The sequence below is a fragment of the Arvicola amphibius genome, chromosome 12 (genome assembly GCF_903992535.2).
Source record: "Arvicola amphibius chromosome 12, mArvAmp1.2, whole genome shotgun sequence".
In the NCBI taxonomy this organism is placed as follows: Eukaryota; Metazoa; Chordata; class Mammalia; order Rodentia; family Cricetidae; genus Arvicola; species Arvicola amphibius.
In genome coordinates this window covers 154,842,529-154,903,476 of record NC_052058.2, presented here as the reverse complement: position 1 = coordinate 154,903,476, position 60,948 = coordinate 154,842,529, and the positions used below count along the sequence as shown (strand labels likewise).

At 46.3% G+C, this 60,948-nt stretch overlaps 1 protein-coding gene across 1 annotated transcript; it reads left to right on the top strand.

Moving 5' to 3' along the window:
- Window positions 1-4,233: 4,233 nt before the first annotated feature.
- Window positions 4,234-43,396, top strand: Abhd17c (abhydrolase domain containing 17C, depalmitoylase). Its single transcript, XM_038314069.1, has 3 exons — window positions 4,234-4,891; window positions 38,314-38,493; window positions 41,994-43,396. Exons 1-3 carry the CDS (start codon window positions 4,329-4,331, stop codon window positions 42,211-42,213), a joined length of 963 nt encoding a protein of 320 aa, XP_038169997.1. The 5' UTR covers window positions 4,234-4,328; the 3' UTR covers window positions 42,214-43,396.
- The last annotated feature ends 17,552 nt before the right edge of the window (window positions 43,397-60,948 follow it).

The following is a 60,948-nucleotide window of genomic DNA, read 5'->3' as shown; positions in this document are numbered from 1 at the left end:
TTAGTTTCTAAACATGTGTGTCCAGCCTTCTCTTCTGGCAATAACACATGGATCACTTTTCCCATATTAATATGGCTTTGCATTTATAAATTAAGTCAATCTTCAGCAACCTAGCATGTAGAAGACCAGTACAAAAGATAATGTCAAACATGTAAATGCCTCTACTATCAAATAGTAGAAACTAATGCCTTTCAGCTACATGGAGCGTTGTTGAGCTCGTTAGCCCCAGCTGGTGGGTGGGGATAGAGCTGTTTCAGCGGCACTGACAATCCTTATGCTTGGCTGTGGCATGAACTTTTTCCTTCACGTGTCCCAGGTCAATTCATTGACTGACTCATGCTAGACACCCAACAAATATATTTGCTGATCCGAATTCAAAGGTAGATAGATCTCACACTGCTAGAACATTAAGAATCACACGGGAGTTCTTGAAGGTCAAATTAACCCTGGCCCTTGCATCTTATAGGGCATAGCTCTTCTCTGTGGTAGACGTTAAACCCCAGCTTAACAGGCACAGTGTCTCACCTGAGGATGTTCATACCTGAAGATGGTGCCTGCGGATGCTCATATCTAAAGATGGTGGTACAGAGAGGGTAGCATCCAAAGAGCCGCAAAGTGTTTGTTGAAGTTTTTTTTTACATGCCAAATGTTCTGAGATGCTGAGCCTGTCAGCCCCTGGGCAGAACATATCATCTTGGAGGGCCGCACAAACTCTAGTCTCTCCTCTACATGGTATGGGCGAGCAGGCTTGCTCTCTCTATGGTATATAACGTAAGGGGTTAAGTTTAATATTCACATAAATATGAAAGAGCTTATTTTTTCCAGGAAACCTCACTCTGCCTAGTCTCCTAAAGTGATCCAAAAATTTAGGCTTTTTATTTAGTTATCGGTAATGTACCAAATCATATTGCACAAATCCTTTTCGGAAAGAGACAGAGACTAAACCAAATAAACAACGTGAAGTAGCCCAGCAGTCTAAGGACTGCTACCGGGACATCCGGAATGTGATTGCTGTCCTTTCCATTGGCAGCACAAACATGTGGACTTAGGAATCCTTGGGTGACCTTTTAAGAGCTCTGTGCTTGTCCATTCTAACGTGGGAGGGGCGGTGCTGGAGAAAGATTCAACAAGTAGTAGATACTTTTCTTCTCAGTTCTCAGAGTCCTCTATTCTTGTTCTGCATTAGATTAACGTACAATGTACTACACGACTATTCCTCACAGAAATACCGCCACCAGGTTGGGACCTGAGACCATTGCCTCAGGCTATAAGCTGGCTCAGTGAGTAAAACTGCATGGTATCAAGACTGATGACCTGAGTTCTATCCTCCAAACCCACTATGTATGTATGTATGTATGTACATATATATGTATTTGAGTGAGTATGTATGTATGTATGTACGTACGTACGTACGTACGTACGTATGTATTTGAGTATGTATGTATGTATGTACGTACGTATGTATGTATTTGAGTATGTATGTATGTATGTACGTACGTATGTATGTATGTATGTATGTATTTGAGTATGTATGTATGTATGTACGTACGTACGTATGTATGTATGTATGTATTTGAGTATGTATGTATGTATGTATGTATTTGAGTATGTATGTACGTACGTACGTACGTACGTATGTATGTATGTATGTATTTGAGTATGTATGTATGTATGTATGTATGTACGTATGTATGTATGTATGTATGCATGTATTTGAGTATGTATGTATGTATGTATGTACGTACGTATGTATGTATGTATGTATGTATGTATGTATTTGAGTATGTATGTATGTATGTATGTATGTATGTATTTGAGTATGTATGTATGTATGTATGTATTTGAGTATGTATGTATGTATGTATGTATTTGAGTATGTATGTATGTATGTATGTATTTGAGTATGTATGTATGTATGTATGTATTTGAGTATGTATGTATGTATGTATGTATTTGAGTATGTATGTATGTATGTATTTGAGTATGTATGTATGTATGTATTTGAGTATGTATGTATGTATGTATTTGAGTATGTATGTATGTATGTATGTATTTGAGTATGTATGTATGTATGTATGTATTTGAGTATGTATGTATGTATGTATTTGAGTATGTATGTATGTATGTATGTATTTGAGTATGTATGTATGTATGTATTTGAGTATGTATGTATGTATGTATGTATTTGAGTATGTATGTATGTATGTATTTGAGTATGTATGTATGTATGTATGTATTTGAGTATGTATGTATGTATGTATGTATTTGAGTATGTATGTATGTATGTATGTATGTATGTATTTGAGTATGTATGTATGTATGTATGTATTTGAGTATGTATGTATGTATGTATTTGAGTATGTATGTATGTATGTATGTATGTATTTGAGTATGTATGTATGTATGTATTTGAATATGTATGTATGTATGTATGTATGTATGTATGTATGTATGTATGTATTTGAGACAGGGTCTCATTGTCCAGTTTGGCCTCAGCTCACTATGTAGTTGAGGATGACCTTGAACTTCTGATTACCCCGTCACCATTTCTGAGTTAACAGTTTCTTTAATGCATATGCAAAGCGGTTTTTAATCTTCTCCGAGCACCCTGACCACGGCAGATGCTGTCTTATCTTTTGTAGCTCTGGCACCTGACCAGCGGGTACAACAGCATGAAAACCACCACCCACATAGCTACAGAATACAAGAAACAAGGAGGCAAAAATATAACAACATGTAACCACTCACAAAGTTTTTGGGAAAAAAGAAACTCAAGGCCAGAAGCAAAAGCTGGCCTGGAGGAGAACAGTCTTGCCCAGCAAACTTGAAGAGGCTTTGTGGGAAAGCTTTGGGAACAGTTTGATAATTCAAACACATCTAACACTTGGTTTAGTAAAGACATGGCCTTTTGAAACTCAGTCAAGGTCACTACAAGTTGGTACTGATAAATTAGTTTAGATTATAGTGCTCAAAATTCGAAAAAAGGTTATGGTCCTTCTCCGGCCTTCTGTGAGGGAAACAGGTCGGAGTGGTGACTGCCCACTGGGGCTCTGATTGCCTTGTAGGTAGCCTGGGATGCCCTCTTTTCTGTTCTGGAAAGGAAAGCCTGATGCCAAAGCCCATGGGGGAAGGGCAGAGGCTCTGCCAACTGGACACCACGGTTCACATGGCTTCAAAGGCCCTGAGCGTTATATTTGGAAAACCACCTGAAGCTGATTGCCAAGATCACAGTGGATTAAAACCGTTGCTGTCTTTCATGATTAAAACTGGCGCCAAAACAATATGAAAGAAACTGACATCATAATAGATAGATACAGGGTATCCAGTTGGCACCACAGGGGCTGATGTAAGGTGTGTGGGGTGGGGAGCAAGGACCCCATCAACATCATTTGTTGTAAAAACCACCAGGCTATGCTGTAATAGTGGGCACAGAAAGACTGCAGTAGCTACACATAGGACAGCCACCCGCAACATGTGAACAGGCACGAGATGGTCCGGCACTCGTATGGTAGAGGCTGTTCAAAAAGTCTGGAATCTCAGCACTTGGTAGAGGAGGCAAGGAGCATCATGAGTTCTAAACCAGCCTAGGCTAACTGTCTCAAACAACCAAAAGAGAGAGAAAAAAAAAGCAGTAATGAGCAGACTAGAGCAAGGTATTTTTAATACATTCAATTCTCTTTCCCAATAATTTTCTTTTCCATAAATTCCCAATAACCCCCGCCAGGACAGAGGTTGTTTTTGGAGAACGGAATCCGTAGGTATCTACCCACCTACCTTCTTTCATTCCAGGACAATCCCAACCGTCCCCGCCCCCTTACCTTCAGAGCCCCGCCCCTGACAAGATGAGCCCCGCCCCAGACACGGGAGCCCCGCCCCCATCCAGGATCCTCGCTCCTGACCCGGGGTTCGCTCCAACGAGTGGCCCCGCCCAGATGCGGTAATCCCCGCCCAGAGGCGGGAGTTCCGCCCAGATGGGGGAGTCTAGCTTCAGACTAGGGCGTCCGTTCGGAGGGGTAGCTCCGCCCACCTGTGGGGGCGCGCCGCGCGGTAACCCGGAAGTGGCGGCAGCGTGCGGGGGCGGGGCGGCGCGCTCGAGCGGGCCATGGCTGCCGCCGCCGCCGGCTTTGTGTGCCTCGCGCGAGCCCCGTCCGTCCGCGCCTCGCCGGGGCGGCGGGGCCGCTGCTGACCCGCCCCGCTCGCCGCGTAGCGCCTGCCTGGCCCCGCCCCTTGCCTCTCCGCCTCCTCGGCCGGCCTCCCGCTCCCGGCGCGCGCTCCTTCGGCGCTCTCTGCGCTTCCCTCCCGCCCGCGGCGGGCTCCAGGCCGCCCCGATGCCCGAGCCCGGCCCCAGGATGAACGGCTTCTCGCTGGGCGAGCTATGCTGGCTCTTCTGCTGCCCGCCTTGTCCGAGCCGCATCGCCGCCAAGCTGGCCTTCCTGCCGCCCGAACCCACCTACACGGTGCTGGCGCCCGAGCAGCGCGCGCCCGCGCCGGCTGCGACCCCCGCGCCCGCCCCGGCGGCTCAGCCCGCCCCGGCCGAGGAGGGCGCGGGCCCCGGTGCGTGCAGCCTGCACCTGAGCGAGCGCGCCGACTGGCAGTACTCTCAGCGCGAACTGGACGCCGTCGAGGTCTTCTTCTCCCGCACGGCTCGCGACAACCGGCTGGGGTGCATGTTCGTGCGCTGCGCGCCCTCCAGCCGCTACACGTTGCTCTTCTCGCACGGTAACGCCGTGGACTTGGGCCAAATGTGTAGCTTCTACATCGGCCTGGGCTCGCGCATCAACTGCAACATCTTCTCCTACGACTACTCGGGCTACGGCGTGAGCTCCGGCAAGCCCTCCGAGAAGAACCTCTATGCCGACATCGACGCCGCGTGGCAGGCGCTGCGCACCCGGTGAGCCCCGAGCCGCGGGTGGGGTGCGGGCTTGTGCTTTCGGATCGTTGCGTTCGCTCGGGATGGCCAGCACTCGGGGCTGGAGAGCTCAGACTTAACTGGCCCGCGCGGCCTGGAGTCTTTGTGGCTCCGGTTAAACGCACGTGGCCGCCGTGGGGGGTGCTAACGTACGGGCGAAACCAACTTGGTTTGGGTTGAGTTGTGTGATGAACTACTCTCAGACCCCGAAGGTCTGGTGGAAGTGACCTTGGGGTTTCCAGTGCCCGTGGAAGCAGGGGCGAGACGTTGACCTCTAAAAGACTTTCCGAGTAGAAAGTATCCCTGGGGCGATGTCTGAACAGCCATTAAGGCAGGGGAGGGTCGGGTGTGGCGAGGACTTTGCCTCTTGGTGGGGCAGAGTAGCTGGCACCAGGAGATCAGGAAGTTCGCCGTGTTGGCACCTTCCCAAAGCCCCACCAGTAGCACAGGATGTCTCCATAGGCCTGAGGGAATCTGTTGACCTTGAGTTAGCGTTCAGAAAACTGGAAAGTGTTTTTTGAGGGTCTTTTACATGCCAAGCATAAATTGTCATAGTCTGACAGACCAGGTGGGGAAAAAAGAAAAAAGAAAAACGCTTGAGTTGTACTCTTAACTTAGACAAACGTTTGGCTTGTGGGAGAGTCAAGTGCCGTCCTGTTGGGTGCTTGTGACCTTTCCCACGTAAACCCTGTAACACAGGTGGCAGCCGTACCTGAGGTGCTGTCCGTAATGATCTTGGATTTCTTTAGAGGAACGAGCCTCCAGAGTTAGGGCACTAGGCACTGTTGTTGTTAGAGACCTTTGTATAGTTCTCATGAAAAGTCCTATTTGCTGGGCTCAAGTGAATGGCCAATAGTAATGATTTTAGTTGCACACATGTTCATAAAATTTCCCTTGTGCTTGTGGGGGAAATGGCTTGTATAACAGAGTATTACTTAGTATTCACTCTGTGCTACTTGCTCAAATTCTTCTGAGGTCTTGGAGATACCCTCAACTGGATCATAGCTTTTGGAAACTGGTGTAGGTAGATGAGGCTGCAGATGTCCTGATGGTCTGGCTGAGAAGCCACAAGTCATTACATGCCACCTGTTCCAAGAAAGGCTTTCAAAAGCATGCGTCACAAGCAGGGAGTGGTGGTGTGTGATATGCCACGGCACTCAGGAGGCAGAGGCTAGCCTGAGCTACGTGGTGAGTTCTAGGTTGGCCAGGACTGCACTAAGACTCAGCCTGGAAAAAGTATGTGGGCTAGTCGGATGGCTCAGCTAGTGGAGGGTGCTTTGCAGGGCAAACCTGCTATCCATGGTTTCTTCGTGGAATTCAAAGGCGGAAGGAGAGAACTGGCTCTCCCAGACTGTCCTGTCACCTCAGTAATTGTACCCACACACTATATACACAGTTTTTTTTAAAGTTATTTTTAAAAAGCACATGTCGCATAATCTTGAACTACTAGAATCTGCTGTAGTGTAGGTATTAAAAATAAATTTTGGTACTAGATGTTTGGAATTTCTATAAAAATTCTTACAAAACATTCCTCCTATGTGGGCCTGTCTTTATGGAAATGAAAGCCTTTTATAGGGTTGCTCCATCTGAGTGTGTGTATGTGTCTGTCTTACCACATGGGTGAGGTGTAGTTAGTTACCTTCTGCAGTCTGTTGAATATAAGAAGCATTGTTTGGGGGCAAGTTAAAATTTGAATTACCTAGAGATAGCTCTAAATTTTGCTTGTGGGTTATTTAATGTTATACTAGAACTCATATCTAAAATAAGTGAATTTTTTTTGTTAATTTTCAGCTTCTTAAACTTTTTGGAGCTGTACAGGGCCTTGTGAATCATAGGCTGACCTCAAACTCACAATGTAGCTGAGACTGGCCATCACTTCCTGCCTCTACTTCACAAGTGCTGGTATTACAGGTGGAACACCTACCCACCCCTGGTTCCCAGAATCTTAGAATCTGAAGACACCTCACAAATCCTCTTGTCCGGTGCTTTCCCAGCCTTTAGACTGCCTACAGTAGGACGCTTGTTCTACATCTTGATCATGCTTCTGCAAACACGTTCATTCGTGGCTGCATATCTGAACCAAATGTTTCACAAAACAATCCCCCCCCCCCCCAAGCGGGTGCTTTGCATAGCAGAATGTGTTCTGTTTTATTTGACTTAAAAAAAAGTGCTGGGTGTGCAGTGTTGAGAGTATTTCCCAGCGCCCGCGTGGGTGCTGCTTCCATCCGCCCACCCCACCTTGACAGAAGGATAATCTCACAGCCAACCAGCAGGTCTCCTGACTGATGCTTTAGAGCTCTTCCACCCTGGTTTTGTAGTCATTGGATTTCTCAGATGTGTGAATCTGGCTTATTGTGATCTAGGTGTTGCCTGATTCTGAGGCTGACCAGGCTTCCTCTAGGTCTAAAGACCCCCTTCCTTTCGCCTAGATTGCTGTCTTTTCTGTCTTACTCTCTGTGACCCTTCGGCCCATTTCTGCGCCTTCCCCGCTGTTGAGGTCCCAGCTGTGAAAGGGCATCATCCCTCCCGGTGCCGGTTCTTCTGGGTTGGTCCAGAACCCCTCTTCCAAACCCAATGTCTCCGTTTCTTCTTCTGACTTCCTGGTTAATCAGAGGTCACAGATACTGATTTGAACACTTCCTTCCTCTCGAGTTGTTTGTTCTGTCTGTAGATTATTTCCTGAAAAATAACTTGTTTGACTCAGAGCTGTAGGCAGCCCCAGAGTCCTAGGCACAAGACCATGCCCTTCCTGAGCTCGTGGCTGCATTTTGAATGTACCCTTCGTGTTAAGAGAATTGATCTGCCGGTGTGGTGGCGCACACCTTTAATCCCAGCACTCGGGAGGAGGCAGAGGCAGGTGGATCTCTGCAAGTTCAATGCCAGCCTGGTCTACAAAGTGAGTTCCAGGACAGGCTCCAAAGCTACAGAGAAACCCTGTCTTGGGTGGGGGAGAGGGACAAGTATTGATCCTAATTGGATCCTACTTGGATATTAGGAGATTCTTTGTGTCCCCATCTTGTGGCTCATGTGTTGAAGGCCTGGTCTGCAGTATGATGTTCAGAAGTAGAGTCTTGGGAGAAGTGATGGGACTATAAAGGCCCGACTTAGCCAACAGATGGATCTCTTGATAGTTCTTAGTCAAATGGACTATTCAGAGATGGAGAACCTAGAAGTGGGGCCTGATTGGAGGAGGAATTGTTTCACCTTTGTGGCCCCTTCCTCTCTACTCCCTGTTTCCTGACTGCGGTGGGTGTGGTGGGTGGGTGGGGGCAGCTCTCCTCTCCCATTCCTTTTTTTCTTAGTATTTTTCCTTGCCACAGGCCTAAAAACAACGGAGTCAGATGAGCTTGGATGGACTGAAGCCATGAAACCATGAGCTAAAGTAAATCCACCCCAGTACCTGTCATAGCAACCAAAAGTGACTGACACACTTTTGCACCTGGTACTCAGTTCTTCACTTGTGCTTGTGTGTTTACTCGAAAGTTCCTCGAGGGAAGGGCCTTAAAAATATAGACCCTGATTCAATATTTGTTCAGGGTGTTTCATTTATATAGTGAGTTGAGTGCTCTCTAGATGAGTACCAGTCACAAAGAGCTGAATCTTATTTTCCCTTCAGAGTTTAGTATTTGTGGGCACAGCCAGCCATTCACCAAAAAGCGGGGGAGGATGGGTGTTCAGATGTATTGGCTAGTGTATTGGCTAGCTATGTTCAAGCTGTTCTTAGGACATTGTGGTGTCTGTGTTGAAGAAAAGAATGATTGTTCTCATTCTTCATTTGTCTTTCATCTTCATCCATTACCTGTTCGCGCAGCTCCGTGTGTTATTATTGTGATGTTAATAGCGGGATTTCTCCCCAGTGTGCAGATCCCACCTGCATGGATAAAGGAAATCCCTTTTCTAAAAGGTACAGAGGCAGAAAGGGTGATTTGCTATTTGGGAAAGGTTATTGGTTTAAGGATTTTAGCATTTTATGACAAAGTGTGTTTGAGAGCAGTAGGGTTTGAAGCCGCTAGAAAGTGTAAGCTAGTGTGGAAGAAGAAAGTTGGCACTGCGACCATTAACTTGAACCTCATGGAGAGTGCCAGGGGTACCGATGCATCAGCTTTGCATCCTGTGGTGGACAGGTGTGCCGTAATTGCAAGCAGCTGCAGGCTTTGAAGCATTTGTAGAGAGGACACTGTCAGTCCTGGGGGCTTGTTGGAGCCTGTGGTGTTGCTTGAGTTGGAGGAAGAAAGTGGCTGATGTGTGCAGGACAGGGTGAGACTAGGCGGATGTAGGCTCTCTTCATGCCCTTTAGGGAGACATCTCTTGGCAAGAGCAATTGTACACTATAGATGTTTGACTGTGAATGAGTGGGATTGGACGCATATAAGCAACCCCCAAGAATGAGGTACAAAGTAGGCAGAGTGTTTTAGCTGAGTGTTCTGATCTAGAGACCCAGACAGTGGCTCATGATTTGGTTTGTTGGTGGTATTTACTGATGTCATCCACAGAAGTCATTTCTTCTGAGCCTTCTATTTGACGTAGGTGGCAAGGACAGTGGAGGAGAAAGGCATTTGGTAACAGAGAAAGCAGATGTAGAGAGGGGAAGATGAAAAGCTTTTGCGCCTTGGTTCAAAAGACAAATTAAAAAAAAACCCCAATGTTCATTCCGTCAGCAAACCATATATTAGCCATTGCCTGTCTGTTTCTTTCTCTGACAACTGAATTTAGAAGCAACCAAACATGTATCCACATGCTGCTTGGTAACTTTAATGTCTGCCATTCATAGGACCTGTGATTTGGGAAATCCTGTGACAGACAGTAGAACTGTGGGAACACAGGCAGTGGGGGCTTGAAAGGCACCTTCTGTTGGTTGTGGATACTATTTAAAATTGGCACTCACAGGGTGTAATTGTCCTCAAGAGAAACACAGCTCGCTTTTTCTGAGCATGGTGAAGTTGGTAGTATATAACCTCTTTGTTCTCTAAGGAACACTGAGTCAGTAAAGGAAAAAGCCTAGGGTTTCCACCCGACTCTGCTCAGTAGTACGAAGACAGAACCTGCTTTGAGCACTGTCTGATAGGAGGAGAAAGCATTGCGGAAAGGAAATGTACTTGTCTCCTGGTATCCATGCGCCGATGTTTCCAGGACCCCATGGATACAAAAATCCACAGCTCAAGTTCTTAGTAGAAAAATGGCACAGAATTTGCATAAAACCCACATGCGTCCTTTAAGTCATCTCTAGATTGCTTGTAACATCTAATGCAGAGTAAATGCTATGTAAATAGTTGTTGGATTGTACTGTTTACAATTCCAGCTCACAGTTCCAGGGCAGGGGAGACTCCCATTAGGAGAAGGTGGCTCCTCTTCAGAGCAGATGTGTTCAGGCAAAGCTGGGGACTGTCTGCCTGTCTGCATAGAGCTCTCCCTATGGCGCTCCCTTTCTTCCCATGGTTGCCTTTAGGTTACTACTTTGCCCCTGCAGGGAACACAGTCTGAGTTCTTGCTTCATCCTAGGGGATCCTGCTGACTGCGGTTCTTCTGTCTGGTGGACCTTGTACTTTTGCTGTGATCCATTTGCAGGAGAAACATGTCCTCTGGTAATGTGTAACTTGTTAATGAGCCCACTCTCCTCTCAGCATTGGTTTGGATACTCTTGAAGGCTCATCCTCTAACACTCAGTCTTAAAGTCTGGAAGAAGGGTTGCCACAGCGCCTTATGCCTGGCTGTCCCGATTCTACCCAGTCCTTACCCTTAAGGTTCCTTTGCTACCCTCTGCCTCCTCTCTTCACCCTCCACCTTTAATTCTCTATTTAGCAGTCATAATCCCAGGGGAGACTCGAAAAGTCTGGCTTTAGAGATTGTGGTATTCACTTGCTCACAGCTTTTCTCGTCTGCACTGGCTTCTGCTAGCTTCATACTGAAGCTGTACGTCTGGTCCACTCCCCACCCAAACACACATGGGAGGTAAAAAAAAAATGACTATTTTTGGGGGGGGACTGTATTCTAAGTAACAGGTTTCTTGATTTTGATGAAAAGACAGGATAGTAAGAAAAGGTCACCCCTTTTGGATTTGGCAGCCAGTTCTAACTCAGTGCTGCCACTGACACTACACTTTGTCCTTTGTGCTGTTGTAGCAGCAACAGGTAATTTAAAAGAAGAGTAATTTCTTCCTTCTCATTCTGCAGCCTGGAGAGTCTAAGATCAGGACACATATGTGGTGTGCTGAGAGCCCTGCCTTGGCTTCCAAGAAGATTCCTTGAGTGCTGACCACCTTTAGAGGGCGGACTGCTTCTTTTCATGGGCTAGATTTGGGTGGGTGGATAGGGCTTTATTTACATCACTATCTTGTGCTTGCCCTTTCCTATAACGAGTGTTTCTGAACCCTACCTACCTTACCATCTATTCATCTATTCCCTGTGCTTTCTCTATCCTAGTCGGCAAAGAAAGGGTCCTTTTATGATATGCCCACTTTCAGAGAAGGTGTTCTTCCTTTCGGGGAGTGGAGCCATCTTGGTCCATCACCTCTTGAAGGTCCATCCTCTTAACACTGGTACAGTGGGAATTAGGTTTCAGCATTGGTCTTGGGAAGAGCTGTGGCAGATGCCTGGCGCCACTGTGTGCCCTGTCATATCCAGTGCTCCATGTTTACTCTTCTGCCCCTAGTAGGCTCTGCTTTCTGTTCATTCTGGGTGCATGACACAGAATCTTCGCCTTGGAGAACGGAGCACAATTAACTCCTTAAACCTGATGTCACTGTTCTTTAGTGACCTTGTATGTGGGCAACTCAAGGAAAGCCTGGAAGTGATGGTAGTGAACAGTCAAGGAAAATGGGGCTCTTCCCTTTGGGCCTTCTTGTTGTCCTGCACTCCCTACAGACCCCAGGTGACATTGAGGGTTGCTGGAGGAGGCCTACTGTGTGGATGCCATCCTGAATAGTCTGAGGGCAGAGAAGGCAGAAGGACCGAAGCTGCACAGTGTAGCTGGGCTTATGCCGCTTGGGTTAAAGGTTCTCAGCATGAGATGGTCCAATGGTTTATTTCTTCATTTAGGAGATTTACAGCTGGAACTTGTTGCCAGCTTATGCCAACAGTCAAACAGGCAAGATTGTTTTCACGGATAGCCTGGAGAGGCACATTTCTGCCAGCCTGAGCTTTCAGGTGTTTTGTTATTAAGGAACAGACTTGGATTTAGGTCTTGGCTGTGCCACTTACAAGTTGTTTGGTGCCATTCAGATGTGGCTTTCTCCAGCCCCCACTGAGTAGCATAACTGATAATGCTATGTGAATGGTAATATCTGTTGGGGAATATTATTTTAAGGTGTGTTACTTTTGTTTGTGCTGTGGAACATTTGTTTAACTCTGTGAAGCTGTGATTCTTTGCCTGTCTAAAATGCCTGATGGTCTAATAAAGAGCTGAACAGCCATGAATGGCCAATAGCGAGAAAGGATAGGCGGGGCTGGCAGGCAGAGAGGATAAATAAAAGGAGAACTCTAGGAGAAAAGATCGGAGAATGAGAGAGGAGGAGGACTATAGGGGCCAGCCACCCAGCTACACAGCCAGACATAGAGTAAAAAGCAAAGAAAAGGTATACAGGAATAGAGAAAGATAAACGCCCCAAGACCAAAGATAGATTGGATAATTTAAGTTAAGAAAAGCTGGCAAGAAACAAGCCAAGCTAAGGTCGGGCACTCATAACTAAGAATAAGCCTCCGTGTGTGGCTTATTTGGGAGCTGGGTGGTAGGTCCCCGAAAAAGCCTACTGAGCCCAAAAGAGTAAACATCAAATAAGATACCTATGCCAGATCCTGATACATCACCTCCACACAGTGAGGTGCAAGCATGAGACGCCATTGCTGGGGATTGTTGGTAGAAGTGTTGGGGCTGCTGCATCAGGTGATGCTGGAGACCAGTCCCACCAGGTGCTGTTCCCTCACCTTGTCTGTAAGGAGATGTCCAAGCGGAGCCTCACTCTGGTGTGTGAGCGCAGAGCCGAGAAGAGGGGGGTTATCAAGATTTGTTGCTTGGAGAGCAGTACGGAGTGGCACTGTGCTCTTACCAGGGTGTTTCTATCCCCCAGAGAGCTCTTTCCAGGAGCAGAAACATTATCTGTGACCCAGTACCTCCAGTCACTTCGCAGGCTGTCCTTTGTATTGCTGCAACCACAAGGGAGCCCTGTCAGACACAGCAGGAGCCAGAGGCTTTGGGGGAAGTCAGGACAGGGGTGAAACCTTGGCTCCTCTGGCCATCAGAACCTTCTGACTTTTTTTTTTTTTTTTTTTTGCCAAGGGGACAACCATACACAGTCACTTGCCCATTTTGTGAAGTTGGCCAAGGAACCTTAATCATATTTCTTTTTAAAATATGAATGTTCCCATAATGCCTTGTACCTCCTATTCAGAGAGTGTTTTCAGTGCTGTGTAACGGAGCTCATTGATAAGTTCCATGATATTGATTCACTATGAGCTAAAGGACGGTGGCACCGTGGTGAAACTGGAAACTTGTTTCCAGGAAGTCTGGCTTGCTCAAATCCAGGGCTCAGGCGACAGTTAGCTGAGTATCAGTTATACACTGAGTGGCTGGGAGAGCCACACTGCCTCTCAGCCCAGGACTGCTCACATCTTCAAAAGAACAGGAACACAAAGAACCCCTGCGTGCTGCTTCACCTGACATTTTAAATGCGCACAGTGAAGTCTGGGCAGTTGCTTTGGGGGAAGAGTGGAAAGCAGACCTATATTCAGAATCTATCCATCAGAGAATGTGTGTCCAGATGGGAAGTGTGACTGCTGGCTGTCACTGTAGTGTGAGGGCTGGAGCTCAGCCCCGATTGACTTTAGTGACTGCCCTAGATGCAGCCAAAGTCTGTGCAGTGCGAACAGTCCTTGCTGGCTGGCTGTAAAGGGCCACAGTGCAGAACAAGGTCCGTCTTCTTACTATTGAGTGTCTGTTGGGATGTGTGCCACTGCGCGTGGGAGGATGCCAGAGAGCAGTTTTGTGGAGCGGGTTCTTGTTTCCACCTTGATGTGTGGTAAGCTTGAGCAGCAAGCCCTCTGTGTACTTGGGATCTCTCAGCCTGTATTTTAATTTTTATATACCTGTTAGGAAAAGACTATTCACATGCTAATTTGCTTCTGTGCACATTTTATATCATAATTAGGCTAGATGAAGTAAGTTAAGAAATGAACATGCCATCTTGGAGTTAATGGAAAAAATTAGTTTTTCTACTAGATTAGGAACATACTGAGCTAAAAATACGCTTACAGAGGGGTAAGAGTTCGGGCTGTCATTAGTACGTAGAGCAGATCATCATGGGATCCAGCAGTCTGAGGGTTCGCCCTCTTAGGTGGCACCCACTGGTCTTTTCATGTTGTACCTAGGCTCAGTGTTCTGTAAACACGGCTCACCCTTGTTCTGAGTCAGGAGAGCCCTCCGCCACCATGGCTTCCAGCTGGAGAGCCCTCTGGCTCCTTTCTTCTGCCATCACATACCTGAGCAGTCAGTCTTTTCCTGATCACCACTCTTTCCCCTTACAGCCCTGGTCCCCGTCTGCTCTCTGGAGGTCTCGCTTCAGTCCTGGGCCAGGTGTGACTGCGTGGTTCTCTTGGCTGGCTAGTGCTTCTCCCGCAGCTGCAGTGAAACCGTCTGCCTGCCATGTGTTGAGTAGTTAAGCAAATGAGTTGGTGATTCCAAGGCTGGTGTGAGGGTGTGTGATCTAAATCTTAGGACACGGGACTTGTCAGCTCGGGAAGTAGGCAGTGGAGAAGCCTGCGTGGTGACTGGTTTTTAGCTGTTATCCTTTCTCTGACATTTGCTGCAGTTCTGGAGTGGAGAAGCTTGGGAAGCATATCGCTGTAGTGTAACAGACTTTTGAAATTTTGAAACTATATATTTTGAAGTAAATATATAGTTTTGTTGTTTTAACATCTCTCTAGCCCAGGCTGGCCTGGAACACATGGCATTCCTTAGCCTCTGAGTGTAAGTCACCATACTCAGCTGTCATACAGTAAATGTGTAGTTTCTGGTTTTAAAGCTCGTTGTGGCCTTGGTCTTTAGGTGTTGGTGAATACATTTTGTCACCCACCTATTTTCAGTATTGTATGCTATCCAGGCACTGCTCAGGAGCCTGCTTCCTGACCCCTTTTCTCTGACTGGCACCATTGTACAACCCATTCCTGGGGTCACATCTAGCCTCTTGTAGCCACCTGGGCTGAACTGCTGTAAGGATTTTGAATTCTCAAATGCCCGCTCCTTTGGCTCACCTCACATCCTGTGGGGTCCTTACTGACAGATGTATTGAGTGCCCCTAAAAAACACACCGTGGCCTGGAGATGTTTCTGTTCACAGTGCTGGTGACAAACACTGCTCATGATGATGACGATCGTGTGGTAGAGCACAAAAAGTGTTGCCGAATAAACAGCTGGGCATTCTGCTGTGAAGTCTGGAGTAGGCTCTGTGGTTGCAGTAAGAGGAGTGGCTAGGGTTCACTTCATCTCCAGAGTGACATTTGTCCTGAAGTAGTAGGAGAGAGTTGTGTGTAGGAGAGGACTGAGAGGTCCCGGGGTTGGAGTGAGTATGCCTGGCAGATGCAGAGCATCAAGGAAGTCAGAGACTGGGACAGGAAAAGTCGAGAGTGCCAAGGAGGAGTCCAGTAGATGAGGACCACTGCAGGACATGGAGGTTGTGGAAGGACTTTGAGCAGAGATGTGATGTGGTTTAACTTAGGTCTTAGCCCCTCATTGGTGTGCTTTTGGTAAGGTTCCGGGGTGGGTGCAGGAAGGGGGGCTGTTGCACCACTAAAAGAAAAATGAGTGAGAATTTGGAGTGTTTCAGGTGAGAGGCGATGTGGTAGTGTGCTCAAAATTAAGGTGTATTTTAAAGGTAAAGCCAACAACATTTGCTGATGCAGGATGGAGAATGGGAATGTCAGAAATGACAGCAGGAGCCAGGTGGGATAGATACACTCCTGTAATCGCAGTTCTTGCCAGCATCCTGGCACGTGGAAGCTGAGGCAGGAGAATCCTAAGTCCAAGACCAGCCTAGGCTACATTGTGTCTCAAATAAAGAGATGAATAAATATACACATATGTAACTCTCCTCCATCACACATAGGTGCTAGAATGAGGCTTGAGTGTTAGGAAAGCTGCTTTTTTTTCTGTGGAGCTGGATGGCTAGGGGTAGGGTGGTAGCGCACCCAGAGAGTGTGCTATTAGGCTTGAGTTCGAGGTGCCCATCAGACCATGGAGTGGAAATGGAAAAGAAGCAGTAGAGCACACGTGTGGAGTTCAGGAGTCAGAGGTCTGGGTTAGAGCTAAGTTTGAGAATTGAGAAAGGCACCTATTGAAATGAAAACAAACAGGAAAAGAAAACAAAACCACCTGTGCTGGCTAGTCTTATGTCAGCGTGACACAAGCTGGAGCCATTTGAAAGGAGGGAACCTCAATTGAGAAACTGATCCATCTGCAGGGCACTTTCTTAATGAGTGATTGATGAGGGACGGTCCAGCCCACTGTGGGTAGTGCCGTCCCTGGACTGGCAAGAAAAGAAAGCAGGCTAAGCAAGCCATGAGGTGCAAGCCAGTAAGCAGCACCCTCCATGACCTCTGTATCAGCTGCTGTCTCCAGGTTCCTACCTTGTCTTAACTTCTTTTGATGGTGAACAGCCATATGGAAGTGTAAACCAAATAAGCCCTTTCCTCCCCTACTTCCTGCATTGTGTTGTTGCAGCAATAGAAACTCTACCTAAGACAACTGTCATAGAGTTGTTACTTTTGGGCCAGCAAGGTAGCTTAGTAGGTGAAAGTACATGCCTGACAACTTAAGTTTTGAGCCCTGGAACCTACACAATGCAGGGAGAGAATTTCTACAAGAGACATGCCCCCCCCCCACCCCCCGACACACACAGCACGTAAATGGATGAATGTAAATTTTAAAGTTAAAACAAAGAGATGCCATTTTTGCTAGGCTTAGCCGGCTTTTGTCACCATCCTTGCCAGGGTAACCCTGCAAGAGCTCTGTTTGGTCCATTTTTTCCTTCGAGTGTCCCTGTGGTTGTTCCTGCAGGCCTAGAAGAGACTGGTGCTGAAGGACAGGACAGATCTCTCTCATGGCTGGCCTATTTTTCTTTGGGAGAGAACTTCTTGAGGTCAGATTGTGACTGTTCTGTCTACCTAGCTTGTCTCTCTGGGGGAGCTCCAAAACCCATAGAAGGTTCTTTTCTGTGTGCTCACCTGTGCTGTGCACTGCAGTTTTGACAGCAGTCTCCATGACTGCATGCTTCCTGGCTTCCACTGGATCAAAAAAAGCCCTCCTGCTGACCTGGTGTGCTCTTGATCTTTCCGATGTGTGAAGTGCCACAGACCCATAATTACTTTCACGGGATTAAGAATGGTGAAGGATAACCATCTTAATTTCCGCAGTGCTGGATGCCTGTGTATCTCTTCCTATTTCCCCTCTGAACTGAAAGTGGGACAAGTGTTTCTTGGGGCTTTTGCAAGCTTTTCTCAATCCTATTCTTATTTTTCAGTTATCCCCCAACTTTACATTTACCAAAGAACTGCAAAGTTAATTAACACCCCAAACATTTGGAATCTAAATCTCATAGAAGCTGGAGTTGTCTTTTCCATCTTAACTTTTTTGTAGAGTGAAAGACTGCTACCTGTGTATTTCCAAAGGGGACCCCCACGCACTCCAAAGGCCTGGCTCCTCGCTGCCTCTGTGCTGTCTAGAATCCTCTGGCTCCTGGTCCCATGTCACCCATGCCAGCACAGCAGAATTCCCTGTCTCCACTCTGATTGCTCTGATTTTGCCTCTGATGGGTTTTGCCCTTCTCTAGCCCTCTGAGTAGCTTGTCTGTCTGCCTCCTCCTGGGAATGTAACCTCGAGGAAAGACAGTCATAACCAATTGTTCTTAGACTTAGTAGGTGTCCAGTGCATTCTTCCTGCAGAGCTGGTCTTAACTGCTTTGGCAGTGTTAGTGGATGGTCTAGACAATCTGAAGCACTGGGTTTATGTTTAGGGCCCTTTTCCTTTTCTGATTCAAGATCGTAAGTCTGATCTACTTAATTCTGGCCACAAAGGCATCAGTAACCTAACTGGTGCAGTCTTAGCTTTTTTTCTGTGAAGTCCTTTAGGGTTGAGTGTGGAAGTATACCTCAGCCCAGAAAAAGTACAGGGATTTAGGTATAAGGACCTGGGAAAATTAAGGCCTTCTTGATACCCTGCCTTCCAGTTTCTCAAACCAGACCTGAAGAAAAATGAAGCTTGCTTTCTTAGGAAAATCAACACCCCCATATCTGCATTTCAAAAAGGTGACCAAATTGCTTAGAGGGGGCAGGGTGTGTGTGTGTGTGTGTGTGTGTGTGTGTGTGTCTATACAGCCTTGTGTTTTTATACTTGTGAGAATGGTTGTGGTTATCACATACTGTCAGATGACAATGAGGAGAATCTGCTTTCACTAACTACTTGACTATTGCTTCATTCCCTCTGGTCTGAGATCTTTTACCTTTTCCTTTTCCCTGTACTGTATTGTTTATGGAAAGCCACTTTATTTGGAAAACCTCAATTATAAGCAAAGTAAGGAAGTATGGGAATAAACCCCATGATACTAGTTTTCATCTTTGAGCAGTTATTAACGTCCTGCCATACAGCATCCATCCCCGCTCACACTCCGCTAGGCTGTTATTAGCACTTGTGTAGGCTGTTCTTTTTCAAAGGAAGAATGTAAAAGCATTGAAGTGCAGCCATGCTGGCTGTCTGGTTCCTGGCAGGATCTCATTATCTGGTCTGGTGGTGAGCAGGTGTGGCACCCCACCTTCCTCTCCATACAGTAGACACGGTGCTAGATGACAGCTGGAGGATGGGCTTGGTGTGTGATAAACTAAAGGGGCTTGCCAGTAGATGCGTACTAGACAGAAGGAAGGCTCTAGTCATTGGCTGACTATTCTGACTTCAGTCATGCAAAGATGAGTGACAGAGAATTGGTCAGAACCCTACGGGAGCAGTGGCTTCTGGGTGACCACCAAAACACAGCTGTCAGGTCCTGCTTCGGGGCCTTAGTGCCTCTATTTGTTGTAATAAGGGTTTTGTACCCATTCTGCTGAGGCAGCATTGGTGTGAAAACATTTGTTTTACTTATTATATATTTTTAGCACACCCATCTATGAAGCAGGGTCTGTGTGTGGTTGATCCATTTCACAGGTATAGAAACTGAAGACTGGGGAAAACCGAGTGATTTGCCTTGGGTCACACATTTGTAGTGAGAAGCGGCGGGCTGCGTTCCCGCCGCCCAGTCGCCGGCTAGCTTTACACCCGAAATAATTACACGGAAACTGTATTCTTTTAAAACACTGCCTGGCCCATAGTTTCAGCCTCTTATTGGTTAATTCTCACATCTTCCTTTAACCCATATTTAGTAATCTGGGTAGCACCACGAGGTGTGGCTTACCAGGAGAGATCTTAACCTGCGTCCATCTCGGAGAGGAGCAGCATGGAGACTCACCACGCGACTCCCTGAAGCGTCTCCCCAACTCTACTTCCTTGTTCCCACAATTCTGTTCTGTCTACTCCACCTACCTAATTTTCTGTTCTTAAAGGGCCAAGGCAGTTTTCTTTATTAATTAACCAATGAAAGAAACATAGACAGATAACTCTCCTCCATCACACATTAAACAGCAAAGCAGAGTTTGACCCAAGGTAGGCTGGGGCTGACCTGGGGGAATGGGTCTGTCCTGTCTGTATGTCTGTCTGTCTGTCTTATGGGGGACAGTCAAGCCTGAGTGCAGAAAAGTAAGATCAGAATTTAGAGTTCTGTGTGCCAATTATAATTTTCACTGTCTCTTTTCTTTCTGTTTTTTGTTTTGTTTTGTTTTTCCAGACAAGGTTTCTCTGTGTATCTTTTTGACTGTTCCGGTACTTGCTCTGTAGACTAGACTGACCTTGAACTCACAGATCTGTCTGCCCCTGCCTTCCAAGTGCTGGGATTAAAGGTGTGTGTATCACCACTGTCTGTCTTGTTGTTTTGCATCCGTTGTGTAGCCTAATTAAAGTCACGCACAGGCTCCCATCTCCTCTCATTTAAAGTCCAGATGACAGTGCAGTTGTTTCATACATTCTTGGATTTCTTTTCCTGAACTGTGAGATCTGAGCAGGACAATAGAATGTGTAGAAATTTCAGTCTTTGGATAACTGACGCTCTGGCGTGTCTGTGTTGGTTGTAGGACTAAATACCAGGTAGGGACTTACATTGCACACACAATGTTTAGTTTGTATCTGAAAAGATGACTTTGAACCCTTTCATAAAGACTCCCACTCCCCTTCAGGAACTCAAATCCTGTAACAGACAGTATTCTCCTGACTCTGAAATCACATGGAAGAAGGGAATATCATCTCCAGTGAGCAGTTCCTTGCATTCCTGAGTGGTGTTTGGACCTTGTGCTTCGGGTTCCTCTGTGAAGTGGGTTTTTTTTTTTTTTTTTTTTTTTTTTTTTTTAAGGTTGCTGTTCTTCTGGCAATGGCGACTGTGCTGGTGGTGATGTGACATGCCCTTTAATCCCAGCAATCTGGAAGCAGGGGCAGAGTCAGAGACAAGAAGATCTCTGAGTTTGAGGTCAGCTTGGTCTACAGAGTGAGTGCTAGGACAGCCAGAGTGGTTACATAGAGAAACCATGTTTCCATTCCCCCACCCCCCACCCCCCAAAAAAGTTGTTTCCAAAGTCTGGTAAGATTCTTTTTTAAAAGGAAGAGAAATGAATGAGTCAGTTCGCAGTATAGATAGTTCTCAGAGATTTGAAAGAGATCATCGAGTTGATTCTAAAGGGGTTGCAGTCTTCAAAGGCTCCACAAACCTTTGATCCTGAGAACAGTTCTGTAGGAACAGCAGGAGAGTTCAGGAGGAAGTTGGCAGCATTGGTTTAGCAGAGCCAGGGACTGAGGAGCAAGTATCTGCTGCCCTTTCTCTTGACAAACATTCCCACTACCACCTGCCTCAGCGGATCTGTTGGCAGTTGCTTCCAAGTATTGTCTTCTGGGTTTAACCCCTCTCCCCCTGAGCAGCTGAGTGTTCTACCGTCTCACTGATATTCCTGTAATTGGTGATGATTAGTGATTAACTCAGTTAATTTTTCTATTTTTTATTTTGAAATGAGGCTTCGAACCTGTAGTGTGGCCACTGCTGGAACAACACCATTCAGATAGGGACTGACTTTTCCTGTCGAATTGTTAGGAGGCATTGAATTTTTTTTTTTTTTTAAATCAGTTTGATTTCTTTAGGGAGCTTAAATTAGCATTGTGATCTTTCCTTCCCGGAGTCCTGTAGACTGTAGACCCAGGGTATAGAGCGCTTGTCTTCAGCAGCAGCTGCTCTGAGGGCTGGTGCTGGGTGGCTCTGTGATAATTTACTGACCAAGGACTTGGCTCCCAACAGGGACAGGCTTGTTTGACAACCATGGGGACAGGTAAGGCGAGTTCTGTGACCCAGCTGGAGGTATGATTCATAGCTCATTAGCTGTTGGTGCATTGCTCTCAGAGTTTAGAAAGTGGTGGTGTCTCTTATTCCTAAAGCAAGGGGACTCTGGAGACCCATCCAAACTCTGCAGGCAGCTGGACTGAATGGAGCCCCTCTGATCCCACTCAAGTTTAGTCTTATTAGCCAGAGAGATTCAGAGGCACGGCCACTTGTGGTCAAACAGGTTGTGCCCTGTAAAAAGTTCTTGGTACTTGTCAATGGGTCTTAAGATTTTGTTCCTTCCATTATTAAGAAAACAATTATGACAGTCCTATGATCCTTGGTGGAACTGTGAGGATGGGGAATATCCCCTAGATTCCTAATGCCAACGGTTTGAGAAGACATTTTGACTTTACGATAAAGTAAGAAAGCAAGAAGTAAAGGCAGCGCCAGTTCCTGGAAAGCCAAATGCAAAAAAAAAAAAAAAAAAAACTGCCTTTCCGCTTTTTATTACAGTAATTGATTGCTATTTAGTTTCTGCAAACTTAATAACTCCCTTATTTTATTGGGAGGAGAGAAGGGGCAGTTTGGCAAGAATGACAGCTAGGACACACTCAGCTGGACTTAGGACTTACTTCCTCTCAGAAAGTCCGAGTGCCGCGTGTGGTTCAGTTGTTCATTTCATGGTGCTGGAGATGTAGCCTGTGGCCTTGCTCCTGTTGGCCCCTGTGCCAGGACTGAGCCACACTCCTGGCAGGAGATTTGGTTGATACTTTTCATAGCTCCACCTATCAGTTTTGTTTGGTGTTTTAAAATGCACTAGATAAGCCATGGACAAAAGCTAGGGACGTGGTCTCCTCCACCTCCTTCTGTGTGGTTTCTACCTTCCCTTCTCTCCTGCCTCCAAGCCCAGTGTGCGCCTGAACTCACTCTCAGGGAAGGATTCACTGAGAGCTGGAGAGAAAGGTAATCCCTAGTTACTCTTGACTTTTAAAGATGATTTTTTACCTTTTTCTAAGTGTTCCTTAAGTGTCCCCTTTCCCCTTATAATTGAATGTGTACTCATCCAGAGGCTAGTGATCATTTAGTGTGCAGGATAAAAACCAAAGCGCGATGTCCTGAGTCCTTTTCAGATCTTGGCTACAGTCATTTCGTCCACATGCGCCCTGCGCACATTAGCTTTAGCACTTCCATTTTTCCATAAAGTTCCCAGTTGGGGCTAAGGATGAGCGCAGATGTTGGAGTGCTTGCCCACCATGCACAAAACAAAGCCCTGGGTTCAATTCTCGGCACTGCGTAAGCTAGGCATGTGACATGCACATGTAATTCCAGCACATAGGACACAGACAAGGGGATGAGGAATTCAAGGCTAGCCTTATGGGACCCTGAAAACCATATTTGGCTCCTGGCATGTTTCTTTCCAAGTTGTGGATTTTGTACCTAGCAGGGGCCCAAAGCTCTCCCTCACTTGGGTCCTGGGAGCTCAGATGCTAGGACACCTGTAGCAGACTAGTCACAGGGCCTCCTGCATCTGTGTTCTACTGATTCAGGATACAGCTGGCCAGTGGAATGACTGCCAGAGCCACAGAAGTGGGATCCAGGAAGGTCAGGTTGGGTGGAGAAAGCAGGCTTGTTTAGGGACGTGGGTACTCTGTGGTTAGCAGTGTCATTACACTCAGACCTGTGATGAGACTACCCCCAAGTTGTTTTCCCTCTGTGAACTGTTGCCAGAATAGTTCTCTAGCTTAGTGTTTAACTTTTTAAAACCAGCTTTGAATATTTTTGAAACACCAGTGTTAAATACCTTCTTGAAGACCAGACACGGTGGCACTTTAATCCCAGCATGAGGGAAGCACAGACAGGAGGAAATGTGAGTTCTAGGCGAGGGGTACACAATGAGACCCTGTCTGCAAAGAAAAAAAAAAGATAGGTAAATATGTCCTTGTAATTTTGAGCAGCATGCTTCCTCCATATTCCCTTGTTGCTGAGCTCATTAGTACTTCTGGAGGATGTAAGCATCAGTTGTGGGTTTCTGTGTGGAGTGTGAGGTACCAGCACCCACCAGGAATCCTGTATGTGCCACCTGCTCCCCAACAGGACTCTTAAAGCCACCTGGTGAGCAGAGAGAAAGACAGCTAACAGGACTGGCTTGGACTCAGATGCATGTTCAGAAGCCCGGGAGGGTGAAAAGCCTTCCCTGCAGTCAGGGCCCCCAAATCAGTTGTGGCCAGCTGTTAGAGAAAGCTGTTTGCCCAGCCAGATAGACATTGGACTTTCTGCCGAACTGAGGGTAAAGTTCCAAAGTCTAGGACTCTCAAGGGTTTATTTACATGAGGGATCCAGAACACTGTGCTGGGGGGTAGATACTTAGGGGGAGGGGTGCCCAGATCCTTCTCTGAGGAGCTGCTGTCTGGCTGTCGCTTACAGAGCTTCAGAGTTGGTGTGTGTCCTCTTAAACTTCAAAACTTCAGCAATTCCTGATAAAACGGGTCTAAAATGTCTTCATGTGCTTCCTTTCCATTCTAAGCAGAAAATGAATGGCATAATCGTTTATTAATGACTCTGGATCATTGTTAGGAAACAGTATTCTACAGTGTAGTTTTTGATTGATTGCTGACTTAAAATCTTGTCTAGAGTGGTCTGTTTGTTATGAGGGTAAATGATAGGGTGAAGAAAGGGTGACTGGAAACAAAAATGGAACCACTCAAGAGGTTCACAGGTGCTTCTGTGATGACCTGAGGTTTCTTTGGTAGAGCTGTTGTGTTTGTTGGGGTGTTGGTGTTTCTGCATGAAAGTGCTCTCTTGTCTTCTCCATCTTTTCTCCATTCCTCCTCAGCCTTCTTAGGACTTCTTTGCTTGAAGGTAGAGTTTTCTTCTCCCCCAGTATTGTCTATGGTGACCCCCTGGATGAGAACTGAGTAACATCACTTGAGCTTGCCAGTTTTGGTTACGATGAGGACCACCCGCAGCAGAGTATCACTAGAGGAAAAACCAGTGCTATTTTCTCTCCTACGTGATCTCCGTCTTTATGTTCCTCTGCTCTGGAACCTTGCAGAGTAGCCAGTCAGCTTCTCCAAGAATCACAGGAAACAGCAAAGTAGCATGGGGGAAGGTTTCATTCAGAGATGCTGGTGTTTGTGAGTGTCCTGCGTTGAATTAACTGACGATTTGACATAGCCTAGAATTACCAGAGGGGAACAAAAGTCTCAGTTGTCAGGTTGGTCTGTGAGTCTGTTTTGGGGAGACTTCTTGGTAGTTAATGATGTAGGAAGGCCCAGCCCACTTAGGGCAGGTACTATTGGGCTGTATATAGAGAGTGAGTGCACAAGTTACTTTGCTCCATGGCTTCTGCTTTGAGTTACTACATGGCTCCCCTCAGTGATGGACTGTAACCTGAAAGTATAAGCCAAACAAACTGTTTCTTCCCCAAGCTGATTTGTGTACAGTGTTCTAGCACAGCAGCAGAAAGAAAACTAGAGGGGCTGGAGAGATGGCTCAGAGGTTAAGAGCACTGACTGCTCTTCCAGAGGTCCTGAGTTCAATTCCCAGCAACCACATGGTGGCTCACAGCCATATATAATGAGATCTGGTATGCTCTTCTGGTCTGCAGGCATACATGGAAGGAATGTTGTATACATAATAAATAAATATTAAAAAGAAAGAAAGAAAACTAGAATGGTGGGCATTATACTGCAGACTGACAGCCATATACTAGTCCCAAATAATTGAAAATGTTTTCTCTTCAGTTTTTAAGCCATTGCAGACCTTTGTAGTAGATATGACCTGACTTGGCCTCTGATGTCCTAGGGATGCTGGGCTGCTACAGACAAGTGTGGCTGAGGATCCTGCTCCAGGCAGTTGGCACCTGTCACTGTCCCCAAGTCTTTTGAGCCCCGAGTTTTGTATGGTAGTTCAGTGTTGCTGTGACTTTGGTTATGTGGATGCTTGGTATGGTGGTCAGTAAGTTCCATTGCCTGAGTAGCTGGTGCTTTCAATGTTTTGCGTGCTGGCTTTCATTGTGGTTTCTCTTTGATTCACAATTGTTCAGCAAAAAATTTTTAAACCCTACATTTTTCTAAAATGCTGAAGAGTTCCCCTGTTCTTGGCTAACCACTTCTTTATTCTTGTGCTGGTTGGTTGTTCGCGTTGCAGTGAGAAAGGGTGCCCTGTCGTGTACTGTGGTCTTGAGCTCAGGCCCTTTCAGCACTTTTCTAGACTCCTGCGCTCATCTAAGTGGTTCCCTTCTGATAGTCTGCTCCCCTGTCCTTACCGGCGTCTGGGGCTAGCAGTAAGTTCAGTCTGAGGTCACAGGGAGCTCTGTTCCAGTCTTGCAGGGAAAGAGAGAAATATTAAGCTGTAAATGCAAAGAGAAAATCCATTAGCTCGCTTGTAAATGCTGTAGTGGGCATGATTAATTCTTAAGAGACTTGACCCCTTTCTTCCTTGACAGAACTCTGTCGCTGAGTATGGTCTGGTGGGCAGGGCCTTCATACAGAGCCTGGGCCGCCAGCTGGGGGAGGGTATGGGAAGTTATCTGCCTACTTGAGAAACTGAAGGTGAGAAATTCGAACTATGTGGCTGTTTGGCAGGTGGCACTCAGAGCTCCACTGCACACATGATAAAGTGCATTCTTTGTGCCCTGCCAGCCTTCTGTGCTGGGTGTGAATAGTCCACATTTCTGGGCCTCTCTTGATCCTTCAGCTAGCCATCACTGTCGAGCGTTGCATTCTTTAAACATAGTGCATGACCAGACTCCGAAAATAAGGAGTTGCATTGCAGTAACAGGAAATGTTGAGTGAGAGAAGGGAAGTGGCTGTCCAAAGCTGTCCCTGAGTGTGCCTGTGGACCATGGAGTCCATGGCCATGCATCTGGGGCAGCCTCCTAAGATGTGGACTTCATCGTGAGTGTGGAGTTGTGGGAAAGGCCCAAGGATTTCCTTGTGTACTTGGGGAGGCTTGCATTCATGACTTCATAGGGTTTTGCACTGTGTAGCAAAGCTCCCCTCCCTAGCCCTCACCACAGCCTCGCTGGCCTTTTGTGGAGACACAGAGGCAAGCACCAGACTTGAACTTCAGCTTACCTGGCTGAAGGGTGCTGAGTGTCCTGGTCTGTGTAATGGAACTGGCAATGCCAGATTGTTGCTAGGATCAAGGACACGGTGTATAGAATGGGTTCTTCTGTGGGCTGGGCATTTGCTAATGACAAGATCAAGCCACTGCTGTAACAGAATCTGTCTGCCACTAGCACAAGGCTTCCTTATATATAGCTACAAGTAGCCCACGGTGTGCAAATTCTTACAGAACCAGACAGTGTTCACATCAGGCCTGAGCCACAGGTAGTAGCACCTGGGCATTGGGCTGTTCCACTTGCTTTGACCTGGTAAGGTTGAGCCTGTAGGGGGCAGTGATGAGTTACTCTAGTGGAGAAGGAGCAGGAGTGGGCAAGGTCCAGGCCTGATCCATTCCCATCACTGGACAGATCAGCCTAACTCACCTCAGTGCTGACTTCCACATAAGGTCCATGCCTAGGGCATTACTTAGGAGTAGTAATGTGTGGTGGCTGGGTCTTCTACCTCTCTTGATACATTCAAGTCAGTTCTAGGGCCTTCCAAGGTCTGAAGAGAACTGAGACTGTTTTTAGAAGATAAAACTTTATCACCCAGGTTACCAAACGGATTATCTAAAAGCACAGATTTGCCAAGTACACCCAGCCTGGATTGAGGCTGAGTGTCAGTCCTGGGAGACAGGTTGACCATACTTAGAAGTCAGGTTTCTGGTACCAAATGCAGGTGACACTCATGATCAGCTTGCTGGTCAAGCATCCTCTAAGGGCAGTCCCCAGAAACCATGTCACAGTTCTCATAGAAGGTCAGAGCTACCTTCCTCTTGTTTCTAAGAGGTCTAGGGGAGGGATGCTGCTCAGTTCAGGCATTTGCTGTCCATTCTTGTGTCTGTTATCTTGCTCATGAATTTTGCTTTGTGATGTAGTACAGCAGATGTGAAAACTTAATAAAATCTTCATATTTTCTTAAATACTTCAGCCATATGTTTCCTCTTTTCAGTCTTAGGAATTCTAATACATTGTAGAAAATATGCTTATTTCAGGATAAACATGCATATAAGTAGATATTATGGAAAGCATTTGTTCTTGCTTTGTAGATTTTCTGTTTGATGTCTCTGATGTCACACACTTGCCCACTTCTTGCACCTTTAAGATTGCATCTCTATGACTGATGTGACTTTAAGATCGCATCTCTATGACTGATGTGACTTTTTAATGCATTGCTTTGATGGGAGCTCAAACACCAGTGAATTAGCAAAGGGAAGCAGTGTTTTAGAAATAATGATGGGCCGGGCGGTGGTGGCGCACGCCTTTAATCCCAGCACTCGGGAGGCAGAGGCAGGCGGATCTCTGTGAGTTCGAGACCAGCCTGGTCTACAAGAACTAGTTCCAGGACAGGCTCTAAAGCTGCAGAGAAACCCTATCTCGAAAAACCAAAAAAACAAAAAAAAGAAATAATGATGGGAGGACATTTCTAGGCTGAGGATGGGTTTAAAAGTGTGACGTGTTGCCGGGCGGTGGTGGTGCACGCCTTTAATCCCAGCACTTGGGAGGCAGAGGCAGGCGGATCTCTGAGTTCGAGGCCAGCCTGGTCTACAAGAGCTAGTTCCAGGACAGGCTCTAGAAACTACAGGGAAACCCTGTCTCGAAAAACCAAAAAAAAAAAAAAAAAAAAAAAAGTGTGATGTGTTGAAATGCCCAGAGGCTCTCCAAGGGGATTTCACCAGGGTTTGAAGTCAGGTGCATTTAGGAGGAGGAACCCAGCAGGGGAAGTTCTGAGCCATGGCAGTCACAGAGGAGCCTTGTTCTGAGACAGTAAATTCTGTGTTCAGAACAGATGTCCAGAAGCACATGTCTATGTCTGATTCTGCCACACTGCCCTCATCCCCTTGCCTTTGCTTAACCACTCAGTCCAGGGTACTGGCCCGAATGTCCTCTGTCCTCATAATCCATGGCACACCCCTTCTGCTGGCCTGTGCTGCCCTCTTCAGTTCCTGCTGTCAGGATGAGGAGGCCCCCTACCCCCCACCCCCTCCGCACCTGAGTGTGGATGATCAATGCATCCAGATGTTACCGTCTGAAGATTTTACAATTACAGAATAGTTTCATTTCAGAGTAGAAAGCAGATATGCAGCTAGAGCTGTCCAAGGCCTTGTTAGCACGTAGCTTGTTGAAGGCATTACCATTTCAGAAAAGGAGAGATATGTTACATTTTATGTTCTGCCAAAGGAGAACCATCCTTGCCGTAGTGGAACAATGTAACACTCAGTATGGACTTGCTGCTTTTAAAAGTCTGTGAATATAGCTGGCGTAGTGGTGCACACCTTCACTCCCAGTGCTAGGGAGGTAAAGGCGGGTGGTCTCTGAGCTCGAGGACAGCCAGGGGCTACATAGTGAGCCCTTGTCTTAAAAGAAACAACAACAATAACCAGGTTATGAATGTCTTATCCTGAGCACACAACCCTGCATGCTTGTCTTGCTTGTCTCAGCAACCCAGAGTCTGCCACGCCTCTGGTTTGCATTTACTCCCAAAGACTACATTACAAGACATTGTAACTGGTTATGGTGAAGTGTGTGGAGCGGAATGTGGTTAGCTGGATATTTTGAATTATTGATCATGGTACTCAATGTTCTCAGTGGCCAGGAAAGCCTTCCTGTTTACGATAAATAAAGATGTAGGATTTGCTTTATTAAGTTTGTACCCTACATAGTATTTTAATTAAGATAGAACATTGAAGTTACTTCAAGGCTTTGTTTGAGGCTGACTAAAAAGAGGAAATGGGAAGTTCTGTGGGTTAGGCCTCAGTCAGAGTCGCATCTGTTGTTTGTGGGCTGTCAAGACTGGCGCACACTTGATCCCAGAGTCCTTGACAGGGGGCGGAGGCGGCACATTAGAAGGCTTGTGCAAGGAAGGTAAAATGACTTCACAGCAGTGTTTAGGATCTGAGCTTTGGTATCACCACGCCTTTTATACCCTCCCCACTAAGTATCCCAGGGGAGGAATAGTCTTCCAGATTGGCAAAAGAGCACAGCCGTGGTCACATTTTATAATCTGATTCTCATTTTCTTGGTTTTGAAACAGGCTCTTGCTGTTTTGTTCAGGCTGGTCTCCGGTGATCCTCCTGCCTCAGCTCCCCTATAGTGGATTGCAAGTATGAGTCTTAACACCTGGCTAGAGAATCTTCTTTCTTTATAGTACCAATAAACTTTAATTCCCTTGGATTTTACAATAAAAGAGACAGTTTTACTGTGCGTTTCTGTTTTATTTAGAATTTGGGAGAGCTGGTCTTCCATTGTAGAATCTAGGATAATAGGGAAATAAGATGCATTGGTCAGATGTGAGAGGAATGATCACTTTATTTATCACCAAAAAAAAAAATTGAGGCAAGGTGTAGTGGCACACACCTTTAATCCCAGCATTCTGGAGGCAGAGGCAGGTGCATCTCTGAGTTCCAGGACAGCCAGGGCTACACAGAACAACCCTGTTTCAGGAAAATAGCGATAAAAAAATAACAATAACAAAAACATTGTTTTTGAGGTAGGGTCATGGTATATCCTGGTTGACCTGAACCTTGCTAGGCTGCCATTAAATTTGAGATGATCCTCTTGTGTCTGCCTCTCTATTGCTGGGATTATAGGTGTGCACCATCATCCTTGGTTCCAGTCATAACCACGTTTATGTAGATGTCCCGTGGCAGTGAGCACCTTGACATTGTTGTATAGCCACCATTGTTGTATAGTTCATCATTAGGAGCCTTCCTACCTCCCCTCCCCACAAAAGCTCCTGAATGGATGGGGACCTAGCGTGGTGTCCTGGGTACAGACTGCTGTGTCTTTGAGTCATGGGTGTGCATGTGTTAAAGGACCAGTGTTGAGTCTTCACCCAGCACCTCTGGTAGGGAGGAGCCTGGTGCACAGTGGGAGCTAGAACCCGGATGGAAAGCATGTCCTGATCTGTGGGGGTAGAGGTGGATAACCAGCAGCTGTTGACCCTCAGAGCTCTGCTGACACCAGCCCAGTTCTTAACCTCTCAGGGGGCTGTAATTCACGGTAACTGGTAAACCTAGAATTCTGTGGCTCCTCCCCTGCTTAAGTCCCAGTTCCGGCTCTGATTCACTTAAGCTGTCTTGGTAATCGGTAACCTTGTTCAGAACTAGTGTTTCCTTATCTGTAAAATACAGCCATCTATCTGCAGTCTCTACGGACCTTGCCAAGCTGTCCTGTGGTTTGATTTACTTCCATAATTGATGATGTGATGTGATGTGATGTGTGTGTGTGTGTGTGTGTGTGTGTGTGCGTGATTTTCAGAAAGAGGGTGATGGAAGGTTCTGGAAGCAAAAGGAAGAGTGGGGAAAACAAGGGACACTTTTGAGAATTTGGTCCGGAAGATTGGAGCTGAAAATGCCACTGAGGAAGGCCCAGCTGGCTGGATCTCAGAGGCGCCGTTGCAGGTGCTGGAGCATAGTCAGGATGAGTGCAGAGCAGGGCAGGACCTCGGCCTGCGTAGTGTGCTGTGGTAACTGGGCCACAGTAGATCCTATAGGCAAGACCTGAGATTGGAAATGGGACACCAGTGTGGAAGGCACGGGGGAGGAAGACGGGATTGTGAAGGAGAAAGCTAGCGTGGCTCACTTCTGGGTGTGTGGAAGTGAGTCTGAAAATTCAGGCTGACCTGCCCTCTGCCCTGTGTTCTCTTCTCACTCACTCACTCACTCACTCACTCCTCACTGCAGTCCAGGAGGCCAGAGAAGCAGGGTGGTGGAGTCCTGTTGTAGTGCAGTGCCAAGCCAGGGTGCAAACCCGGGAGCACTGACTCCCCCGTTTCCTCCTGCCCTGTTCTCCGCAGTTGTGACCATGTGCGCTTGCCTCACTGCCGTCCAGAGTACAGAGTTCACCCAGCTTCATCAGGAGACCATCACAGTCAAAGCACAAGCTGGGTGTGGGTCCTTAAGCACCAGGCTGACTGGTGCCCTTCCTTGGCTTTCCTCTCGATAGTCGTTGTCACGGAGCTGTCCTGCCTCAGTGCAGGACATGATTCAGACAAGAGTCAGATACCCCCAGAAAGCATGCTTGAGTCCTGTGTTTTACCCTGAAAAGTCACTCCGTTACCCTAGAGGGGCCTAGACCTTATTGACCACCCCAGATGTGGTACTCCCCGAAAAGAGCAGGTCATAGGTATCCTGTCTCCGCTGTCATCATGAGAGAGCTTGCTAGTGGAAACACTTTGTTGCATGAGCTGATGTGACCTGTGGCATCCCAGCCTTGTTAAGGCAGAGTTATACGGGAAAGCTTCCAGACATTGCAGGTCTCCCACAGCTCCTCTGAGACTATTCAGAGTGCAAGTCCTAAGAAGTGACTCTGCCTTGGCAGTTGGTAGGCCATGAACTTGGGCTTTTAAACTTTGTCTTCCCATGGGAGAACTTTCATGTTGTCTGTGCCTTAGCTTCGTTGGGTTTTCTTAGAGCTGGGATTTGTGTTGAACTGTTTCCTGTGGACAAAGGCAGCACTTAGCACTGATCTCTTGTTGGGGGCCCGAGCTTGCTTGAATTTTTCGTAAGGCAGTTCATATTGCAGAGGCCTGCAGGGCAGCTGTGCTCTCACCTGCTAGGAGGCGGCTGCAGCTGGGGGGAGGCAGCATTTGCTGGATTTTCCAGCATGTCAGATAATTACAGAATGCCAAGAATCTGATTATCATCGGGATAATTTCATGCTCAATTATATTTAGATGAATTCAAGTAAGTGATTCTATTTTAATTGTAACAGATCCAGAGACAGTTAATTCTATATTCTTTAGAGCTGTAGTTTTCCTCTGAAAGATGGTTTTTAAAATATTAAAATTAAGTCGTGTCAGGCTTTATTTATTTTTGCTTTGACAGAGAGTTGGAGTAGGGAATAGTTTTGAATGTCAGAAAAAAATTGAGTTGTAGGAGAACCTTTCCCTTAATCTCTATTTAGAAGGAAATTGCGAGCACTGGGGTAAGACTTGTAAACAGGTGGATGTTGCTGTGTGAAAGGAAGACGCCTGGCCTAAGGGCTGTTTAGATAAACACAGAGAAAGGCTGAGCTGAAAGCATTGCACACACACTGCAAGCCTTCCTTAAGTTGTATTTTAGAGGCTTTTGTGTCCTATGCATTTCATTTTATCGTAGTGAATAGGATCTGTCTGGGCACTTGATCTTTCCCAGAGTCTCTGCATTAGCAAAACACAGAACTGAGCCTTCTTTACCCATGGGTTCTGCATCCATGGATTCCATCAACTACAAATTGGGAATATCTGGAAGGTGGATTGGATTCTAGAATGTTCCCTAAAGCAAAACTTGAACTTGCTGTTTGTTGAGTAACATGCCAAACCCATGTGAACGGAGTAGTTATGTATACATGCATGTGGCCTCCTGCTTCTCGTGCCAGTTTCTCCAGCACCCGTTGAACGCTGTGGGCTGTAGTTAGGCCTGCTGTGGCTATGCCTGTCCCTGTACTGAACATGTAGGCTCTTTTTCTTCTCATTATATCATAAACAATAGAGTCAAATATTGTGAACAGTATAGAGATGTTTGAAAGTATTGAAATGTGCATGGTTATATGCAAGTTCTACACTGTTTCACATAGGAGGCTTGAACATCCCACAGGTTTTGGAGACATCCTCTAGTACCCAGGGTGAGCTGAGTTCCTGTTCACATACACATGCCCCAGGCTGCCTCTTTCAGCCAGCCTTCTTCTGAATTACAGCAGAAGATAAGTTTTGTACTCAAGGATGGTTTTTGTAGCATATACATCAGATTTGAGAGGATTTCTCCTCACAGTTAATCCTGACAGGTTTTGTTGCTACAATTCCTTGGGCGGCCAGAGGGGCTGAACAGTGTCCACCCTTCCTCCTGAGGTCCCAGTGACAGCACAGGCTGCAGCTCTACCTGAGTTCATTATTTACAGAACAGTGGGTGCAGGGCTACGAGCAGAGGCATAGGTGGCCATGAAGCAACCACGCTGGGAAGTTCATACACAGTGGGCACAGTTGAACTCATGGAGATTGTAGCAGTTGGCTTGGAAGATGATGTGGTACAACAGGTTTACTTTAGTTTCCTGAAACTCAACATACCCCAAACTGGACTTCCTAGAGCAACAAAATTCTGACTAGCTCCAGCTGATCTCTTTTGCAGCTCCTCAATTCCGCCAGTTTTGTCAGCCCTTCTCTCTCCAGTGTTGTCTGAAGCTCCCTTTCCCTCCCCTTGCGCTTCCTGTCATGTACGCATTGATGTAAACAGTTGTCTTCCCCAGGCCACAGCTTGCAGCCAAGCTCTGTGTCCTGGGGAATCTTGTGCCTGGTCCCCCAGTCTTTCCATGCTACACCTCCAATTTTAGTAGCACCCCTCTGACCTCCAGGTTCCTGTGTGAGCTGCCTTCCCTCCCTGAGCTCCGCCTCCTCTGATTGACTTCTAACTGCCTTCTTCCCTGAGCTGTACCCAGCTCCCCATACCCATCCTCTACTCTGTGTTTGGACCAAACGCACTGGCTGTATTATTCATTTTGCCTCCATTTGTACCTACCTGTCTGTACAAACTGAGAAGCTTGAATCCATCTACTTTTTATTCCTTCAAAGACATGTGACTCAAGAGCATGTAATTTTGCCTCCACTGCCCCCCTCCACATTGTTGTATCTTGGAACCAGTAAGGCTACTTTTCATGGTTTATTTGGCCTGTTTGATTTTATAACTGGTATGGAGGGAACACTGATTGTGTTCACAATTGTAAAGCTTCTAGAGTGGACAGTTTACAAAAAGTAAATGTCCCTTTCAACTAAATTAACTAAAAATTAGAAAGAAAAGAAACATAGTCTATGCCAATAACCTGTAAGTGCTTTACTTTCTCAAGCAGCACCATGCTGCAGATTCTTTGTGTGTTTCCTGTTCATCACTGGAATAAACAGCCAGGGAGGCCAGTGCATGAGGCTTTGGTTAGTCAGTTGCCGAGACCTCTCCAGACTACAAAGGTGTGCCTAGAAAAGGGGAGCTCAACATGTTTTCTCTGATGGGTGCTTTTTCTCCTCTTCCTCATACTTAAAATGTAAAGCTCGTGTTGATTAAACTTTCTTCTATGCCCAGAAAGTCCCCAGTCAGCTCACTTCACCTGGAGGCAGAGGATCCAGCCTGGTTGGGGCTGGCCTGTGTGTGCACCTGCTTCCCTCTCCAGCTGGGCTGTTTGCTGTTTGGCTCGCAGTTTTGCCCCACAGTAAATAAGGGTCTCTCCTTATCCTCAGACCCTGTTCTCCCCTTAACATTCCCACTACCTGGAGTATTTGTCTTCATCCTACGATTGAAGAAATTTCCCCTAGGAATTCTAGCTCTGAAATATTTAAAATGTTGACTTCAAAGTCAACGGAACTGTGCCAAGCACACTTTTGAAGATAAAGGAGGAAGCTTTGACAAAGGACAAAGTCAAGGCCCATTAACTCACAGGATGCAGGGTATCTCAGGGAGGTCGGGGTTGAGCTTTGCTGTAGAGAGAAGAAAGCTTTACATTGAAACAAAAACAAATGACTTGAATGTTACAGGTGATTATTCTCATGGGACAGTGCTCCCTGGCTCACTCAGCCTCCAGGGTGGGTCTTCCTGTCCGACACCTTTTGATGCTGAGAGGGGTATGGCGTCTCTGGCTCCAGGCCACTCCCGGACTGCGTGTAGCTTGAGTTACAAAACCGTGGTGGACATTTGAAGAGGCTGAGCAGAACGTGGAGATTGCGAGGGTGTGCCTGCAGTCACGCTGTTGGTCATGGGAGGCTGGACCCAAGACCATGGCTTCCTCAGACCCCGACTCTGAGACTTTGAGCTTTGTTTCTAGAAAACCTTAGGTCATACCTGTAAAACCAAAGTTTATATGCTTACTGGTATTAATGCGACTTTCATGTTCACTGCCCTGCAAATTGGAGATTGTATTCCTATCTAGTATCTCCAGGATGCTAGACTTCAGTGAGTTTTATATCATAGGAATATTAAGTATGCATGGATTTTAGTTTTATTTGTTTTTTTAATTGCTGTTGGAGCTGGAGAGATGGCTGTTTGTAGGACCTGAATTTGATCTTTAGAACCAATGTTAAAAAACAGGCATGTTGGTGTACACATGTCTCTGAACTAAGGAGGCAGAGATAGGCAGATTCTTGGGGCTTACTAGCCAGCCTGGCCTAGTCTACTGGGCAAGCTCTGGACCAGAAACTCTTACCTGAAGCAAACAGCAAAAACGGGGGAAAAAGTTAAGCAGTACCATCATGCGCATGCGTGTGTGTGCGTGCGTGTGCTTGCTTGTGTGTGTCTGTTTCTATATCTTACACAAGTAGCCTTTGGCTGGAATCATATTTAGTTCAAAGCTGGAGATGCCTCCAACTGATCCCTGGACATGGATGTCCTTAGTTTTCCTAAAGTGCACACCTAAGGTTATGGGCTTACATCCCATAAGCAGTGCAGGGCTTATATGCAGCAAAGTGGCTCACCACCTACCCCTCACCTCACTTCAGTGAACATGAATGAGTAGCTTAGGCAAACGATACTGCAGCGGACTAGAGGCTTTAGGAAAGTGTGAGGAGGAGGTAGAGCTGGGAAGAAGAGTCTGTAGGGCCCGGTGGTTGGCAATGATGAAGGCTGTTGAGGGTTTGCAGGCAGAGGGCATTAATGATTAGCAAGAGATTAAGCTTTCCCGGCAGACGGGCTACTTAGAGAGTAAAGGGTGGAATAGTTATCTGGGCCAGGTGGTGGTTCCTTTGGGTGTGTGGGCTTGGAGGTAGGGATTTGCCGAAGGGTGTGGTTAGGAAGTAACATGGTAAAAGGGCTTGGCTTTGTTTCCAGACAGGTATATTATGTGGTGACAGTGAGAGATGAATTGGATTGAGGATCGTGGCGGTTCATGGAGCTAGAACTGGGAGCAAAGCAGGTCTGACATGGGCATCTGTCAAGTTGGTTGATACCCAAATTCTGCCCTGGGCAGAGGGCAGGGGTCAGAGTGTAGGCAGCATGGTGGTTCATGTAGATAGAACTGAGAGCAGGAGGTCTCAGAGAAGAGCAGGTCTGTCGTGGGCATTTGTCAGATCAGATGATACCCAAGATCCGCCCTGAGCAGAGGGCAGAGTCCTGGCAGGCTATCAGGGTATATGTCATTAACATGAGTCAGTGAGATAGGGGACTTGAGACCCGGCTGGGATCCAGAAACCAGGATACCTTCCCATAATCATGGGATGATTCACAGAACAGGGCAGATTGGAAGTGCAGTCTAAGCTCCATGGGGAAGGATGTAGAGGCAGTGCCAGTAAGATCCAGAATACCTCAGAAAACTGACCCAGATTCTTGCAGCGGATCTCAGAGGATCATCAGCTGGCAGATGTCCAGCCTAGTGACCAACAGAGGCACACCGTAACAGGACACCACCTTCCTGGATGAAACCCTTCCCTGTCCCACCATCACTACTGTCCTCTTGTGTAGGAATTGAAATCCCTGTTTTTTAGTATTGCATCAAGTGAACAGTAAGCAATAGCTTTTCCTTTTGGTGGCTTTACACACTTTGCGCATGGTGTCGTTAGTGTTACCAGCTAGTGTCAGAGTGCCAGATCGTTTTCCGGAGGTTTTTGTAGCAATTTATACTCCTTCAGTGAAGTAAACACATCCTGTGGTTCAGTCTTGTCATCTCTGTTCCCTGTGACAAAAGGAACAAAAGCAGCTTGAGGAAGGATGGGGTTTCTAATGACTTGCAGTGTGGACAGGGGGTGAAGGCGGGACAGCGAGAATGTGAGGTGCCTGGTCACACTGGATCTGTAGTCAGGAAGGAGCAGAGATGGGTGCTAGTACTCAGTTCCCTTTCCCTCCAACTGTGTTCCTCCGAGACCCGACTGAAAGAAGGGCTGGCACCTTCTTCAGCGAGAACCTCTGGAGGACTTACACATGTATAGAGATGGCTGGAGCTTCCTCGGGGACTCCAGATGCAGCCAAGATGACGGGGGAGGATTAAACAGCACATTTCACCTTGAAGCTATCTGTCTCTCATTTTCCCCGGTCTTCTGGATATAAAATAGCTACTCACTGCTTTAATGTGTCTTGTGTGATAACAAAACTAAGTACTGTGTTTGTTTGTATTAGGTGTCTGCGCTTCCTCTGCCCCTCCCCCATCCCCACTCATTTGTCTTTTTGTCCTTTCTAGGTGCTCTTAGTATACTCTTGATAGCTCTGTGTGTGTGTACACCATGTGGCACATACATGAGTCAGAGGGCAGTGTAGGAATAGTTTCCCCCCTTCTATTATGTGGGTCCTAGGGATAAGACCTCAAGTCCTCAGCTTTGGCCATAAGTGTTTTTACCCACTGAGCCATCTTTGTCTCTCACCGTCCATCTCTTTATTGTAGGCTAGTAAGAGGGTCCCTTTTTCCGTCTGCCTTCTGATTTGTTCTACCCTTATAGGAGGGAGGAGGGTGTAGCTTTCTGTAACACCTTCACCTGACACCACTTCCCAACAACATGGAGGAGAGGAAGGAAAGCACACTTCAAAGCCACACCTCATGGTTGTTCATTAACATCTGCCTTTGGCTGGAACTGCAAGGGAGGCTGGGAAGTGTAGTCAGTGTTCCCCTTGGGCATTACCCAACTGGAACCCCTACAGAAGCAGGTCAGGAGACCACTGCTGAGACAAAAAGCTGGGGAGCATTTAGCCCTGAGAAGAGGCTTAAAAAGATGTGATTGCTTTTAAATGTAGAAGACAGATCCTTAGTGTTTAGTCCTGAAATAGACCTCTGTCTGTTTTTATAAAATTCACGTTCATTTAAGTTAAATGGTTAGATGACGGTTTTAAGATGATGTACGTGGGGGTTTTTGTTTTTTGTGGGCTTACGCTAGTGTTGTCGTCATCCGTGCCCCCACCGTTATCTGACGGTTTGTACCCTCTGCTTCCCACAGATATGGTGTGAGTCCCGAGAACATTATCCTCTATGGGCAGAGCATTGGGACTGTCCCCACCGTGGACCTGGCCTCGCGATATGAGTGTGCAGCCGTCATCCTCCACTCCCCGCTGATGTCTGGTCTGCGTGTCGCTTTTCCCGATACCAGAAAAACATACTGCTTTGATGCTTTCCCCAGGTAAGCCCACAGCTGCGTGAGTGAGAAGTCAGCCAGTGCTCAGAGTCCACATCTGTGCACTTTCTAATATTGATTGAGCTTCCCCCCCAGGTCAGACTCACTGGGCACCACCAGGGATGAGGCAGACGTAGCGCACTGAGACTTCAGTCTCCAGATGATGGATTAGGCCCTTGAGAGTGCCGTGCCCGGGACTAATTGATTAAGCTGTAACCTGCAGCACGTCCTGAAGGAACTCCAGTTCAGTGTTGATTTGTTCAGAGGGACCTGTGTTGCTCAATTACTGAAGAGCTACACACAAGAGGTATAAATTAGCAATTAGCCCTGGTCTAGACCTTGAAATAAAAAACAGGCACATGTATGAAATTTCTGTTTTTCAGTCAGAGCATGCGGATGAGGGGAAAGGTACATGCTCAGGTAGTCCCTTTGAGAAGAATAGAAAGGTGTTCCTGGGATGATGGAGAAAAACCACCTCCTTGTCCTGATCTTACACTTGCAGCCTGTCCCTGCAGACATGCCCTGCCCAGGAGAGGCATGAGACTCATCCTGGCCAGCCCAGGCCCCTCCTGCAGGCTGACCTGACCCCTGCTGGTCTCTAGTTCCCCTTAATGGGAGGGAGAACCTCTGTAAATATAAGCTGTGAGCAAAGTGCTTTCATTGCAAGTTCCTTCTTGGCTCTTTGCTTTGTTTTGTGTTATTTAAGTGATAATGTGAGATGTATTTTTAGAGTATTTGCCCCCTAGCTTTTTCCCACAGTCCATTGCAGAAGCTAGCCAGCTTGTATTACCCTTTCCAGGAAAAGCATCAGCAGGAGTAATGCATGGTCTCAAGACTTCAGTTGACCTATTAATTGCCAGCGTTCTGTTCTTGCTGGAGAAGAAAACACAGCATTAGGTCGCGTAAGGTTGTGTTCCACTGTCTCATTTCACAGGAAGAAATCTGTCAGCACCTTGGCTGACTCTCAACTCTGTAGCTTGTACCAGGCTTCACTGGAACCCTGCTTCCTGGGAATGGGACACTGTGCATTTCTGGTGGCATGGCTGCGAATGCTAAGTAGGGTTGATGTGCCTTGCAAATGTGGCCTTATTTGTGCTGAATTGGTAATGAGAGGCAGTTTGTTTAAAGACGGGTATTTTGCATGTTTGTGGAAAACAATTCCAGGAGTTACCCTGAAAACAAAATGATGAGTTTAGCCTTATACCTTAAAATTCAGCAATTGAAACTAATTCCATTGTAATTAATTATGTTATTAATAACAAACCAGCAACAAATGCTATTTGCCTCATCCACCAGGCGTGTGGTTGTCCCCCCAGTTGGCTTTCCCAGCAGCTTTAAGAAGTTGATCTGGTTACTGTATTCTTTACAGATCAGGTCAAGAGCAGTGATGTCACTGGTTTCGTAAGGTTAGAGACAAAGAGGCCCTGCATCTACTCAGCGTCCTAAATTATTGATGGAATATATTTCAAGCCATTAATGGCTGCACTGGCTTTCATCATTAATTGGATTTGGCAAATATTTTTTTTAATATAGTATCCTTTGCTACCAAATGGCAGAATGTTTTCTTTCTGAAAAGAAGACACTTTCACAGTCCCTTCCAGTGTCAGAAAGAGAGAGGATGATTCTTATTTATGCTTCAGTGTTGACTATTCTCTGCCGGGGCTTTCAACTTCAGATGTCCTCTGCAGTCAGAGATTTATGGGAATAAACAGCAGCATGGGCATAGTCTTAGGCCTGCCGTAACTGATGAGTAAATAGCTTTTTAAATTGAGTATAATTGAAAGCTTATAAAGGAAGGCACTTTCAAATTCAATCTAGGGGAGAAGTAGGTTTCAGGTAAGATTCTTGCTCTGTAGAGCTGCACATGGCCACAGAGGCTCTGGTCTTCGCAGACCCCGTGGGTGCTGAGGTGTTTCTGTCTTTCTGTGGTGCCTTCAAGCAGTTGGCAGCTTCATGGGTTGTTCTTAAAGACTGTGGCAGTCCCTAGTAGACCTTTGGAATGTATAACTGATGGAAGCCCTCTGTATTATCTCCTTGGCCTGGTGCCTGTTACTGTATAATCTCTCGGAGCTTCAGTTCCCGCCCTGATGAACAGAAGGCAATTCCTCATGGGTCCTGTTTCCTAAGGATTAAATGACGGACTGTACAGAGTGTTCAGCCGTGATGAATGGTAGCTGTTACTTTATCAGCGAGACTCCCACACATAGACCGTTTGTGTCTTTTTACAAGCCTGACCAGGATCAGCTACGGAAAGGAGTCAGCAGTAAGCAGGTCTTGGGCCAAAGGACAAATGGAAAGATATGTTTATTCATGGCTTAATGGAGTATCCCCCCGCCAGAGCAGTCGCCCAAACACCCAGCTGGACAGATGCTGACGGTCCTTTCAGCTCCTTCCTGGGATGATTTTTCAGATCCTTGAGAATTTATCCTGTAAGAGTGGATTTGGTTTTTATTAACAGAAGGCAGTTGAAGTAAAATCTAAACACCATGTTAAGCTTTTGAGCTAAGTGGTGCTGTTTTTTATCAAAAAGTTAGTCCCCTGTTTTTATGAAATGGGGCTTCAAAAAAATTTTTTTTAGGATTATATGTATGAGTAATTTGCCTTCATGTATGTGTACCACATATGTGCCTGGTACCCGAAGAAGCCAGAAGGGCCTCAGATCTCCTGGAACGAGTTGGTGAGTGTGAGCCACCGTGCAGATTCTGGAAGTTGAACCTGGATCCACTGTAAGAGCATCAAGTGCTCTAAACCACTGACCCATCTCTCCAGCCCTTCTTTGTTTGTTCAAGACAGGGTCTTACTGTGTAACTCTGACTGTCCTGAATTCAATTATGTAGACCAGGCTCGAGCTCACAGAGCTCTGCCTGCCTCTGCCTCCTGAGTGCTGGGATTAAAGGCCTGCGCCACCACCGCCCGGCCTGGATCACTTTTCAGAGATGGATGTTCATCCAGACATAACAAGTGCTTGCCTATTTACATTTTAAAGTCTTCTTGAAACATGAATATCTAAAGAAAAATTAGGTACTAGTCTGATGTTTGATAAAACTACTTTTTTAAAAGTAGTAAATGTAGTATGGTATTCTTGACAGGATGTTGGAATAGGAAAGTGACTTTTGTGGAAAAACTAAGTGGGATCCAAATAAAGGCGGGAGATGTTAGCTACTGTGTATGTACCAAAGTTGGTTTTTTGATTTTGACAAATACTGCATGGTGATAGCTGCTGTTAGCCAATAGAAAATGAGTTAGGAATTATGGGAAACTGTATATCTTCCTTTGCTATAAATCCTCAATGATTCCAAATTAAAAATGTTAAGGAAAAAATATTACTGGACTAGCAGTGGGAAAAGAAAACTGAGAAATTATAGTGTGAGTTCGTCACCTGTACCGGGCGCTACTCTTAGTCGTGAGGGCACGACCAGGCTCTGTACTGTCTCGCTGTGACAGGGCAGCACTTCTGTGAACATGACTAAATGGTCCTTGTCTCCCCTCCCACTTCTGTCTTGCAGCATTGACAAGATATCTAAAGTCACCTCTCCTGTATTGGTTATCCATGGTACTGAGGATGAGGTCATCGATTTCTCCCATGGCTTGGCGATGTATGAGCGCTGTCCTCGTGCTGTGGAGCCCTTGTGGGTTGAGGGGGCTGGGCACAATGACATAGAGCTCTATGCACAGTACCTAGAACGGCTAAAACAGTTCATATCTCACGAGCTTCCCAACTCCTGAAGATGATGGCCGACCTTACCTCATTACTGTGAAGCGAGGATCCTTGTTTGCACACACTTTGACTGGATTTAACAGTGATGCCCAATAACCACAGAGAAGGGCCCAGCCCTTGGGGTTTTCTCCTTAAAGAGCTAACAAAGTCTGTCTTTTGTACCTAATCACCACCTTCCATTAGGCTGAGCAGCTGGGGTCTCAGCTGCATGACCTTGCAGGAGTGGGAACAAGAGCTGACTGTGGGGACTGTTTCCCAGCGTCGTAGACTAAAGTGTGACCAAGTCTGTCTCCCTTGCTGTCACCTCTGATTCCCCAACCGGTGCAGGATCACCTTCTCACCCAGGTGCCAGTGTTTGACTGCAGCACTCTCGGCTCTGGTGCCGGGGGTGAGACCATTTGTGAAGCTGTGGTAGTATAACTGGAAACCTGTTGTGAGGCACCCTCCATTAGCTGTGCTAACACGCCAGTCCTTCCCACATCGTCAGCTGTCGCCAACAGCGTCATCAGCTGTAACATACAAATACAACTGGAATATTCTTAAACAACAGGAACTGGGGTTTTTTAAGTGTAAATTTATTACTAGCCAAGAGTTTTAATATTTTGACTGTCTGGTTGGTCTAATAAAGCCTGGCCGACTCTCCTTCTGTAAAGTCCTCGTCGGCTTTTTTAAAGTCCTGTACATATTTGCAATGACATTGTGCACAGATTCCTAATGGGTAGTTTCCTTTAGTCAGGCTTCAACAGACTGCAGATTCCTTGTTTGTATTGTAAATGATTGAATACATTTTGTTAATATGTTTTTATTCCTATGTTTTGCTATTAAAATTTTTATAACATTTCCAAGACAAAAATTCCAAGTTTCTGCTTTGAAGAATTTAGGTAATTAAAATTTCCCTAAGCTGATTTCTTAGTTTAGGAGTTACTTGGGTTTTGACACTGGAGTCGTGCCAGGTGAACATCAGAAATGAGATGATTAAAATTGCTACACTACTTGTATTGGTTGGGGGATTGGGTTTGGGGTTGTTTGGTCTTATTTTTGTTCTTTTCTTTTTTTCAAATTTAAAAGCCTTAAATGTACTGTAAGCCTCAGATCGTTTTACAACTGGATCGCGTTGGTTGCCAGTTTGTGTGCTGTTGCCTGAATGTGGCACGGTGGTTGGTAATGGAATAAAGGACGCATGGATCAGAACACGTGGGCTTATGTGCTTCTTTCTTCATCTCGCATCGAAGGGACTATAAGATCGCATCAGTCATCTCAGGGTCCTTGGGGCATCGCTGTAGGTAAGACGCCTGAGATACTTCCATAGGCCGAAACACAAAGCAGCAGTAAACAGAAGGCCCCTAAGTGGGGCATGCAGTGGGCACTTCGTACAAATGCACAAAACTGAGAGAAGTCTCCTCACCACACAGCTGGCAGAGACAAAATGCCTGTTTCTCTGGGAAGGGTGAGTTGTGGGGATGCCGTGGGGTCTCTTCAGCCTTGTGAGCACCAGAGGAAGGATGCCAGCGTTCAGCTCTTAGCAGCCCTTCCCAGCCATGTTTAAGAGGATGTGGTGGCTCCTTGACACGGCACATGGCCCTAATCCCAGCCCTTGGGGAAGGTGAAAGATACGGGTGTGCATGCTTGAGCAGGCTGTGTTCTGGTCTTAAATCACTGCTGGCTAATGCGGAGCCTTGGGAAGAGCTGTTCCCCTGAGAGTGCATTAACAAGGCTTCCAGGGTATGCCCAGAAGTCCAGAGCACCAGAAGGGGAGAAACTCCCCAGAGGCCTGTTGAGGGGAAGTTAACCTAGAGTTCTAAACACTTGACGTCTCATCCTGTTTGTTGGGAGTGCTTGCATCTTTGTTACTTTTACTTCCTCGTTTTTTTACCTCCTAAACAATTGAGTGAGATTACTTTCAACAGTTGTTATTAATAATAGGAAACTACCCTGTGGGCACATAGAAACTGAGAGGCCCGTTCCTTCATTGTTGCTTCATAGTCATGCAAAGCAACTGGTGCTTTCCCAGAGCCAAGGGTCATGATGTAGAAGTAGCATCCTTTTGAGCATGGCTGGTGAAGTAATGGAATCCTGCAGGGGTCTTGAATCCTGACTGCAGGTTCCTGCCTGAGCTGTGCTTACCCCTCAGTGATGGATGCCCACCAGGTTTGCTCTGGATACAGAAGCTTCTGTCTGGGAGACTTAAATTGCCTTCCTCTCTAGGAAACAAAAGAAATCAAGGGTGTATGAAAAAGCCCTTCATAGACTGGAGATTGAGTGGGTTATTTCTAATATGTGAATTGGGGCTTTCCACTTAACGAAAACTCAAGAGACATCATAGAAATCACACTCAGGGGTAAGGTACTGTGATCACGTTCTTCACATTCGTTCTGATGGTTGTTATCCCTGAAATCAAGAAGTCACTTTTCTATTGCTGTGAAGACACAGAACGAACAAGGGAAGCTTAGAAAAGCATTCATTGGGAGCTTACAGTTTGAGAGGGTGAGTCCATGAGCGTCATAGTGGGGAGCAGGGCAGCAGGCAGGCGTGGTACTGTAGCTGTGGCTGAGAGCTTACATCTCATCTGCAACCAGGAAGCAAAGAGGGATTTAACTGAGCCTGCTGTGGGCCTCTGAAACCTCGATCAAATCCAGTGACACAGCCTCCAAGGCTCTCTCCTAATCCTTCCCAAACAGTTCTACCAACTGGGGTCCAGGTATTAAACACTCAGACAGCTGAGCCTGTGGGCACCGTCACCATCCAAATCACCAGCCGGTGAAAAAGATTTGGATGGATGGGGTTTTTGTCACATTCTTTGTAAACGTGGAGAATCGGGTGGTTATTGTTTCTGAAAAAGTACCCTCTCAAGACCATGAGTACAACAGTTCAGATTGTGAGAATTGCGTGAAGCTCGGAAGGGCAAATGAATTGTCAGGATAACTCCTTTGGGGTGCGGATCCCTGACTCTTGGGAGTTCAGTGGGGAATGCTGGGTACACAGACTTCAGAGCCATCAGGAAAGGAACCACAGGTGTGTACTGTTTCTGAGAACGAAGCCAGAGCATCAGGTCCAAGTTGGAAGCCGTACATGCCTTCCCTCTGGTGTTCCCCTTGGTCTAGGCTACTGGCGAATCTGTTTCTGAGGACCAAGTCTCAGAGACGGACCCTGGAACAGCTTTTCTGGTCCGTAACAGGCAAAAGCCTCACAGCAGAGATACTCAGTTGAGACACAGCTTCCCGAAGAAAACGGACTGAAAGCATTGGAAGGACGGGTAAAAGTGTAAAACTCTCCAAAAACATGCAAGGCTCAGGCAGTTATAAAGTCTTTCATACTGTTAAGAGGAACAGGGAATTCCATCATCTGTAGACGATTAAAGGTACATTCATGCAGATGCACACTGATACACACTGACATAGACCAGAGTAGCGCTCACATGCAGAAAAGATATGTGGAGCAAAAGGTTAGGTGTTCTGTCCTGGTAACACAGCATGAACGATCAAGCTGGGCTTATTCTGATTACACAAACAAAATGCACAAACGTAAATAGGTAAGGCATAATCTCAGTAATTAAAAACCAAACCCCACAGTAATGGTTTTGTGTCAGTGCTGGGGATCCATTCTAGGCAAATGCTCTACCCTTGGCCTACATCCCAGCCCAGCAATAATGACTTGACGTTCACTTCTGACTTGAAATTCTAGTAAAATTAGTACAGAAGGATAATTCTTTTTTTTTTTTTTTTTTTTTTTTTTTTTGATAGGGTCTCACCCTGCAGCCCAGGCCAGTCTTTAATCAGTCCGCCTCGCTCCACCCTCTGGGTCTCAGCTGGGATTACAGATGTGTCATCATGCCTGCTAAGATGGCTTTTTAGTTCATTTTTTAAAAACATTAACATTGATTATATTCAAGTTCTTTACTCTGTAGTCAAGGATTAGTGTTGCTGTCCACACTATAGTATGCCAAGAATTCTAACCATGTGATAAGCCAGGAAGGGAGAGCGATTGCAGACAACTCTAGAGGCAGTTGCACAAAGGCTGAGTTAGGGTTTCTGTTACTGGGGGAAAACTCTTTGGACAAAAGTGACTTGGGGTGGAAGGAGCTTATTAATTTGGGGTGATACTAATTTTTAAGGAGAACCAAGCCAGGAACCCGGGAGTGCTCCTTGCTTGCTCTTCACAGCTTGCACAACCTGCTTTCTCACAGAGCCCAGGATCACCAGGGATGGCCCGGCCCACAGTGGGCTGGGCTCTCTCCCATCCAGTAATCATGCCCACAGCTTGTCTGCAGACCAATCTTACAGACGCTTCCCGTTCATGTCTGGATTTATGTCAAGCTAACAAAAACCAACCAGCACAGGAGACAAATAAAAATGGACCAAAAAAAAAAAAAAAGTCACTTGCCACCAGATTTATCAATATAGTGAGAAAATGTACCTGAGATTTTGTTTTAAGAAACCAAGTTACACCACATGCACAAAAACAAAACAAACAAAACACTAATATTTGCAGATTTTGAGGATTGTATAAAGGTCATGGAGGGGTTGAGGAGCCTGGACCTACTCTGTGGGCTCAGTGAGCCCAGGTTTGTCAGGGCTCTGTGTGTAGGAAAGAAAGACGAGGTAAAAGAGTGAAAAAGGCCCAGTGAGCATTGTACAGTTGGAAGTTCTGCCTGCAGCAGCCTGGCTCAGAATTCTTACACCTTAGTGAGCCTGTAACCCCAAATGAATCCCTTCCGTCTCTCTGAAGTGATAGTAATATCAGCCACAGTCAAGAAAGGATAGAATGAAACTTTGTAAGTAGAAATGCCCGGAGGGAAGAAATGGATGCGTGTACCCACATTAAATAGAGCCTGGGTTAGAACATAACAAAACAAGAAACACTAAAAACTGCACACTGAATTCATTCATCTGCCTGAGCCCTTGCTGCCCAACCATTGCTCTCCTGCCGAAGGGTTTCCCAGCTGCCTGGTTCCAGCTTGTTCACACCTGACCCTATCTGGTGCTGTCTGAATGTATTTGGGGGTGGCCCCAGCTTGCAGACCTATATAGACAGCTGCCTGAATCTCTCCTTGTCTAGTGACTTAGCACTTCCCAAGATGGGCCCGGTCCAGGCTGGACCTGGCTGTATATGCTTCATCTTTGGCTCAGATGCTATTTAAGATATACTGGCTTTGAGCCTTTGACTCACCTAATTTTTGTCTTTTCTTAAAAAAGAAGAAAGAAACATAATCTTTATGGGCTGTAGAGATATCTCAGTGGTTAAGAGCACTTGCTGCTCTTCTGGAAGACCCAGGTTTGATTCCTAGCACCCCATGTGGCAACTCACTACTGTCTGGAAATCCAGTCACAGAAACTCTGATTTCCTCTTCCAGCCTCTGGGCATTAGGCATGCAGGCAAAATACCCATACGCATAAAATACTAAAAATTAAACCAACTTCTCAAATATTTCCATCCATATTCCTACTATTGAATTAAGAAATAAATATCACCAAGACCTTAGAAAACCATTTTGTTAGACTTCACTTTCTCCTAGTCACAGACTGTCTTCCCCACGTTCCAGAGCGAACGCTGTCCTGCATCCCCCTTTGCGCCTGCTCACCTTCCTGTGTAGTCAGAACATGGGCAACACGTGAGAAGTAACATGACAAATCAAGAGATGGTTGAAAATGAGTCAGTTTGTTAACATGGCACTCTGCTATAGGGTGTCGGCATAGAGGATTTGGCACAAAATGGTGGTTTTTGAAGTCTACTGGTTGGAAGAAACTGTCCTCTTCTCCAGGAGGCTGGGACTTGCCCCGTCTTCCCAAGTCACCCATTTCATTGATTAGGACCCAAATCCTTGAATAATTGAATAGTTGAATGAATAATTTGGAATTTGAGCCTGCTCCCTTCTTTTCATTGTGGACTCGGTCATATTGCAGACAACCTGTAGTTCTCAGCTCTCCGAGTTCTGAGATAAAGCTGCCACCAGCACCCAGAGATGAGGGCCCAGCACCTCCTTCTCCCTGTAATCCCAATGAGCTCTAAGCACGCATCTAAAAGTAGACTTAGCACAATCTAGTTCTGACAGGCATGTGCGTGTTGGGATGTGCCTAGGCACGCACACGTGTGTAAGAAGGGTGTGTAAGAAATGTCCCTCTTGGGCTCAAGTTTGACTCTGTTTCTAGTTGATAACACTACCCTGGGAGCTTATGGCCCTTTAGGAGGTGGGGCCGAGATGGAGGAAGTAAATTTCCGGGAGCAGTCCTCGGGTGTATTATCCCTTCCTATCTCACTTTCTGCTTCCTAGTCAGCCATGAAGTAAACACCTCTCCTCTGCCATTTACTCTGCGCCCCTACCCCCACCCCCCCGCCACCATGATGTCTTTCTCCAAGTACACAGATCTAGATAGCTAAGAATTGATGTCACTGAAACCACTGACCAAACTGGGGACCAAATCTTCAGCACACAGGCTTTGGGGATACAGCCTAGATCCAGACTGTACCCCGTTAATTTATGTGGCTGTACCGCATAGGCATTTATTCTTCTCATGTCTATTGAGTATATTTCAGTTCATGCCGTGGATGGTCAGTGGGCATTTAAGTTGACTTCCAGGTTTTTCTTACTAAAGATGGTTTTGCACACCTCATGATTTAAGAGACTTCTTCCTGAAGGGCCTTCATCTTCCAAATGTGTTGAAATTCTCAAGCATTATTTAAATATGTTGATGCCTGAATCCCCAGATCCCGATATAATGGCTCTGGGCATCTGGACTTGGAAGTCAAATACCTCTAGATTCTCAGATGGACATCTGAAAGTCAGAAACCTGACCTGGAAAGTCTTCCTGGTCTCCGTGTGCCCCCCCATCATGTAGACTCTGGCTCGTGCGTCCGTGATGGTTTCAGGTTGCAGGTTTCATAGACTCTGGCAGAGCTATTAGTTCACTGCCCAGTGTGGAGTGGAGCGGAGTCTTGGGGACTGCCTTCAGCTCCTTTAGAGCCAGGCCAAGTCATTCTTGAAGTCAGGGCACAGTGTTTTTCTCCTCCCTACAGCGGGTTAGAGTTCTAGTCTTCCACAATTGATATGTCTTGTGCAGTTTTGTCTAAATATGTAATATATCCCCGACCACTCAAGAGATAAGTTTTCAAAACCACACAGGATGTTCAAGAGCTCTCTATTGTGAAATGCCTGCCCGTGGCCCTGGTCTACTCACCTGATAGATTTCTGTACTTTCTTTTTTCATAGTCATAATCTTCACAAATTCTAGATACTCCTTTAATTTTTTACAAGTTTACTCACTCAGTTGCTCTTTGCCAAGCCCATGCCTCAGTGGTGCCCTCATGGGCACACTAGTCTTTGGTTAGGAAGGAGCCTTGTGAGATGTTGTTGGAACTCTGCTATGCCTCCAGGTTCTCAAAGCAGCTTAAGAAAAATTGAGGCAAAAGGTAGATTGAGGAGATCAAGGGGTGCTCATTCTCCATGCCACATGCTGTCACCTTAGAGGCGACGTCTGTTCCTCCCAGTGTAAATCTCTGGCTTTTTCTTAGACATAAAATCATTTGACACATAAAGAACTATATAACACAGTCTTTTAAAAAATATTTTATTTTATGTGCGTGGGTGTTTTGCCTGAATGTATGCTTGTGCACCGTGTGCATGCATTACCTGCCAGAGGCCAGAAGGGGACATCAGATCCCCTGGAGCTAGACTTACAGGTGGTTTCTAAGAGCAAGACTATCATGTAGGATGCTGGGAATCAAACCCGGGTCCTCTGAAAGGGCAGCCTGTGTTCTTAACCACGAAGCCCTCTCTCCAGCCGTATACCATCTTCTTACCAAACCTCAGGGTGGTTGATGGACCAGACTCAGCACTTTGAGTGAGAGCACTCAGAGAAACCATTACAACACGCTGGCTCCGGAACTTCAGCCACAAGGAATGTGTGCATTCTCTTGGAGCTTACATTCTGATAGAGAAGTGACAGTAAACACTGAGACACCACCAGACTCCAAGTGTGATATGCGCTGTCAACAGAGCTCTGAGATGGGGGACGGTGCCACATCTTTTGACCCTATTTTGGCCCTAAAGAGGTAGAGCAACAATTTGACGTGCCTGTGTGGAGTTCGTCACCCGGGTTAGCATTCTGGTCCCCAGCTGTGTGTCACAGGGATGCTCTTTAACTTCTCTGTGCTGCTTGTCCTTCCCTTGGTTAATAAGGATGATTTGGTCCCACCTTGTTCGATTCAGGTGAGGCTTCCACGGGGTCAGAACACGCTGCTGCACTCTGAACCCTAACCAGCGACACCTGGAGAACCAGAGCGCTCATTCTCCACTGAACCGGGTTTGCTCACAAACCCAGAGAGGAAGATGTTAGCAATGTGTGGGAAAACGGCTCTACCTGCCCCACAGGTTTGGAACCTTTACTCACACACAATGGTGGCTTCTATGCATAAGGGAACTGCCTGTTTGTTTTTAAATTTTTGTTTCTTTAGTGAGAATTTGCTTTGCAAAAATTGTTTCACCTTTAAAACCACAGGGAGTGGTTTTACTTCCCTTATAAGTGTTGGCCCCACAGGATAATGACTATGCCAGGTTTCCTTTTAAAGACTGAGTGTTCTCACAGCAAAAATCCAAGGTCCTGGAGACAGCCAGGATGCTCCTGAGAATGAGGGCTGCCCAGCCTTTACTGTTTAAATGGGAACTCTAGTCTCTACCCCACCACTTACACACACACATGCAAGCATGCTCACGCATGCACGCACACATGCACACGCATTCACATACTCATGCACACACGCACACGCTTACATATGCACACATGCGCATGCATGCACACGCGCACACATGCATGCACACACACGTGCGCATACACACCACCTACCACTTATTCTGTAAACTTGCTTCCTTTATGCTCACATGACATCAGCTATTGCGTTGCCTTCCAACTCACCCTGAAGAGTTCAAGAGTCAGATCTCAGGTTGTGAGCCGGAGCTCCCAGGAGAAAAGCTATGTCCATGTTAAATATTCTCAAGGCTGATTGCTGAGAACCTTGTAATTGTGAAGAGTTGGGATGTTGCAGATCTAGAGCCAAAATTATTTGGACTATTTTTAGCTCCCGTAATAGTCATTCATTGCCCATCATAGTTTCTGACCAAACATTCTTATATAATCAGGTGAATTTGGGGGGGGGGACTGCATTAACGTAGGAGACCACCGCATCACATCAATCTGAAGGCTAAGGGAGTCATCAGGCAGCATCTGGTACCTGTGGCAGAGATTTGCCCACTTGGCTATAACCCACCTCTTGGATGGTCCTGCTATGGCATTTGAAAAATATCTCGATCACGGTTATTATCTCTAACTATAAAACTTCATCATACTGTTTGCACATTGGAGCATGACATGGAAGGCAACCCCATTCCATACTCCTGGGTCACACGGTCACTTGTATTTGGCTCAAGAACGACTTCGTATCCCCTTTGATGTGAGTGTTGCATTCTGCATCACATAGACCTCCTCAAGCAGAGTCACGCACCTAGGCGAGTCCTTGGAAGTGCCTGGTCTGTGGATTCCCTAGTTGAGAAGGACCGCAGTTCCACAGGGGAAAGTGGAGGGAGAGAGGAGGGAGGGAAGGAGTTACTGCAGCATCCGAGGGCCCATTTTTCTGACCATCTGTAGGTGGAGGAGCTATCACACTTCACCTGTATCTATGTCACCATGGGCAGAGAGCTCAGCCTTGCCACCGTGGAGGCCCAGAAGCCCTGCAAGCCTCACCTCGAATATTCAGGTAAACTGGGGCCTTGATAGCCCCCAGGAAAGAACTTAGGCAGAGCCAGAGTGAAGCGAAGCCAGTTATTTTATCAACTAGGAGAAAGGACAGCCCTCTTTAAAAGAGTGCGGTGGTGATGTTGAGAGGAACCCAAGTAAGTGCTTCAGAAACTGCCCTGTCAGTGACCTGGGGCTTTCGCAGGTTCATTGCTCAAAGGAGGTAATATATAACAAAGGGTGAGGGAGAAAAAGAATATGTTGATTTGTTTATTCTATCACAAGAAGGGTTTAAACAATTATTTTATTGTTGGGGAATATTATTTTCAGGTGTGTGACTTTTGTTTATGCTGCATTTGATTAACTGCGAAGCTGTGATTCTTTTTGCCTGTCTAAAACACCTGATGATCCTAATAAAGAGCTGAATGGCCAATAGCGAGGCTGGAGCAAGGATGGGCGGGGCTGGCAGACAGAGAGGATAAATAGGAGAAACAAGGACGAGGAGGACATAGGGGGCAGACATGCACTTCACAGCACGCCATGAAGAAAGAAGTAAAGATAAGGCATACAGAAATAGGAAGAGATAAAAGCCCAGCGGCAAACGATAGTCAGATAACTTAAGAAAAGCCGGCAGGAAATAAGCCAAGCCAACACCAGGCATTCATAACTAAGAATAAGCTTCTGTGTGTGATTTATTTGGGGTGTGATTAAGTAAAACATCACACAGCGATTTTATTTATTGTGTGAGGGTTGGGTATGGAGGTCAGAGGACAACTTGCAGGAGCTGGTCCTCTCCTTCCACCCTGTCGGTCTCAGGGATTGAGCTCAGCTCTCTAGGCTTGGCAGGCAGCAGGGCCCCTTACCCACTGAACCACCTTGCCAGCCCATAATAAGATTTTTTTCTTTTTTAAATAAAATTGTAGGGTGATTTTTGAGTGTCCTGGGCAGACTGACACATGAGGAAGAATGTAGCAAACCTAAGAACATGCATGAACCTTTAGATACTGAAGATTTTGGCTACACATAGGTTATACAAAGAGGTTAGAGCCGGGCGGTGGTGGTGCACGCCTTTAATCCCAGCACTCGGGAGGCAGAGGCAGGCGGATCTCTGAGTTCGAGGCCAGCCTGGTCTACAAGAGCTAGCTCCAGGACAGGCTCTAGAAACTACAGGGAAACCCTGTCTCGAAAAACCAAAAAAAAAAAAAAAAAAAAAAGAGGTTAGAACATGGCTCGCTAATTGTGTTAACAGTCCTCTTTGAGATTTTTAGGGAGCCATGCCCGTTACCTAAAATTGCTCTAGCCATCAAGCTGCATAAAGCCAGATCGACACCGGTGGGCGAGGGACTTTTCACTTTCTCATGTCTCCTCCCCTTCCCCCCCTTTTGCTGTGTCCCTCTAGCCCATCGGTCTGAAACATCTGGCTGCCCCCAAATCCTGCTGTACTCTTACTGCAAGGCGTTCTTAACCTACTAGCATCTTATCGTCCATGTCGATGCTGATACTGCCCAGGAGTTGAGGCACTTAGCGGGGAATTCCTAGCTAGCAGCAGCCACGGCTTCACGGGAACTTGAGAATTCAGAAGGCAGATTCTTGGACCGGCTCCAGGCCTATTGACCAGGAAAATCTGGGCTGGGCAGGGTGTGTGGCTCCAGGGTGGAGTGTGTATCTGTTTCCGCAGCCAGCCCGTGATCTCATTTCATCCCCCCCAGTAAATCTGAGACCCACTAAACCAGATTATTTTCTATTTAATTACAAAAGGAGCTCTCCTGAGCGTTTGGTTCTCGAAAGTCTCTGGCGATTGTTCTTAGAAAGAACGATACACTGTTCTCTGGCCATAGAAAAAGGAACCAGAACTGGTTTCATTTATTGATTTGAATTATTTACTCTTTGACAGTATTGTATGTGTAAGTACACACTCTGGTGACGCTTGTCACTGCACCCTCTCTTATTGCCCTCCTGGAGCCAAGCCCTCTTAGTGTCTTTTTGTTTAGGTTTTGTGACATCTGGGTTTAACCAGCAGCCCGTCACTGGCAGGGGTGTGGAGCTATCCACTGAGGGTACACATAAGTCAGTAAGTCACCGGTGGTAACACCTCTGGAGACAGTGACTGATTCCTCCTGTCCCAGAAGCTACCAACTGCCAGTCACTCTGGAGAGGGCGTGCCGCTGCTCATGGCTTCTGGGAACCTCTCTCCAGGCATCCCTGTCCCTCCCACAACTGAGTATTGACAGGTTCAGTTGTGTGCAGGCCCTGGGCAGGTAGCCACAACTGCTTTGAGTCTGAGAGTGCAGTGGCCTCGTCATGCTCAGAAAATAGGGTTCCGGGCCAGCTTCCCCGGTGATCCGGCTTTTACAGTTTTTATCCCCCCCCCCCCCTTTAATGGTAATCCCTGAATCTCAGCAGGGGTGCTATGAATGTTCCCTTGAGGATTGAGTCCTGAGTCTTTGCCTTAAGAATTCAAATGATGGGGGAGGGGGAGGGAAATGAGAGGAGGTGAAAGTTTGTTATAATAATAAAAGAAAAAAAAATGACAAATACTGGGGTGGGGGGGGAAGAATCCCTTATACTGTTTTTGGGCGTGTAAATTGGTGCAAGCACTATGAAGTTAAGTCTGGAAGTTTCTCCAAAAACTAAAACAGGGGCTATAGAGAGATGGCTCAGAGGTTAAAAGCACTTGCTGCTCTTGCGGAGAACTCAGGTTTGGTTTTTTGTCACCAACATGGTGGCTTACCGACACCTGTAACTCCAGTTCGAGCGTCTCGGTGACAGCTTCCATCCGTAAAGAGGTTCCCAGAAGCCAGCCGGTGAACAGCAGCATGTCCTCCATGTTTTCTACAGTTCTGTCATTCCTGAGCTGCCTTCTCTGCTGAGACGTTGAGCACCAACTTCCCCAAGTGTGCAGTTGGCTGCTGTAACTCTTCCCTTGCTTCGTTCCAGATGCACAGAAATGGCCTCGCCTGTGTAAACAGTTGGGTTCAGTCCATGGGGACAGTTTGAGGCTCCCAGGGATTGACAAGTGTCATAAATACACTAAGTGGGCTGTGAAGGTATTCTCACACACCAACACACCGTGCCCTATGCCTGTCGGCGGCCCTGAGGGCTGAAGTCTAACTCCAGTGTTTACAAACACCCTATTCATTTTAGGCCATTCAGGGGAAGGAAATTTCCCAAGATCTGGGGTTGATCTGTAGACAGTTTATGCAAAGCCTGTTTTCTTGGGAGTGCACTCTTTTATGTGGTGGTGGTAGTTGTGTGTATGTCTGTTTACATCTGTGTACATGCAAATGCACCTGTGTATGGAGACCAGAAGTTGATGTCAACTTTCTTCCTCAGTCGCTTTCTCTTTTTCATTTGAAACGGGGTCTTTTTCACTGAACCCGGAGCTCACTGACTGGCTTGACGAGCTGGCTAATAAGTCCCAGGGTTCCTCCTGTCTCCCTCCTGACCTGCACTGGGGTGACAGGTGTGCCCCGCTGTGCCCAGCTTTTTATGTGGCTACTGTGGATATGAGCTCAGTTACTTATGCTTGCCTGACGGGCTCGTTACCTATTTAGCCATCTCTCTAATGCCGTGTATAACACCTGTCTGCGCTCTATGCGCTACCATACAGTTCACGAGCTTCGGGCAAGGGGCTGGAGGTTGAAACACACAGAGACACACACAGACTTCTAGTCACTGGCAAGAAGCCCTCTCTTCAATAGCACCCTGGAGGCTTATATACCCAACAGTCAGGTGGGCCAACAGGTGAAAACCTTATCCTCTGATCCTCAAGGTCAAGGTAACACGTGCTCCTGAAGCAGAGCTGGTAAACAACTTTGACACAGCTTTCAGTAGCTCAAATCAGAAGGAAAGTAAAGATCTCTAGCAGGGAAGAGCAGCTAGAGGCCAGGACTCCAAATGGTCCCAACACTCTAGCCCCTCTAGAGCACACTTTGCTTTCAAAGAAGAAACAGGGCTTCGTGGCACCTCTAAAATCAAACATGATGCCGTATCAGACATGAAATCATGAGGGGTGTGTGCACCAGCTCAGGGCATCTCCGCATCTACTTCCTCATTCTGCAAGAATGACATGGAGCGCCTAATTGTAGTCTGCTTACATGCTATTTTTTACACAGAGGCATTCTCTTTGGAAGGACTTATGAATCCCAGTGGAGAAATGGTGTTTACTTATGTGTTGATTGACGTAGCATCTACTTGGGCCCTCCTTGTGCTGGCCTGTGGCCAGAGATGGGGTAAGACGGGCCACCGTTTCAGACTCGCAGCTGGAGAGGAGGAGATGGGTGCGGTACTCATGCACACACAGGCACACCTCTGGGATTCTATAGAGAACTCCTGCCTGGGACGCTGCTGAGGCAGCACAGAGAGACAGGGGAAAGCTAAGGGGATGTGGTGAGAGAAAGGAGTGCCATACCCTGGAGTCTGAGATCGCTTCCCAACTGAGAGTCAAGAATTCCAGCACAAATGATAAATTCTAATTTAAAGAATACCTACACGGAGACAGGATCCCTTTTCTATAGAGGTACTTTCAAACAAGAATGGTAACATTGTAGTGCACCATGCTTCAGGTCTACCTATGTACAGACTTACTCTCTTCCCAGCACTAAACCAGCAGTTTTCCAGGAATTTTACAAATAAGGCTAAACATTTTTTTTTTTGTTTAGAGTAAAAACATCTTCTTCTGTAGCCCATATGACCTAAGGATTTTTACTTTATTAGCTGTGTGATCTTCCAGTGCACCCCAGAAGCATCCTATAGCATGTCCTTTAAAACTCCTTTGCAATGCTTTGAGGTACAAGTTTAGAAACCACAAAAATCAGAGGTATGTAAGTCACGAAGTTCAGCTTCCTTGGGGAAGCCCACACCCACACTGGGTGCTACCTTGTCTTCCTCTGAGTACTTCTCTTTCAATAATTTCCCTCTCAAATATATGTTATAAAACCCCACCCAATAAACTCCAGCTCTGCTTCCTACTGGGTCATCTTGAAATTCTCTTCTGCTGTGAAGCTAAGAATCCCAGCTTCCCCTGCGTGGAAGTCTCTGAAAATAACATACCAAGCTGCCGCCAGGAGCAGTGTGGAACCGTGCCCCCGTCTTGTGCCTCACGGCCACTGACACCTTGTGAACTCAGGGTAGGGAAGATCAGACTATTTCTCTAAATGACGGTGATATTTGACATGTGTTGAGACTGGCTTCATGCTTGTCAGCCGCCTCAACCCCCCCGAAAATGGGACTAGGAACTGGGTTATTTTTTTTTGTGCTGTATCTAAATGTTTCTGAAAGTCATCAACCAGATATACCCTGGTCCCCAGCACGGGTTCAGAAATGCAAATGAACTGTCTGATACTTAGTAAGAACTAATATATCTTATTATCCAAGATACATTCTGTTAGACTGTATCTACTTTCTATAAAGGCCTTTTGTTGATGCTAGCTGATCAGTAATGGAAAGATGTTCAATCAGGCAGCAAATACTTGTGGAGTGCCTACTGTCTCAGGCACTGAAAACACAGTCATTGATGAAAAGAAAAGACTGTATTTTTGAGCCCTTGACACTCCTATTACAGTATAGAGAGGACAGGCAATAAAGCAAGGTAAGAGGTTGAACAAGAAAGTAACAGTGACATTACTATGGAGGGGATAGGATGTCCTCTCTGGAAAAGTAATTCTTGAGCAGACTCCTGGTTCATGAGCGAAGAGCACTTCAGGCAAAAGGAACAGCATGGACAAGGAGTCTTGGGTAGTTACGCTAAGGAAATAGGTGAAGGATACATTCTGAATGAACATAGCAGGCAGTGGTGATGGTGGCTCATGGCGGGCATCAAGGGGTCCCAGGGACGCAGAATCTGGAGTTTTATGTGAACGGCAAGTAGTTTGCTGCATCCCAGGAGGTTCACACTCTGCCTTATGTCTTGAACATGAGCTCTGGCTGTACTTTTATGCTTCCATGATTCCTGATATTCCAAGAGGCTGCCTATCATCAAGGGACCCAGCATGTGCAGCTACCTGGCTGTGTTTTATGCAGTCAAGTCCTAAACCGGTCAATGGGGACCAGGCAGTTTGCGAAGGAAGAGTGATCCATGTTGGATGGAAGCATCTCAACTGGATGGGCAGGAAAATCCGCAGAGTATGCTAGTTTTCTACCAGACTGAAAAGAGTTAAAAAGCTAAACAAACACACAAGAAGGGCAAGCATTAGAATGGAGAGAAAGGAGTCGAGTTTGGAGCAGACATGGGTGGCATTTTTCAGGAGGAAAGCCGAGCATAGGTAAGAGCACCTGTGAAGTTAATGCCAGGCAATGGATGAATCACGCAAAACTGTTAAAAGCCAAATCTAGAATGCTGACTTCAGCAATAAGGTATCAATTATATAAAGCATATCCTTATCAGGAAATGACATACCACCTTCAAATAATTTTGAAAGACATTTCAGACATTGGAGAACACTTATAAGCTGTTAAGAGGAAAATTATTGTGTATGATATGATATAAAATTTGGCACTTAAAAGTCATTTAGAGTTTTAACTGGGTTAGGAATTCACATGGCTCAAAAAGGGAAGAAAAGGAAAAAGTGAAGGAACTGTTGGTTTCCCATTGTGTGGCTGTTTAATAAAGGAATAAGCACAGAGGTATATTCCTGTAATTCCAGCTACTTGGGAGGCTAAGGGAGGAGGATTGTAAGTTCCAGACCGATCCAGGCTGCATAGTGAAAGCCATAGCTATAAAAGAAAAAGAAATATTTTATTAGATTTTTATGTGTAATTGGTGTGTGTGAGAGTGATATGGGAAGTCCTTCTGTATATGTGTTGCTCTTGCTGGTTAATGAATAAAGCTGCTTTGGCCTATGGCAAGGCAGAATATAGACAGGCTGGAAGAGTTATATAGAGAGAGTAGGCAGAGTCAGAGAGATGCCATGTAGCGGCCGAAGGAGAAAGACACCAGAACAGAACCTTACCGGGTAAACCACAGCCTTGTGGTGATACACAGATTAATAGAAATGGGTTAATTTAAGATATAAGAGTTAGTTAATAAGAAGCCTGAACTAAAAGCCCAAACAGTGTTGTAATTAATATAGTTTGTGTGATTATTCAGGTCTGGGCAGCAAGGAAACGAAAGAGCAGTCTCCTGTTGTGTGTGTGTGTGTGTGTGTGTTTCCCACCTTCCCATCCCCCAAGCTATCAATAGTACCAAGCAAAAAATCAGGCCAGGCTCAACAGATAAAGGAGCTTGCTACCAAATCTGAGGGTCTGAATTCAATTCCCAGGACCCACATGCTGGAAGAGAGACTACCAAAAGATGTCCTTTGTCCTCTACATATATGCATAGCACATATACACATGCCTACATACCTCAAAACGTAAATATATAAAAATTTGGAAAAGAAAAAATAGTTGTGCAGCATTATGAATATACTAAATACTAAACACACACAGAGGAAATCATGTTATTAGCTTCTTATGCACCATCTAGGTCATTTATCTCCAGAAATGGGATTTGCAAACGTACATTTCCTTCCCTGTGCCTGCACAGCTGGTAGTATTCATTGCTGTACGTCTTAATTTTTCATTTTGTCTAACGTCATTTACTAACGTAATTATTATGGGACTACATAGATGGCTCGGTGCGAGTCTATACACTGTTCTTTTAGGGGATTGCAGTTCAGGCCCCTACACCCATGTCGGGCAGCTCACAACTCCCTCTGACTTGCGCTCCGAGGAATATTAACATCCTCTTCTGGACTGCAGGGGTAAGCTGCATTCATGTGCATATACACACCGACACATAACACAAGTTACTTTTTCTCCCTCTTTTTACCTCTCTTTCTCTGATGTAGTTTTACTACGCAGCCTGGGCTAGCCTTGAACTTGCGATCCTCCTCCTCTCACTAAAGTTCCGGGAGCTATAGGCGTATATCTCTGTGTCCCCACAACAGCTACACAATACTCTATCCTGCGGATTAACAGCCTCAAACTCCAGTTACAAACGTTAAACTGTTTGCTCTGCTGCAATGGATAGAAATAGAGCTTCAGGAGCTGGGGCTGTGGCTCAGCCAAGCCTTTCCTTGCCACACAAGCATGAGGACTTGGGTTCGAATCTTCAATAGACACTTCAAGCTGGTTGCAGTAGTGTGCACGTCTGTAATCCCAGACAGTTGAGAGGCAGGAGAGTCCTTAGGAGTTCATGGTCCAGGAAAGCCCGGTGTACACAGGAGGGAGGAGACCCTGACTGAAACAAATAGAAGGCCAGGACTGATGTCTAAGGGTGTCCTCTGACCTGTATCCCCACACTGTGGATGTGCGCGCGCGCGCACACACACACACACACACACACACACACAGATATGAGGTTGTAGTGTAAATCTGGTGTTGATCATTTCCACATTGTATCTGTAGGAAAAGTTCCTGAGGCTGGAATTACTAAGTGAAATGCGATGTACACTTCACAAGCCTTGTCAAACTGTCCACACATTGCACGGACACAGGCTCACATCAACAAGGAATGCGCGGAGCTGCTCCCCACCCTCGCTTGCCTAGAACCAGCAAAAGTACTGCCACATTTTTAAGATTTTTGCTAGTCAGATTAATTTGTATTTTTTATTAATAGAAGTGGAGCATCTTTTCAAGGGTTTAGATCTCCTCTTTTTAAGAAAATTTTTTTGCCAGGCGGTGGTGGCGCACGCCTTTAATCCCAGCACTCGGGAGGCAGAGGCAGACGGATCTCTGTGAGTTCGAGGCCAGCCTGGGTCTACAAGAGCTAGTTCCAGGACAGGCTCCAAAGCCACAGAGAAACTCTGTCTCGAAAAACAAAAACAAAACAAAAAAATAATAATTTTTAAAAACATTGTGTGTGTGTGCACATTTGTGCACACATTTGTGCCCACAAATGTACATACCACAGCATGCATGCGGAAGTCGGGATGACTTGGGGGGGAATTGGTTCTCTCCTTCTACCATGTTCTCATGGTAGGTACCTTTACCCTGTGACCCTGCTCTACTGCAGTCACATCGTCTGTCTTTAATATTTGT

Bases quoted from the DNA above. Each gene is read 5' to 3' on its own strand.
- Abhd17c (XM_038314069.1), top strand. From the start codon at position 4,329: ATGCCCGAGCCCGGCCCCAGGATGAACGGCTTCTCGCTGGGCGAGCTA. The intron at 4,892-38,313 runs GTGAGCCCCGAG...TGCTTCCCACAG, and splicing joins TGGCAGGCGCTGCGCACCCG to ATATGGTGTGAGTCCCGAGA. The intron at 38,494-41,993 runs GTAAGCCCACAG...TCTGTCTTGCAG, and splicing joins TGCTTTGATGCTTTCCCCAG to CATTGACAAGATATCTAAAG.